At 38.5% G+C, this 72,089-nt stretch overlaps 1 pseudogene; it reads left to right on the top strand.

Annotated features, from left to right (window-relative positions):
* Positions 1–43,437: 43,437 nt before the first annotated feature.
* On the top strand, positions 43,438–48,354 carry LOC143643974 (thymidylate synthase pseudogene; annotated as a pseudogene).
* Positions 48,355–72,089: the final 23,735 nt, after the last annotated feature.

The raw sequence follows: 72,089 nt of genomic DNA, 5'->3' as shown, positions 1-72,089 counted from the left end.
TTCTCCAAAGCACATACTAACCAGTCTGTCAAATGTTGAAGAGAAGCAGAAAATTCTGAAAGTGGCAAAAGAAAAACAATCTACTACATACAAAGGAAACCAAATAAGACTGAGTTCAGACTACTCAGCTAACACCCTAGAGGTGAGAAGGCAGTGGTATGATATATTCAAGATCCTGAAAGAGAAAGACTTCCAGCCAAGAATTCTGTACCCAGCCAAATTATCCTTCAAAACTGAGAGAGAGATTAAAGTTTTCACAGACAAAAAAGTCCTGAAAGAATTTTTCAATAAGAGACCCTACAAGAAATATTAAAAGGAGTTCTGCTGGCTGAAGAAAAGAAGGCAGGAGAGGGAGGTCTAGAGGAAGGCACAGAATTGAAGAGTACCACTAAGGGTAATTTAAAGAATACAAAGAGAAAGAGGGAAAAGAATACACAGATCTGACAAATAAAATTAAAAAGATAGCATGATGGAATCAGGAAACACCTTTTCAGTAATAACTTTGAATGTTAATGGATGAAACTTAGCAATTAAAAAATACAGATTGGCAGAATGGATTAACAAATATAATACAGCTATGTGTTACTTATGAGAAATTCATCTTAGACACAAGGAGACAAATAGATTGAAAGTGAATGGATGGGAAAAGATTTTTTATGCAACTTGTAACCAAAAGAGAACAAGAGTAGCTATACTAATATCAGACAAAATAGACTTTAATGTGAAGACATCATAAGAGACAAAGAAGGACACTATATATTAATTAAAGGGTCAATTAACCAGGAAGATGTAACAATCATAAATGTTTATACTCTCAATCAAGGAGCTCCAAAGTATGTAAGAAAGAAATTGTCAAAATTGAAGGGAGCAATACACTTTTCAACAATAATAGCAAGACTTTAGTACACAGCTCTCCTCTATAGATAGAACAACCAGACAGATGAACAACAAGGAAACAGAGAAGTTAAATAATTTGATAAATAAATTAGAACTAACAGATATATATAGGTCATTGTACCCCAAAGCACAAGAATATACATTCTTCTCTAGTGCTCATGGAACATTCTCCAGGAAAGATCATAAGCTGGGGCACAAAGAAAGGGCTTTATAAATTTTAAAATATTGAAATTATTCAAAGCATTATCTCTGATCATGATGGGATGAAGCTGGATCTCAATAACTACCAAAGAATGAGAACATTTGCAAATATATGGTGATTAAATAATACATTTTAAACAACCAGCGGGTCAAAGAAGAAATTGCTAGAGAAATCAGTAGCTATCTGGAGATGAATGAGAATGAAAATACAACTTACCAGAACTTATGGGATGCAGCAAAGGCAGTGCTGAGAGGGAAATTTATTGCTCTAAATGCCTATATTAAAAACAAGAAAGAGCAAAAATCAAGGACTTAACAGCACACCTGGTGGAACTTGAGAAAGAACAACAAACTAACCCCAAATCAAATAGAAGAAGAGAAATAACAAAGATTAAAGTAGAGATAAATGAATGGGAGGACAAAAGAACAATAGAAAGAATCAATAAACCAAAAGTTGGTTCTTTGAGAAAATCAATAAAGTCAATGGGCAATTAGCAAGACTCACAAAGAAAAAAGAGAGAGGATGCAAATAAACAAAATCAGAACTGAGAAGGGGTGCAATACCATAGACTCTGAAGAAATAAAGGAAATTTTAAGAGGATAGTATTAACAACTATATGCCAACAAACAAACTAGATAACTTAGATGTAATGGACAAATTCCTTGAGACACACAAAAAAGTTACACTGACTCAGAAATTAATAGATTATCTCAACAAACCAATCACAAGTAAAGAGATTCAATCAGCCATCAAAAATCTTCCTACAAATAAAAGCCCAGAGCCAGATGGCTTCAAAGGGGAATTTTATCGAACATTCCAAAAATAACAACACCAATCCTGCTCACTCTTCCAAAAAACTGAAGAAAAAAGAACACTACCTAACTTATTTTATGAAGCTAATATCATTTTAATACCAAAGCCAGATAAAGATGCTGTAAGAAAGGAAAACCACAGACCAATCTCCCTAATGAACATAGATGCAAAAATTCTCAATAAAATATCAGAAAATCGAATCTAACAGCACATCAAAAGAATTATACACCATGACCAAGTGGGATTTATACCAGGAATGCAAGGATAGTTCAACATAAGAAAATCAATTAATGTAACACAGCACATTAACAAATCAAAAGGGAAAAATCACATGATCATCTCAATTGATGCTGAAAATGCATTCAACAAAATTCAGCATCCTTTTCTGATAAAAACACTCCAAAAATAGGAATCAAAGGTAACTACCTCAGTATGATAAAGGGAATATATGAAAAACTGATAGCCAGCATTGTACTCAATGGAGAGACACTGAAAGCTTTCCCCCTAAGATCAGGTACAAGACAAGAATGTCCACTGTCACCACTATTATTCAATATTGTGCTAGAAGTTTTGGCTAGAGCAATCAGTCAAGACAAAGAAAGAAAAGGCATCCGAATTGGAAAGGAAGAAGTAAAACTCTCATTATTTGCAGAAGATATGATACTATACTTGGAAACTGCTGAGAAATCTACACCAAAGTTACTTGAGTTAATAAAGAAATTCAGCCAGGTGGCAGGATATAAAATTAATGTGCAAAAACGAGTAACATTTCTATACACAAGCAATGACCTAGCTGAGGATTCAGTTAAGGAAAAAAATTCCATTCAAAATAGCAACTAAAAGAATCAAGTACTTAAGAATGAACCTAACTAGGGGTGTAAAGGACTGGTACACAAAAAACTACATAACATTGCTAAAAGAAATCAAAGAGATCTAAATAAGTGGAAAGATACTCCCTGCTCATGGACAGGAAGGCTAAACATAGTTAAGATGTCAATTCTCCCCAAACTGATCTACAGATTCAACACAGTACCAATCCAAATCCCAATAACCTACTTTGAAGATTTGGAAAAGCTAACTACCAAATTCATCTGGAAGAGAAAGAGACCCCAAATAGCTAAAAGCATCCTAAAAAACAAGAACAAAGTGGGAGGATTACACTCCCTGACTTTAAAACGTATTATAAAGCCACAGTGGTCAAAACAGCATGGTATTGACAGAAAGGTATAAGAATTGACCAGTGGAATCGAATCAACAGTGCAGAAATAGACCACAAAATCTATAGTCAACTGATTTGTGATAAGTCCCCCAAATCCTCTGAACTGGAACAAAATAGTCTTTTCAATAATTGGGTGTGGAAAACCTGGGTACCAATAGTCAAAAGAATGAAAGAGGACCCCCATCTTACACCCACACAAAAATTAACTCAAAGTGGGTCAAACACCTAAATATAAGAACTAACACCATAAAGCTTCTAGAGGACAAGACCTAGTAATAGGAGGTAGCTTCCTAAATTTCACACCCAAAGCACAAGCAATAAAAGAAAAAAATAGATAAATGGGAACTCCCCAAAACCAAATCCTTCTGCACTTCAAAAGACTTTGTCAAAAATGTGAAGCAGTAGCCAACTCAATGGGAGAAAGTATCTGGAAATCACATATCAGACAAAGGTTTGATTTCCTGTATATACAAAGAAATCATACAACTCAACAACAAAAGAACAAACAACCCATTTATAAAATGGGCTAAATATTTGAATAAGCATTTTTCTGAAGAGCAAATACAGATGGCTCAAAAGCACATGAAGAGATGCTCATTTTCATTGTCTATAAGGGAAATGCAGATCAAGACTACAATGAGATACCACCTCCCACCTATAAAAATGGCTGCTATTAAACAAAAAGGAAACTGTAAATGTTGGAGAGGATGTGGAGAAACCAGGACACTTATACTCTGCTGGTTGGAATGTATAATGGTGCAGCCACTATTGAAGACTGGCAGTTCCTTAAGAAACTAAATATTGAGTTGTCCTATGACCCAGCAATAAGTATATACCCAGAAGCGCTGAAAGCAATGATACAAGCAGACATTTGCACACTGATGTTCATGGCAGCATTGTTCACAATTGCCAGAAGATGGAAACAAACCAAATGCCCATCAACAGATGAGTGGATCAACAAAATGTGGTATATACATACAATGGAATATTATGCAGCAGTAAGACAAAATGACATCCTGAAGCACATGACAAGATGGACAAGCCTTGAGGACATAATGCTGAGTGAAATTAGCCAGACACAAAAGGAGAGATACTGTATGATTCGACTTTTATGACCAGCATAAAGGTATAATCAGAGGCTTATAATACAGAATATAAGGGACTTAGAGATACATAGATGTTAGAGATAGGTGAACTGTTAGCTAATGAGATTGAACTCCAATGTAAGGGAATAGATAGGAGTGAAGATGATTCTCTAATGGGTCTGTAAGTAATATTACCATATTGAAGATGAACAAGATTGAAAGGGGTTGTATAGACCTATGTGTCCCTCTGATTCACACTAGAAATATGACTCCTCACAAGGATTACTTCAAAGATATGATTCTTGTGTAAAGAGTGTTTAAGTCCAGGGTACAGGTGGAAAACTGCTATTGCATGCTGTGAGCTATGTTCAAAATTAACCATTACCACTACCACAGCAATAGCAGAGGTAAATAATGGGGGGAATGACAAGAGTTAAGAAGAGGTTTAGATTTTCTATTTGGCGAGTGTGTGCTTATTGGTTTTCTTTCTCTTGGGAACAATGAAATTAACTAAAATTGAGAATGTCAATGGACTGTGAACTTTGAACCCTCTACATGATGCCCTATGAATGCAGGTGGCTGAAGGATGCACTGGTGAAGAAGTAGACTGGTGAATGAGGGTGTATACTCATGAATTAAGGTTGTGCTGCTACCAAAAAAAAAAAGGAACAAAGTCGTGAGGCATGCAATGAGGTGAATGAAAATGTGAGAAATCTGTTCAGACAAAATAAGCCAAAAACAAAAGAACAACAATGGTTATGGTCACCTTTTAGAAAACACTTATAAGAAAACAGGGGCCTAGATTGTAAGCTTTTAGAGCAGACACATTAAGCCCAGAGTAGTGATTATTTCCCTATTTTGTGAGGCTGTTCAATATATATAACCTGATATTTAGAGATAAGAATAAAGCTGAACAGATTGCGGTTAAAGTTATTCAGAACATAGGGGTAAAGAAGACAGTGTCTCTATTTTAGAACCACACATACTCTTTGAGACCAATGGAAGAAAGGTTTATTTGGTCTGGAACTGAAACTTTCCAGTTAAAATAATCAAATTCAACCTATCTGTATTTGGACAGTTAAAAAACAGGGAGCACAGAATAAGAAAGAGGTCCTTTAATCCTGTATAGATTATTGTAATGCCTGGATATGTTCTAGAGTATATTAAGCAGATAATCAAAAAGTACTGGCAATGTCCTCTGAGTGATGGGAGAAAAATATGGAACTATTAAATCTTACCATCAGGAAATCCTAATACTGGTTCAAACTTTAGGGACACTCAAATCAATAGGCCATGCCCTCAATCAGGAGGCTTACTTTTGTGAAGCTTATGTAGGTAGCAGAGAAGCTCAGACTACCTATAGGCATGCCTAACAGTTATTTCTGGAAGACCTCTATTGTTGCTCAGATGTGGACTCAGTCTCTCTAAGACCAACTCTGAAAGTGAAATCATGGCCCTCCCCACTACAGGAGACATGACATCCTACAGAGAGTCTCCCTGGTGATATGGGAGATGATTCCCAGGGATGAATCCAGACCTGTCACCATGGGATCAACAAGTCCATCCTGGCCAGAAGGGGGGAAAAAGTGTAATTAATAGTCAGTGGCAGAGAGAGTTCAAATAGAATTGAGAGGCTACTCTGAAGGTTGCTCTTACACAAGCTTCAGGTAGACCTTGCTACCTGTCATAACCTGCCAACCCCCAACCAGGACCATTCCAGCCAATCCTAAAACACCTAGGGCAATATATAAGATTCTACAGGGGTTCCATGTCCTAGAGTAACTTTCCAGAAACCTACAACCTCCAGATGGGTCCCTGGTCCAGAGAAGTCCTGACACCTAGCCCAGCCTCTCCAGAACATCAGATAGTTCCATCTCCCTACCCCATATTAGTTACAGACCCTTCCAAAATGAGAAATTTATAATTGCCATAGCCCAAACACCCCTAAAGAGAGGGACAGAAAGATCAAACGTGATGGTGGAGTTATACAGAGAAGATAGGATTTAACAAACAAATATGAATGCTGAATCATTAAATTAATATCTCTTTTAGCCTCCAGTATTTTAGAGCAGCTAGAACTAAAAACCTAAAATTGTGAAACTGGAAATTGTAACCCAAGTCAAAGTCTGAAATATGTTCTACAACTTACTGTGGTACTGTGTTTGAAATGTATTGCTTTTTTGTATATTTGTTATTTTTCACAAAAAAGAAGGGGAAAAGTTGATTGTAATGATAAAAAGAATTAAGCCTTCTAATCTCCTATATTCTGGAGCCGCTAGTAGGAAAAATATGAGAGGATTGTATGATAGCCCATGACAAACTCTGAGATCTGTCCTGTAAGTACTTGTTGAAGAGTGCTTTGAAAACTATTGCCTTTTTGTTTCTTTGCTTTGTATATGTTATACTAAACAATAAAATTTTTTCTAAATGTGTATGTACCTTGCTCTCTGAATCTAAGGATTTGCTACATCTTGACAAATTTCTGGAAGCTGCCACCTGCCAACCTTCTGAGGTCTCAGAGTAACACTGCGTATGGTTGGCACTTCCCCTAAACCCCAAGTTGGACTACCCCAATGAGACAACTGTAGATGTTGGTTCACCAGACATCAGGTTTGCCTGTATCAGCCAGAAGCTCCTCCCAGGACCTGCAGCTGGGCTTGTAGTCAGACCATTATCTTCACTCTAGGGAGCACAGCTCATTCTAGGTCCCAGCTCAGTTCACATCACTGCACCTAACTGCTCCTTGCCAGACCACATTCCAAGATATGTAATAAGGTCTGGCCTTCCTAACTCTTAGAGAGCAGAAAAGAGATGGGATTACATATTTCATTTTGTAAGTATCTTTTCAAATTTTTAAAATAGAATTTCAAACAATAAAGTGGGTACAAAGTAAAAAAAAAAAGACCCCCCCAAACTTCTCCTGAAAATCACTCCCCAGAAATATCCATTACTAACAGTTGCTATGTAGTCATCCATCCTTCTGTCTACACACACACACACATGCACACACCACATAGAATTCTTCTACTCATATGAGAACATACCATAAAATTTTCCTGCATCTTGCTTGTTTTCCATATCCGGAAAGCTAAGGTTAACTCATTGCACTAGTAGCTGTTATAGTATCTAAGTATCATATTTATTGCACTTTGCTTTATTGGGCATCACAGACATTGTGTTTTTTACAAATTGAAGTTTTGTAGCAGCACTATATTGAGCAAGTCTAGTAGTCACCAGCATCATTTTTTCAAAAGTATGTGCTCACTTCATATTTCTGTGTCACATTGTGATAATTCTCTCAATATTTCATTATTATTGTATTTTTAAGGTGGTTTGTGATCAGTCATCTTTGATGTTACTACTGTAACCATTTGGGGGCACCACAAGCCATGCCCATATAAAATAGTGTAGCTTGCTCACTGTTGGAATATGATATACCAGGAATGGAATAGCTTTTTAAAAGGGGAATTTAATAAGTTGATAGTTCACAGTTCTAAGGCAAAGAGACTGTCCCAATTAAAACAAGTCTATAGAACTGTCCAATCTAAGGCATCCAGGGAAAGATACCTTGGCTCAAGAAGCCCAATGAAGTTCAGGGTTTCTCTCTCAAGTGGAAAGGCACATGGTGAACATGGTCAGGGTTTCTCTTTCAACTGGACTGGAAGACCAAATGGTGAATATGGCATCATCTGCTAGCTCCCCTCTCCTGGCTTCCTGTTTCGTGAAGCTCCCTGGGAGGCATTTTCCTTCTTCATCTCCAGTGGTCGCTGGCTGTTGGACTCTGCTTCTCATGGCTATGTCATTCTGCTCTGCTCTCTCTGAATCTCTTAGCTTTCTCTCTTGCCATTCTCTTTTATAGGATTCCAGCAAACTAATCTAAGACCCACCCAAATGGGTGGAGATTCACCTCCACCTAATCCAGCTTAATAAACACTCTTGATTAAATCACATCTCCAGGGAGATAATCTAATTACAGTTTCAAACATACAATACTGAATAGGAATTAGAAGAAACAGTTGCCTTTACAAAATGGGATTAGGATTGAAATAGGGCTTTTCTAGGGCACATACAATCCTTTCCACCCTCTGGATCCTAAAAAAGACATGTTTTTCCCATATACAATATACATTCATTCCATTACAATATCAGAGAACCTTAAACCATTTCAGGAACATTACAAATACAACACAAGGTTAAAACAAGTACAAAATCTCAAAGTTAGTTACAAGTGTGGTCTGTTCTAAGGTTGGCCAAGTGAAGGTGCCTAGTTCTATTGCTGTGGGCAAGAGTCAATGGTGTGTGAACCTCATCTGTTGCTCATTACATCTGCAGTCAGCTAGGAGGCATGCCTGCTGTAATGACTGATGTTTGATTTAATTGGCTGGTGCTTAAATGAGAGAGCGCAATGCAGCACAGCCTAAGCAGCTCAGCATATCTCATCTCAGCACTCGCAGCTCAGGCCAGACCTTTGGAAATGAAGAAAGGAATCATCCTGGGGAAAGATGTTGGAACCCAAAGGCCTGGAGAGAAGGCCGGTAGAGATCACCTGTGCCTTCCCACATAAGAAAGAACCTCAGTTGAAAGTTAGCTGCCTTTCCTCTGAAGAACTAATGAAATATATCCCCTTTTATTAAAAGCAATCTGTCTCTGATGTGTTGCATTCCAGCAGCTAGCAAACTAAAACATAAGGCAAAATTATCCTCTGGCTTTGAAAACTCATAACAAGTTTTTTGCTGCCAACATCAAAGGAGGGACAGTCATGGGAATCATATGCGCATTTCCATAGGGAGGAAGGAACACAGGAGTCACTGGACCCATACAGTTGTGAAAACCTACAGGGCAAAGTTCATAAGATTTCAAAGTCTGAGAGTCATTTATCTTCAGGGCTTTAGAAAGCGGCAGTCCCACTCTTTCCAAGGGCCTACACAGAGGCCTGCCTCTCTCTGAATACAACCTTGGAGGATATTGGAGAGACCACCTTTTTCTCGGCTCCACCCTCTCCAAGCATCGGAGCTGTACCTGGACTCTCTGCCATCTCTGGGGCACATGCTTAACCCCTCTATGTGGTGGCAGCCAGACTCTCCCAAAATTCCAAAGAATGTGCTTCACCCTCTCCAAGGCCTGAGGCAGCACGACTCTTCCACTGCAATGAAGTGGAAGGCCCATCCTGTGCCTTTGGGGCAAACTCACCTCTCCACAGGTTTGGATGTGTCCACTCTTCTGGCCCAGGGCTTCTTGACTTCAGACCCCAGCCTCCATGGTTTTGCTTCTGAAGTTATTTTTTCTCCAATGTGTCCCTTATCTGAAACCCCCCAGACCTGGCTGGCAATGACTTTGTTTATACAAGTTCCACAGCACTCTCATTGGTTTTCTATGCAGAAGGCTTGGATCATGCCAATCAGACATGAAGAGTTCCCACAAATCATTCCTGGATAACTCCATATCCAATCCTGGCTTTCTCTGAAATGGCTGACTAGTTTCACATTTGGTCAGATCCTCACATGGGGCACCATTCTTTGGGATCTCCCTTCCTGGAAGCCCAAAATTGTCCAGAACATCAGTTTCTGCTTTCTTAGTACCCAAGAGTTCAGTTCTCAGTTTATCTCTTTCCTGTCAGATTTCACTATAAGCTTCGAGGAGAAACCATGGAGGCCAGGGTCTGGTAAGGTGACAAGTATAGCTGCCAAGTTGACAAAAGGTGACTGTCATGGTCAGGTTCATGTGTCAACTTGGCCAGGTGGTGGTATCTGTTTGTCTGTTTGGTCAAGTGCTGGCCTGTCTTTTGGAATGAGGACATTTCATAGAATTAAATCATGATCACGTCAGCTACATCCACAGCTGATTCCATTTGTAATCAACCAAGGGGAATGTCTTCTTTAATGAGTGATACTTAATCTAATCACTGGAAGCCTTTTCAGGAAGATTCATAAGAGACAGGCTCTCTTCCTGCTTCAGCTGGTGAGCCTCTCCTATGGAGTTCATCCAGACCTGCCATCAGAATCATCAGCTTCACAGCCTGCCATAAAGATTTTTGACTGCATGTTCCCAGGGTTATGTGAGACACTTCTATAAATTTTGTATTTATGAATATTTCCTGTTTCTGTTTCTCTAGAGAATCCTAACTAATACAGATAGTGAACTTAGTCGATGAATATTGTGCATGTTCTGACTGCTCCATTGACTGGCCATTCCCTGGTCTTTCTCTCCTTGGGCCTCCCTAACCCTAAGACACAACAATATTGAAATTAATCCAATTAATTATCCCACAATGGCCACTAAGTGTTCAAGTGAAAGGAAGAGTCACACATCTTTCACTTTAAATCTAGCTAGGAATGATTAAGCCTAGTGAGGAAGCCATGTCAAGAGCCAAGAAAGGCTGAAAGTCAAGTCTCTTGTACCAGTTGTGAATGCAAAGGAAAAGTTCTCAAAGGAAATTAAGAGTACTACTCCAGTGAACATGTAAATGATAAGAAAGCAAAACAGACTTATCGCTGATATGGAGAATGTTTTAGTGTTCTGGATAGAAGATCAAACCAGCCACAACATTCCACCAAGCCAAAACTTAATCCAGAGAAATGTTCTAACTCTTTTCAGTTCTATGAAGGCTTAGAGAGGTAAAGAAGTTGCAGAAAAGCCTGAAACTAGCAGAGGTTGGTTCATGAGGTTTAAGGAAAGAAGCCATCCCCATAACATAAAAGCGCAAGGTGAAGCGGCAAGTGCTGATGGAGAAACTGCAGCAAGTTATTCAGAAGACCTAGCTGAGATAATTCATGAGGGTGGCTACGATAAACAACAGACCTTCAATGTGGTTGAAACAGCCTTCTGTTGGGAGAAGATGCCATGTAGGACTTTCATAGCTAGAGAGCAGAAGTCAATACCTGACTTCAAACTTCAAAGGAAAGGCTGACTCTCTTTTCAGGGGCTAAATTGGCTGGTGATTTTAAGTTGATGGCAATGTTTATTTACCATTCAGAAAATGCTAGGGCCTTTGAGAACAGTCTAAATCTATTCTGTCTATGCTCTAGAAATGGAACAACAAAGCCTGGATGACAGCACATCTGTTTACAACATGGTTTCCTGAATATTTTAAGTCCTCTGCTGAGACTTACTGCTCAGAAGAAAAGATTCTTTTCAAGATATTACTCTTTATTGGCAATGCACCTGGTTCTCAAATGTACTAATGAGGATGTATGAAATTCATGTTGTTTTCATGCCTGCTAACACAACATTCTTTCATCTGTAGCCCATGGGATTAAGGAGTCATTTTGACTTTCAAGTTTTATTATTCAAGAAATACATTTCATAAGGCTACAACTGTCATAGATACTGATTCCTCTGATGGATCTGCAAAGTAAATTGAAAACTTTCTGGAAAGGATTCACCATTCTAGATGCCACTAAGAATATTCATGATTCTGGAGAGGAGGTCAAAATACCAACATGAACAAGAGTTTCAAAGTTTATTCCAACCCTCACAGATGGCTTTGAGGGGTTCTAAGCCTTCAGTGGAGGAAGTAACTGAAGATGTGGTGGAAATAACAAAAGAACTTGAATAATAAGTGGAACCTGAAAATATGACTGATTTGCTGCAATTTCATGATGAAACTTTAATGAATTAAGAGTTGCTTCTATGGATGAGAAAAGAAAGTGGTTTCTTGAGATAAAATTTACTCCCTTGAGGATGCTGTGAATTTTATTTAAATGACAAAAAAGTATCTATAATATTACGTGAACTTAGTTGATAAAGCAGCATCAGGGTTTGAGATGATTGACGCCAATTTTGAAAGTGATTCTACTGTGGGTAAAATGCTGTCAAACAACATCGCAGGCCACAGAGAAATTTTTCCATTTCTCTGTTTCAAACAAAGAGTTAACTCATGCAGCAAACCTCATTGTTTTCTTAACTTAAGAAATTGCCACATCCACCCCAACCTTCAGCAGCCACCACCCTGAGCAGTCAGCAGCCATCAATCAATATCAAGGCAAGACCCTCTACCAGCAAAATGATTATAAAGATAGGTAGCATTTGTTAGTGATAAAGTATTTTTAAATTAAGGTTTGTACATTGTTTTTTAGGCATATTGTGATTGCATACTTAATAGACTACCAGGTAGTGTAAATAAAACATTTATATGCACTGTGAAAACAAAACACTCGTGTGACTCATTTTATTGCAGTAGTCTGGAACCAAACCCACAATATCCCCAAGGTATGCCTGTACTGCATAGATATCCCAAATGCCTTTAATTGTTCTCCTACTGATGCATATTTTTAATTATTTCCAATTTTTCATTTCTACAAACAACACTGCAGTACATATCCTTGCGTTTGCATCTTCTTGTAGTTCTGTTTTTCCATGGGTTAGTTTCCTGGATTTTTCAGTATTGCATTAATTTGCATTATTATATTATTATTGAGGTTGAGTATGTTTTCATATGCTGGTTGGCTCTTTCTATTTCTTCTAGGAATGACTTTCCTACCTATTGAAATGCCCATGGTACATGTGCTGGAAAAGGACTGAATTCTCCAGCTTTCCTGGTCTTTAATCTCTTCATCTCCACCATCACTAATCTTCCATTAAATAACCACAGAGTAGAATCTACTTTTCTTACACCTAGTAAAAGCACATCTCTCAAAAAAATCACCAACCAGAAGTTGAAAGACACTTCACCCTCCCCAAGATTTCCCTCAGAGCAGACACAGCTTAGGATGACTCCACTGTCACCCTGAGGCTGGTGGAAGCAGCAGACAGTGTAAGGCTCAAAGAAGCCCTACCTCACTTCCACCACACCAAATGGAAGAGGAAAGTCTCAGGAGGGGGCTATGGGAGAACATGACAAGATATTGGAGAGATGACAAAAATGAGAGTCAGGAAGTGGAATTTTTTCCTAGTATACCTTCAAAAGCCATGAATGATGGGGATATCTCCCTTCTCTTCTTTCCCCATCCCACACTTGTGGAGAAGCTGATGAGTGAGTGAAATAACATCACTTGTCCTAATTCTTTGATGATGTATTGCCTTGAAATATTTCTGTAGTCCTTTAAAAAAAGATCTACTTGATCTGTGGATGACAGTGATGATGGTATTTGAGGTGAGGGGCAACATCTCACCCGAGTGAGCATCATTCCTTCCCTTGTAGCAGAGATGATTGCAGATCTTAATCCCTTAGCTTGAGAAACTGCAGGCTAATTCAAATTCCTCCTTCTGTTCTCCACTAAAAGATATAAAAGGGCCACATCCTGCAAGAGAGAAAGACCCTACTGCTCAAAGTCTATTATTACCAAATGTTTAAAAATAGAGAGACAACTGTGTAGGACACAACTCCCAGGAGTGGGGAACTTCCTGGCAACATGGCACAGAAATCCCAGAATGAGCTGAGACCCAGCATCAAGGGATTGAGAAAACTTTCTTGACCAAAAGGGGTAAGAGTGAAATGAGACAAAGTGTTAATGGCTGAGAGATTCCAAACAGAGTCCTGGAGGTTATTCTTATGCATTAAATAGATATCACCTTGTGATACAAGATGTAATGGAGAGGCTGGAAGGAACTGCCTGAAAATGTAGAGCTGTGTTCCAGTAGCCATGTGCCTTGATGATGATAGAACAGTGATATAGCTTTCACAATGTGACTGTGTGATTGTGAAAACCTTGTGTCTGATGCTCCTTTTATCTACCTTTTCAACAGACGAGTAGAACATATGGAATAAAAATAAATAATAGGGAGAACAAACGTTAAAATAAATTTAGTTTGAAATGCTAGTGGTCAATGAAAGGGAGGGGTAAGGGGTATGGTAAGTAAAAAATTTTTTCTGTTTGCATTTTATTTTTCTGTTGTCTTTTTTTCTTTTTCTGAATTGATGCAAATGTTCTAAGAAATGATCATGATGATGAATATGCAGCTATGTGATGATATTGTGAATTACTGATTATATATGTAGAATGGAATGAGCATATATTGGGAATGTTTGTGTTTCTTTCTTGTAATTTTTTTTAATTAATAAAAAAAATTTTTTAAATAGAGAGAAAAAGTTCTAGGGGGCTTAGTGAGATGTGGGATTTAGTTTGTCCTCCAGAGCAGCAAGTAAATAGAAACAGTACAGAACAACTTCTGGAGCCAAGTCAGTGACCAGACACAGAGAGTACCCCAGTCTGGACAAGCTGGACCAGCTGCAAGCCCACTCATAACTGTGAGTTCAACAAGGCTCATAGGCCAGTGCCCTTCCCCCACAAGCTGCTTCTCAGAGGGAATAGAAAAGAGACTTTACCAGCAGCAGGGGCTGAGTAAAACCAAGCTCCAATTGTGGAATTAATTAACAAATTCTGACTACTAAAAATAGGCCCCAAGCTCAGCTGAACCTCAAGTAAAAGCTGAGGTTGCTGGGTTTTGCTCCAGCCTAGAGGGGGCAGGGCTAAAAGAAAAAGAAAAAGGAAAAAAAATAGAACAAAGTTTTTTTGATCAGATAGCACATAATACTTGAAAGAGTCTGGGCCCTGAAGGAAAGGAGGGGGCACATGGGACCTGGAGATACACACAGCAATGTACCAACTTAAGCTCTTCATTGGTGAACCCGAGGAATGGGGTTCCTGCTGTGAAAAGGATTTTTTCCTTTTCTTTTTCGTGGTTGTCATTCTATGACTTGACTGCTCTTTGGATAGAGCTGCAGGGCTTCTCAGGCTCCAATTGCCTTAGGCATAAGCAGAATTATGCTTGTTTGAGTGTTTGTCTGGAGACTGTGCCTTCCCCAGAAGAGAGATGGGACCCAGCTCAGATGGAATCCCTTCCTCAAGGAATTCAGATTCCAGGGTCTGGAAAACTAAAGTGATTAAAGCCGGCCTACAACCTCTCCTCCATCCCAACAACACCCCCAGCAGGGAGAGTCTGCTGGAGTTAAAGGTACCACATCATCCTATGCTGGTGGAACCTGCAGGCAGAATAGGAAAAACACAGAGTCCAGACGCTTCATAGGAAAACCTTTCAACCTGCTGGGTCTCTCCCTCAGGGAAAACTGATGTAGATGACTCTTTCCTTCTGAGAGAAGGCCAGTTTGGTCTGGGAAAATCTGGTTGGGGTCTATAATACCTAAGTAGACCCTCCTAAGGGGGGGGAATAAAAGGCACCCTACAGGCAGGACAAGAAAATAATAACTGAAAAATTCTGATCTGTGAAGCAAAACCTAAGCTGGAGGTCTAGAATAAGCTGAACTGAATGTCAAAGAACAGATAAACAACAAAGTTATCCAGCAAGAAAATCCTATGTAAAAAAAGTTAAAACAATCTTCAGAATAAACTAATTTAAGGAAATTAAATACCTAGATGTCAGCAAAAAATCACAAATCATACTAGGAAAATTGAAGATATGGCCCATTCAAAGGAACAGACCAACAATTCAAATTAGATACAGGAGTGAAAAAATTAATTCAGAATGTTTGAACAGATGTGGAAAACTTCACCAAAAATCAAATCAATGAATTGAGGGAGGACATAAAGAAAGCAAGGAATGAAGAAAAAGAAGAAATTGAAAATCTGATAAAACAAATCACAGAACTTATGGGAATGAAAGGCACAGTAGAAGAGATGAAAAAACAATGGAAACCTACAATGTTAGATTTCAAGAGGCAGAAGATAGGATTAGTGAACTGGAGGAAGGGATATCTGAAATCTGACAAGTGAAACAAAATATAGGGGAAAGAAAGAAAAAATGTGAGCAGAGACTCAGGGAATTGAATGACAACATGAAACATATGAATATACATGTTGTGGGTATCCCAGAAGGAGAAGAGAAGGAAAAAGAAGGACAAAAACTAATGGAGGAAATTATCACTAAAAATTTCCCAACTCTTATGAAAGACTTAAAATTACAGATCCTAGAAGTGCAACATACCCCAAACCGAATAGATTTAAAAAGATGTACTCCAGGATACTTACTAATCAGAATGTCAGATGTCAAAGAGAAAGAGAACCTTCTGAGCAGCAAGAGAAAAGCAATCCATCATGTACAAGGGAAGCCCAATAAGTCTATGCACAGATTTCTCAGGAGAAACTGTGGAGGTGAGAAGGTAGTGAGATGATATATTTAAGTTACTAAAAGAGAAAAACTGCCAACCAAGAATTCTATATCTAGTAAAATTGTCATTCAAAAATAAGGGGGAAATTAAACATTTTCAGACAAAAAAGCACCAAGAGAATTTGTGACCAAGAGACTGGCTCTGCAAGAAATACTGAAGGGAGCACTAGAGACAGAGGAAAATACAGGCGATTGAGGTGTGGAGAAGCATGTAGAAATGAAGACTATCAGTAAAGGTAAAAAGAAGAAAAATTGGATATGCCATATAAAATCCAAAAGGAAAATGGTAGAAGAAAGTGCTGACATAATAACACTAAATGTTAATGGATTAAACTACCCAATCAAAAGACGTAGACTGGCAGAATGGATTGAAAAACAGGACCCATCTATATGCTGTCTACAGGAGGCACATCTTAGACCCAAGGATAAACATAGGTTGAAAGTGAAAGGTTTGGAAACAATATTTCATGCAAGCAATTATAAGAAAGGTGCAGGAGTAGCTATATTTATATCCAACAAATTAGACTTCAAATGTAAAACAGTTAAAAGAGACAAAGAAGGACAGTATGTATTAATAAAATGAACAATTCAACAAGAAGACATATGTAGTAGTTAGATTCAGTTGTCAAATTGACCAGGTGAAGGTACCTAGCCAATGGCATGTGAACCTCATCTGTTGCTCATTACATCTGCTGTTGGCTAGGAGTCATGCCTGCTGCAATGAATGATGTTTGATTTAATCAGCTGGTGCTTAAATAAGACAGCTCAATGCAGCACAGCCCAAGCACCTCAGCATACCTCATCTCAGCACTCACAGCTCAGCCCAGGCCTTTGGAGATGCAGAAAGAAATCACCCCAGGGAAAGTTGTTGGAACCCAGAGGCCTGGAGAGAAGGCCAGCAGAGAACACTCTGTGCCTTCCCACATAAGAAAGAAGCTCAGTTGAAAGTTAGCTGCCTTTCCTCTGAAGAACTAACTAAATAAATCCCCTTTTATTAAAAGCCAATCCATCTCTGGTGTGTTGCATTCTGGCAGCTAGCAAACTAGAACAACATAATAATCATAAGTATTTATGCACCGAGCCAGAGTGCTCCAAAATACATGAGGCAAACACTGTAAAGAGAAATAGACATATCTACCATCATAGTTGGAGACTTCAATTCCCCACTCTCATCAATGGACAGAACAGCTAGAAAGAGGATCAATAATGAAACAGAGGATTTGAATAATACAATAAATGAGCTAGACATAACAGACATTTTTAGAACATTACACCACACAACAGCAGGATGCACCTTTTTCTCAAGTGTTCATGGACCTTTCTTAAGGATAGACCATATGCTGGGTCAAAAAATAAGTCTCAATAAATTTTAAAAGATTGAAATCATACAGAACATTTACTCAGATCATAAAGGCATGAAATTGGAAATCAATAATAAGCAGAGGGCCAGAAAATTCACAGATATATGGAGGCCCTACAACACCCTCCTAAACAACCAGTGGATCAAGGAAGATATCATAAGAGAAATCAGTAAATATCTCAAGGCAAATGAAAATGAAAACACAACATATCAAAGTTTATGGGATGCAGCAAAGGCAATGCTAAGAGGAAAATTTATTGCCCTAAATGCCTATATTAAAAAAGAAGAAAAAGAAAAAGTCGAGGAATTAATTGTCCACTTGGAAGAACTAGAGAAAGAGCAACAAGTTAATGCCAAAGCAAGCAAAAAGAAAGAAATAATGAAGATTAGACCAGAAATAAGTGAAATTGTGAGCATGACATCAAGAAAATCAACAAAACCAGAAATTGGCTCTGTAAGAAAATCAGTAAGATTGATGGACTCTTAGCAAGCTTGAGTCCAAAAGAAGAAGAGAGAGGATACAAATATATAAAATCAGAAATGGGAGAGGAGACATAACCACTGACCCTGCAGAAATAAAGGAGATAATGAAAGAATTCTATGAACAATTTTATGCTAATAAACTAGACAATATAGATGAAATGAACAACTTCCTAGAAAGGCATGAACAACCAACATTGACACAAGAAGAAATAGATGACCTCATCAAACCAATCACAAGTAAAGAAATTGAATTAGTCATTGAGAAACTCCCCAAAAAGAAGAGTCCAGGACCAGATGGCTTCACATGTGAATTCAAGAAAGAATTAGTACCAATCCTGATCAAACCTTTCACAAAAATCGAAGAGCAGAAAAGGCTACTTAACTCATTCTATGAAGCCAATATCACCCTCACATCAAAGCCAGACAAAGATATTACAAGAAAAGAAAACTACAGAGCAATATTTCTAATGACTATAGATACAAAAATCCACAACAAACTTCTTGCAAATTGAATCCAACAGCACATTAAAATAATTCTACACCATGACAAAATAGGATTCATCCCAAGCATGCAAGAATGGTTCGACATAAGAAAATCAATTAATACACCATATCAACAAATCAAAGCAGAAAAACCACATACTCATCTTGATTGATACAGAAAAGGCATTTGACAAAACTCAACACCCTTTCTTGTTGAAAACACTTCAAAGCATAGGAATGGAAGGGAACTTCCTTGACATGATAAAAGGAATATATGAAAAACCCACAGCTAACATCATCCTCAATGGGGAAAAACTGAAAACTTTTCCCCTAAGATCAGTAACAAGACAAGAATGTCCACTATCACCACTGTTATTTAACATTGTGTTGGAAGTTCTAGCCAGAGCAATTAGACAAGAAAAATAAATACAAGGCATCAAAATTGGAAAGAAATAAGTAAAACTCTCACTTTTTGCAGATGATGATAGTATATGTCTATAAATCCCAAAAAATCCACAGCAAAACTACTGGAGCTAATAAATGAGTATAGCAAAGTGGCGGGTTACATGATCAACACTCAAAAATCTGTAATGTTTCTATACACTAGTAATAAACAATCTGAGGAGAAATCTAGAAAAAATTCCACTTACAATAGCAACCAAAATAATAAAATATTTAGGAATAAATTTAACTAAAGATACAAAAGACCTATATGAAGAAAACTATAAGAAATTGCTAAAAGGAATCACAGAAGGCCTAAATAAATGGATGGGCATACCATGTTCATGGATTGGAAGACTAAATATAGTTAAGATGTCAATTCTACCTAAATTGATTTACAGATTCAATGCAATACCAATTAAAATCCCAAAAACTTACTTTTCACAAATAGAACAACCAGTAACCAAATTTATCTGGAAGGGCAGTGTGCCCCAAATAGCTAAAACTATTCTGAGAAAGAGAAATGAAGTCGGAGGTCTCACACTACCTGACTTTAAGGCATATTACAAAACTACAATGATCAAAATAGCATGGTACTGGCATAAAGACAGATACACTGACCAATGGAATTGAATGGAGTGTTCAGATACAGATGCTCTGATCTATGGACAATTGATCTTTGATAAGGCAGTCAAGCCAACTCACCTGGGGCAGAACTGTCTCTTCAATAAATGGTGCCTAGAGAAGTGGATATCCATATGCAAAAGAATGAATGAGGATCCATATCTCACACCCTATACAAAAATTAACTCAAAATGGATCAAAAACCTAAAGATTAGATCTTAGACCATGAAATTTTTAGAAGAAAATCTAGGGAAATATCTTATGAATCTTATAATAGGAGGCAGTTTCCTACACCTTACACTCAGAGCACAAGCATTGAAGAAAGAACAAAATGGGAACTCATGAAAGTTAAACACTTTTGTGCATCAAAAAACTTCATCAAGAAAGTAAAAATACAGCCTACACAATGGGAGACAATATTTGGAAATGATATATCAGATAAAGATCTAGCATCCAAAATATGTAAAGAGATTGCTGAACTCAACAACATAAAGACAGACAACCCAATTACAAAATGGGCAAAAGACATGAACAGACACTTCTCAGAAAAGGAAACACAAATGGCTAAAAGGCACATGTAAAAATGCTCAACCTCCCTGGCTTTGACACACCAATGTTTATAGCAGCATTATTTACGATTGCTAAGAGATGGAAACAGCCTAAATGTCTATCAACAGACAAGTGGCTAAACAAGCTGTGGTATATATAGGGAAATGCAAATCAAAACCACAATGAAAGGGCAGGCCAAGGTGGCTCAGCAGGCAGAGTTCTCGCCTGCCACACCAGAGACCCAGGTTCAATTCCTGGCGCCTGTCCATGCAAAAAAAAAAAAAAAAAGACGAATGAGATATCACCTCACACCCACCAGAATGGCCATTATCAATAAAACAGAAAACGACAAGTGCTGGAGAGGATGTGGAGAAAGGGGCACACTTATCCACTGTTGGTGGGAATGTCAGATGGTACAACCACTGTGGAAGGCAGTTTGGCAGATCCTCAGAAAGCTAAATGTAGAACTGCCATATGACCTGGCACTGCCATTGCTAGGTATCTACTCAGAGGACATGAAAGCAAGAACACAAACAGACATTTGCACACCAATGTTTATAGCAGCTTTATTTACAATTGCTAAGAGATGGAAACAGCCAAAATGTCCATCCAAAACAAGTGGCTAAACAGGCTGTGGCATATACATACGATGGGATATTATGCAGCTGTAAGACAGAATAAAGTTATGAAGTATGTAACAACATGGACAGACCTTAAGGACATTATGCTGAGTGAGATTAGCCAGAAACAAAAGGATAAATACTGTATTGTCTCACTGATACTAACTAACATTAGTGAATGAACCTGGAGAATTTCATCGGTAACAGAGACCATCAGGAGGTAGAAATAAGATAAGATATTGTGTAATTGGAGCTGAAGGGATACAGATTGTGCAACAGGACTGATTGTAAATACTCAGAAATGGATAGCACAATACTACCTAACTGTAATAATACAATAATGTTAGAACACTGAATGAAGCTGAATGTGAGAATGATAGAGGGAGGAGACCTGGGGGGCACAAATGAAACCAGAAGGAAAGATAGATGATGAAGACTGAGACGGTATAATCTAGGAATGCCTAGAGTGTGTAATTACAGTGACTAAATGTACAAATTTAAACATGTTTTTCCATGAGGAAGAACAAAGGAATGTCAATACTACAGGATGCTGAAAATAGATGGCAATTCATATTTTAAAACTTTAACTTATGTGTGAGACTAAAGCAAAAAATTTTTATTTGGTACAAAATTTATATTTTGACTAGTGCATTTCCTAATATTACTTATGTGGGCAGTTTAACTGAACACCATAAGTACATGGAAACTTGAGTAGGGCATGAGATTTTGTAGGTTTGTCCAGAATGATGCCTCAATAAATCCCAGAGTGATTTGAACAGTGAATAAAAAATATTTGCAAAGTCCCCTTGAGGGAATGGCCAGAATGGGGGAAAATTCAACTTCTTCAAGTGGAGAATTCCTGATATTCTAACAAGCAGTGGTGACAACCAAAGCAATAGGCTGAGCCCCAAATCTTGGGGTTTGTTCATATGAAACTTAACCCCACAAAGGATAGGCTATATCTACTTAAATTTAGGCCTCAGAGTCACCCCCAGAGAACCTCTTCTGTTGCTCAGATGTGGTCTTTCTCTTAGCCAACTTGACAAGCAAACTCACTGCCTTCCCCCTCTCTGCATGGGACATGATTCCCAGGGCTGTGGACCTTCCTGTCAACATGGGACAGAAATCCTAGAATGAGCTGGGACTCAATATCAAGGAATTGAGAAAACCTTCTCAGCCAAAAGGGGGAAGAGAGAAATGAGACAAAATAAAGTGTCAATGGCTGAGAGATTCCAAACAGAGTTGAGAGGTTATCCTGGAGGTTATTCTTGCATGTTATATAGATATCACATTTTTAGTTAAGGTGTAATAGAGAGGCTGTAGGAAACTGCCTGAAAATTTAGAGCTGTGTTCCAGTAGTCATGTTTCTTGAGGATGATTGTATAATGATATAGCCTTTACAATGTGACTGTGTGATTGTGAAAACCTTGTGTATGATACTCCTTTTATCTATCTTATGGACATATGAGTAAAACATATGGATTAAAAATAAATAAATAACAAGGGGAACAATTGTTAAAATAAATTAAGTATATTGAAATGTTGGTAATCAGTGAGGGGGAGAGGTAGGGGTATGGTGTGTACGAAGATTTTTCTTTTTTCTTTTGTATTTCTTTTTCTGGATTGATGCAAATGTTCTGAGAGGTAATCATGATGATGAATATACAACTATGTGATGACATTATGAATTATTGATTATATACCAAGAATGGAGTGATCATATGGTAAGAATGTTCATGTTTGTATGTAGCTATGTTTAAGAAAAAAATTAAAAATTAAAAAAAATAGAGAGACAAGAAAATGTCCATCATCATCCTACAATAATCTAACTTCTGCTGGCATTTTGAAATAGCTCATCTGTTCCTGACTGGTCCGTCTACTCCAAACTGATCTCAGAGAACATATAATTGTCTCTGACATTGGTTGAGCACCTTTACTTGATTGGCCAAAGGCAGATGTTTGGACAGTGAGTGATCTTGGTAGAGAAGCTTAAGATTGTGCCTCTGCAAAGCTGACCTTCCATTATTATTCAGGTAATCATTTGAACTTCCTATATTAAAAAGTCATGCTAGTGGAACCTTGAATAGGGAGTGAGATCTTGTTGGTATGTACAGGTTAGTGTGATGCCCCCAATATATCCCAGAGTAATCTGGGCAGAAGAGAAAAAAGTACTTGCAAAGTTCCCTTGAGGAAAAAGGTGGAAATATTAAACTTCCCAGGTGGGAAGGCCTGATATTCTTGCAAGCATTTGATCATAGGTCTTGCCTTTATGAAACTTACTCCTGCAAAGGAGAAGCCAATCCTACTTATGATTATACCTACATGGCTCAGAGGTGGCCCCTCTCTCTAAGCCAACCCTGCAAGTGAGCTTACTGCTCTGTCCACTATGTGAGACATACTCCCAGAGATGTAAATCTCCCTGGCAACATGAGGCATGACTCCCAGTGATGAGCCTGGCCCTGGCATTGCGGGATTGAGAAAGACTTCTTGATCACAAGGGGGAAGAGAAATGAAACAAAGTTTCAGTGGCTGAGAGGTTGCAAATAGAGTTGAGAAGTTATTCTGGAAGGTATTCCTATGCAGGAACATCCCTTTTCAGTTTTTCATGTATTGGAGTAGCTAGAGAGAAATACATGAAACTTTTGAACTGCAATCCAGTAACCTTGATTCTTAAAGATGATTGTATAACTATATAGCTTTTAAGGTGTGGCCATGTGATCACGAAAACCTTGTGACTGACACTCCCTATATCCAATGTATGGGCAGATGAGTAAAAACGTAAAGACAAAAAAATAGATAAATAATAGCAGAAGGTGAGGTCTGGGATATTTTGGGTGTTCTTTTTAATTTTTATTCTTATTTTAATTTTTTGAGTTATGATAATGTTAAAAATTGATTGTAGTGATGAATGCACAGCTGTATGATGATACTGTGAACCACTGATTGTACACTTTAGATGATTATATGGTATGTGAATATATCTCAATAAAATTTCATTAAGAAAAACAAGATATATCTGGAAATTGGAAATTTTGTGTCGATTACCTTTGTGTCTGTGTGTGTGTGTGTGTGTGTGTGTGTGTGTGTGTGTGTGTATAATATGGTTAGGGTTAGGATTAGGTTAGGTGTACTGTTAGTGTTTTAATTCCAAGGCATGTTTACCTCCTTCCTACTTACGAATATAAACAAAGATCCACAAATAAAACCAAGTTTCACTTGAAAATTTTGGAAATGCTGTCCTTTGTTACCCTTGTATATACATAAGATTTGCTTAGTGTTAGGTTTAGGGTTAAGAACACTATTAATACTTCCACCCCAAAACATGTTTACTTACACAATATCAAAGATCTACAAATAAAAAACCAAGTTTCAGCCAAAAAAAAAAAATCATGCTAGGAACTTCCAGGAAACAGGTAGGAGTAGTCTGAACCAACTGTCCTGAGGCTCTGGAGGCCAGAAGAATACTCGATGGCATCCAAGGAAGAGCAGAAGGAAGAGGATGAGAAACTGTGGTAAACAACCATGAGTAGCTGGCTCCATGGCAGCTGCTGGTGCCCATCCCCCACTCTCACTGTGGGATTCCTTGGGGTCAAACTCTATGGCTGCTGCAGAGAGAGAGACACAAAAATCCTCTTCCCCAAGGAGAGGGGTGGGCACAGCCGAGCACTGGTTACAGTTTTTTATTAGCAAATTCAGATTGCTAGGTCCAGTTCAGAGCTACAGTTTCAACATGAGCTAGGCCATTGTTTCAACCCTGCCTCTGGCAGGGGTGGAGCCAGTGAAAGTTTATAGACACAGGGTCTCCTTAGGGCTGCAAGGAACAGTTTGTTAAAGGGTAGCATCTGCTGGGTGTGTCAAGAAACTGCAGCTTCAGGGACTCATCAAAAAGGCTTATGACATCTTTCCTGGCCCTCTCCCCAGGGCTCTAAAGAGTCTGTCTGCACCCCCTTCAAGGGTCCTTGGCCCTGTGTTGCCTGGAAAATAGTGAATTGAGAAAATCCTCTCTGGGGTGACCCTCTTCTCAGAATTTGTTCTTCGGGAAACAACAGCTAGAGGCAATGGAAAGCATGTAAAAAAAAAAAAGCTATAGAGACAAAATAAAGACAGAACGAACAAAATTACTAGAGAAGGATCAGAGAAAAGGAATCTTTTCCGTGGTGGGGAGGAGCTGAAGCAATTGCACAAATAGTGCAAGCTTCAAAATTGTACTACATATGCATGGTCAGAATCAGCTGAAGAAGGGATGAAAAGTTTAATCAAACATAGGCAATTCTAAAAGTCTAGAATAAGTTGAACCAAGTGTCAAAAAAGATCTTTAACATAAAGTTAATCAATGATAAAGCCCTAGGCAAGAGAAAGAAACAGACCTCAGTGTAAAATCATCAAGACAATCCAATACCTAGACAATACCTAGACATCAGCAAAAAATTACAAGCTGTATTAAGAAACAGAAAGATGTGCCTGTTTCTTAAGGAACAAATTAAAACTTCACAGGAGACAGAAAATTTGGAACAACTAATCAAAGATATTCAAACAAATCTCCTAAATCAATTCAAGGAGATGAAGGAACATATGGCTAAGGAGATAAAGGGTATTAAGAAGACTCTGGTTGAGCATAAGGAAGAATTTGAAAGTATATGTAGAAGCATAACATAAATTATGGGAATGAAAGGCAAATTAGAAGATATTGAAAACACATTAGAGGCATACAATAGCATATTTGAATAGTCAGATGACAGGACAATCAAACTCTTACAGACAGAAGAAAAAGGAGGAAAGAATGTATCTCGGGAATTTAATGACATCATGAAGTGCACAAACATATGCCTCATGGGTGTCCCAGAAGCATGAAGGGAAAGGGAAAAGGAGCAGAAAGAATATTTGAGGAAATAATGACCAAAAGTTACCCAATTCTTATGAAAGACAAACATATACATATCCAAGCACAACATACTCCAAACAGAATAAATCTGAATAGACCTACTCTGAGACACATACTAATCAGAATGTCAAATGCCAAAGATAGAGAGAATCCTGAAAGCAGCAAGAGAACAGTGATGCAACATACACAAGGGAACCAATATAAGACTAACTGCTTATTTCTCATCAGACACCACAGAAGCAAGAGGGCAGTGGTATGATATAATTAAGGTACAAAAAGAGAAAAACTTGACAGAAAAACTGCCAAGTATTACCTAGAAAACGGTCTCTCAAAAATGAAGGAGAATTTAAAATATCAATAGATTAAAAAGAAATTCTTGTAGAGACCTGCCCTACAAGAAATAATAAAAGGAGACTGCATACTGAAAGGAAAAAACAGGAGACAGAGAGGTTTCAAAAAGAGTGTAGAAATGAAGATTATCAGAAAAGGTAACTAAAAGGGTGAAAAACAGACAAAAAAAGATATGGCATATGAAAATAAAAGGATAAAATGGCTCAAGTAAGTACTGCTTTTGCAGTAGTAACATTGAATGTAAATGGATTAAACTCCCCAATCAAAAGACAGATTGGCAGAATGGGTAAAAAAGAATGATCTAACTGTGTGTTGCTTAGTAGAAATTCAACTTAGACACAAAGACACAAATAAGTTGAAAGTGGAAGAATGGGAAAAAAGATATGCATGAAAATAGTAATAAAAAAAGGACTGGGGTGGGGGAGGGGTGGCAATGGTGGCCCAGTGGCAGAGTTCTCACCTGCCATGCCAGAGACCCCAGGTTCGATTCCCGTGCCTGCCCATGCAAAAAAAAAACAACTGTGGTAGCTATACTAGTATCAGCCAAAATAGGCTTTAAATGCAAAACTATTTAAAGAGGCAAAGGACACTATATTTTTAATAAAAGGGGCTATCCGCCAAGTAGGCATAACAATCATAAATATATATGCATCAGAGTGTCCCAAAATACATGAGGCAAGCACTGGCAAAACTGAAAAGACGCATAGATGTCTGTACAATAACAGTTGAAGACCTCAATACACCACTCTCATCAATAGATAGAACATCAAGACAAACAATTAATGGGGAAACAGAAAACTTGAATAATATGGTGAATAAACTAGACCTAACAGACATACGCAGGACACTGAACCCCCAAACAGCAGGATATATATACTTTTTCAAGAGTTCATGGATCATTCTCCAGTTTAGACCACATGTTGGGTCACAAAATAAGTCTCAGTATATTTTAAAAGATTGAAATTACACAAAACACTCTCTTTGACCATAAAGGAATGAAGACAATAGCAAGCAGAAAACTGGAAAATTCACAAATATATGAAGTTAAACAACACACTCTTAAAAACAATTAGTGGGACAAAGAAGAAGATGCAAGAGAAATCAGTAAATATCTTGAGATGAATGAAAACAAGAACACAACATTATCAAAGCTTATGGGATGCACAAAGGCAGCACTGAAAGATTTAACTGCACACCTGGGGAAAATAGAAAAAGAACAGCAAACTAATCCCAAAACAAGCAAAAGAAGGAAACGACAAAGATTAGAGCAGAAATCAATGAAATTGAAAATAAAAAAGAAATAGAATTAACAAAACCAAAAGTTGGCTCTTTGAGAAGAATCGTAAAATTGACACTCAACTAAACTAAAGAAAAAAAAAAAGCAAGAAGATGCAAACAAATAAAATCAGAAATGAGAGTGGGGACATTACTACTGACCCTATAGAAATTAAAGGGGTCATAAGAGGATACTATGAACAACTGCATGTCAACAAATTAGATAGTTAGATGAAGTGGACACATTCCTAGAAACATGTGAACAACCTTCATTGACTCTGGAAGAAATAATAGACCTTAATAGACCAATTCTGAGTAAAGAGATTGAATCAGTCATCAAAAACCATCCAACGAAGAAAAGCCCAGGACCAGATGACTTCACAAGTGAAAGCTACCAATCATTACAAGAATTCATACCAATTCCATTCACACTCACTCTGATGTCAATACCAGATAAAGATAGTACAATAAAAGAAAATTACAGATCAATTTCTCTAATGCAAATCATTGCAAAAAGCTTCAATAAAATACTTGCAAGTCAAATTCACCACATTAAAAGAATATCATGATCCACGTGGTTTTTATTCCAGGCTTGCAAAGGTGGTTCAACACATGAAAATCAACTAATGTGACACACCACATTCACAAATCAAAGGGGGAGAGCCACACGATCATCTCAATTGATGCAGAAAAGGCATTAGACATTATCCAGCATCCTTTCTTGGTAAAAACACTTTAGAAGTTAGGAAGAAGTAAACTTTCTTAACATGATAAAAGGGATATGAAAAACCCACAGCTAACATTGTAATCAATGGTGAATGACTGAAAGCTTTCCCAATGAGCTAGGTAATAAAACAAAGATGCCCACTGACACCACTGTTATCCAACTTGTATTGTATTAATTATTGTATTAATTACTGTATTGTATTGTATTGATTATTGTATTCGTAATTCTAGCTAGAGCAGTTAGGCAAGGAAAATAAACAAATGGCATCCAATTTGGAAAGGAAGACATTAAACTTCCCTTGTTTGCAGATGACATGATCCTATATTTAGAAAACTTGCCTCAAAAAAAATCTAAACAAAGCTGCTAGAGCTAAGAAATGAGTTCAACAAAGTGGTAGGATACAAGATCAATAAGTAAAAATCAGTAGTGTTTCTGCACAATGGTAATAAACAGGCTGAGAGGGAAATCAAGAAAAAAACTAAAAAAATAAAATATTTAGGAATAAATTTAACCAAGTATGTAAAGGATATGTACACAGAAAACTACAAAAAATGCTAAAAGAAAATTTAAGAGCTAAATAAATAGAAGGACATTCCTTGCTCATCATTTGGAAGACTAGATATTGTTACGATGTCAATTCTACCCAAATTGATTTATAGATTCAACACAATCCCAGTTTCCACAACCTTCTTTGCAGAAATGGAAAAGCCAATTATCAAATTTATTTGGAAGGGTAAGGCCAAAAACATCTTGGAAAAGAAGAATGACATTGGAGGACTCATACTACCTGACTTTAAAGCATATTACAAAGCTACGGTGGTAAAAACAGCATGGTACTGGCATAAAGAGAGATATACTGACCAATGAAATTGAACTGGCATCTCAGAAATAAGCCCTCACATGTGTGGACAATTGATGTTTGACAAGTCTGCCAGGTCCAGTCAACTGGGACAGAATAGTCTCTGTAACAAAAGCTGCTAGGAGAGCTAGATAGCCATATCTGAAAGAATGAAAGAGGACTCCTACCTCACACCTTTACAATCTAGAATATAAATTACAGGAGGTAGAATGAGGTTAGAGAATAGGGAGTTGATGCTTGTACAGAATTTCTACTTAGGCTGATGATAAGGTTTGGAAATGGATGCTGGTGTTGGTAGCACTTTATTATGAATGTAAACAACAACACTGAGCTAGAGAGGTGAATGTGGTTAAAAGATGAATCTTTAGGATATGCATATTATTAGAACAAAATTAAAAGATAAAACATGGTTTTCACTGCATAGCACAGTGAAGCCTATTGTAGATGACTGACTATAGTAGTTAATAGTACAAGCATAAGAATGTTCTTTCATGGTTTATAACAAATGTATGATAATAATACAAGGTGTAATAGAGTGGTATATGGAAAAAATATACCTAATGTAAATAATGAACAATAGCTAGAACTATTTTAACAATCTTTAATCAATTGTAACAAAGGTAACTATTGTTTAAAAAAATAGTACAATTATTTTTATTTATTTATTTATTTATTTTAAGTAGACTTGACCTATCCTTTGTGGGGTTAAGTTTCATATGAACAAACCCCAAGACTGGGCACTCAGCCTATAGCTTTGGTTGTCCACACTGCTTGTGAGAATATCAAGAATTCAACTTGGGGAAGTTGAGTTTTCCCCCTTTCTCACCATTCCCCACAGGAGGCTTTGCAAATACTTTTCCACTCACTGATCAAATCACTCTGGGATTCACTGGGGCATCACTCTGGACAAACCAACAAAATCTCATGTCCTATCTGAGATTCCAAGTACTTATGGCATTCAATCAAACTATCTACATAAGTTATATTAGAAAATGCACTAGTCAAAATATAAATTTTGAAACAAATAAACATTTTTTGCTTAAGTGTCACACATAAGGTGACATTTTAAAATATTAATTACCGTCTATTTTCAGCACCCTGCAATAATAGCATTCCTTTGTTCTTCCTCATGCAAAGACATTTTTAAAATTTGTACATTTATTCACTATTATTATACACTCTAGGCATTCCTAGATTATACCAACTCAATCTTTAACATCTATCTTTCTTTCTGATTTCATTTCTGCCCCCAACCATCCTCCCTCTATCATTCTCACATGCAGCTTCATTCAGTGTTTTAACATAATTACGTTACAGTTAGCTAGTATTGTGCTGTCCATTTCTGAGTTTTTGTATCCAATCCTGTTGCACAGTCTGTATCCCTTAAGCTCCAATTACCCAATATCTTACCCTATTTCTATCTCCTGATGGTCTCTGTTACCAACGAAATATTCCAAGTTTATTCACTAATGTCAGTTCATATCAGTGAGACCATACGGTATTTGTCCTTTTGTTTTTGGCTAGACTCACTCATCATAATGTTCTCAAGGTCCATTCATGTTGTTACATACTTCATAACTTTATTCTGTTTTAAAGCTGCATAATATTCCATCATATGTATATACCACAGTTTGTTTAGCCACTCGTCTGTTGATGGACATTTTGGCTGTTTCCATCTCTTTGCAATTGTAAATAATGCTGCTATAAACATTGGTGTGCAAATGTCCATTTGTGTCTTTGCCCTTATGTCCTCTGAGTAGATACCTAGCAATGGTATTGCTGGGTCATATGGTAATTCTATATTCAGCTTTTTGAGGAACCACCAAACTGCCTTCCACAGTGGTTGCACCATTTGACATTCCCACCAACAGTGGATAAATGTGCCTCTTTCTCCACATCCTCTCCAGCATTTGTCATTTTCTGTTTTGTTGATAATGGCCATTCTGGTGGGTGTGAGATGATATCTCATTGTGGTTTTGATTTGCATTTCTCTAATGGCCAGGGACATTGAGCATCTCTTCATGTGCCTTTTGGCCATTTGTATTTCCTCTTCTGATAGGTGTCTGTTCAAGTCTTTTTCCCATTTTGTAATTGGGTTGGCTGTCTTTTTGTTGTTGAGATGAACAATCTCTTTATAAATTCTGGATACTAGACCTTTATCTGATATATCATTTCCAAATATTGTCTCCCATTGTGAAGGCTGTCTTTCTACTTTCTTGATGAAGTTCTTTGATGCACAAAAGTGTTTAATTTTGAGGAGCTCCCATTTATTTATTTCCTTCTTCAGTGCTCTTGCTTTAGGTTTAAGGTCCATAAAACCGCCTCCAGTTGTAAGATCCATAAGATATCTCCCAACATTTTCCTCTATCTGTTTTATGGTCTTAGACCTAATGTTTAGACCTTTGATCCATTTTGAGTTAACTTTTGTATAGGGTGTGAGATATGGGTCCTCTTTCATTCTTTCGCATGTGGATATCCAGTTCTCTAGGCACCATTTATTGAAGAGACTGTTCTGTCCCAGGTGAGTTGGCTTGATGGCCTTATCAAAGATCAATTGTCCATAGATTAGAGGGCCTATATCTGAGCACTCTATTCGATTCCATTGGTCAATATATCTATCTTTATGCCAGTAACATGCTGTTTTGACCACTGTAGCTTCATAATATGCCTTAAAGTCAGGCAGTGTGAGACCTCCAACTTCATTTTTTTTCCTCAAGATACTTTTAGCAATTCGGGGCACTCTACCCTTCCAGAAAAATTTGCTTATTGGTTTTTCTATTTCTGAAAAGTAAGTTGTTGGGATTTTTATTGGTATTGCATTGAATCTGTAAATCAATTAGGTAGAGTTGACATCTTAACTATATTTAGTCTTCCAATCTATAAACACAGTATGCCCTTCCATCTACTTAGGTCTTCTGTGATTTCTTTTAACAATTTCTTGTAGTTTTCTTTGTATAGGTCTTTTGTCCTTTCAGTTAAATTTATTCCTAAATATTTTATTCTTTTAGTTGCAAGTGTAAATGGAATTCATTTCTTGATTTCCCCCTCAGATTGTTTATTACTAGTGTATAGAAACACTACAGATTTTTGAATGTTGATCTTGTAGCCTGCCACTTTGCTACTCATTTATTAGCTCTAGTAGTTTTGCTGTGGATTTTTCAGAGAAATTAGACAAGAAAAAGAAACACAAGGCATCAAAATTGGAAAGGAAGAAGTAAAACTCTCACTGTTTGCAGATGATCTGATACTATATGTCAAAAACCCTGAAAAATACAATTATTTTTAAAGTGCTATCGTTAATAGTAACAAATGATCCACACCAATGCATGGTATTGTTGGTAGGGTCGAGTGCAGGAGTCCTGTATTTTATGCATGGTTGTTTTGTAGACTCACAACTTCTGTAATAATAATTTAAAAAGTCACACTAGTCCTAAAGTAGCCAAGTAAGGAGAAGAATTAGCATACATTGTTCAGCTTTCATGTGCCATCCTCAGAAAATACCTCTGTGTTAGGTATTATAACAACCCTATTGACAGATAAGGAAAATTGATATCCACAAACATCTGGAAACTTGCTGAGGTTATAGAACTGGTGAGTGGGAAAGTATGGCTTGAACAAGCCCAGGATCTGTAATTCCAAGTCCAGATATCTTTCCACCACTCCAAATTGCTTATATAATCTGTAAACCACTTCCCAGAGTAGCAAGTAATTTAAAAAGCTGTTTATTTTGCTTTCCCCATCTCCCTGGTCCCATAAGCAAGCATACCAAACAGGCACTGGAGAAGGAATCAGGGAATGGAGAAGGAAATCAGAACAAGAGCTAAAGAATGGCTTGTACATGGGGATTTACATCAGTGCAGGTGCAGGTGCCCACTCCTGGTTGAGAAGGACCACAGAAAGGAGGCTTCCTGAACATACACCTCCTCCTCTCATACTAGCACCCTTGCTTGTATAGACTTTAGAATAAATAACATCCTAGAAATCTGGAGTGGGTAGGTAAGGAGCAACCAATTCACACTCAGATACATGGTCAAAAGCAGTGGCACTGCAGATGGGGAGAAATGATGTGCTCAGGTGGAAGCAATTTAGCCACCCCAACACTGCAGTCAAAAGGGATGCCCCCACGATAAAGGCTTCACTTGTGAGCATGTAGCTTCACGAAGAAGTACCAGACAGTGGTATATTGGTAAATGGTTAACAACTAGCACCCCAGGAAACCTAAAGCTCCTGCATTGTGCCATGTACTTAGTTTCCATGGTTTAAACACTTCCCCATGGCCAATTTCAATGTGATGTCACAAAGCCTGGCATCGGAACAGATGCATATTTCAGCTCTCAGTCCTGGCAGGCAGTTCAAGTCGGCTTCAGCACACACTGGCTGGCTGGGAATCTCAGCAAGGGAGGGCCTTGGACAAGGAAAGCAGATGGAGTCCCTAGGAAGGAGGGACTAGCCCCCTGAACACTCTTTCTGGGCCATAGTCTTCTCATCTGTCCTTCACTATTTGTGGCAAAATCACACAGATCAACAGCTAACGAGACATTTAAGCAACAGAAGGAGCAAGGGGGCAAAAGAGTGCTAATTGAGAATATTCTCTGTTGATTAAAAGTCTGATTTCTTATATTATCTTTCCTTCCCCACCCCCACCCCCAAGCCCAAATCTGAGCTTGGATGAGATGAACTAGAACGGGCTCTGTCCTAGTTTGCTAGCTGCTGGGATGCAACACACCAGAGACGGATTGGCTTTTAATAAAAGGGAATTTATTTTGTCAGTTCTTCAGAGGAAAGGCAGCTAACTTTCCACTGAGGTTCTTTCTTATGTGGGAAGGCACAGGATGGTCTCTGCTGGTCTTCTCTCCAGGCCCCTGGGTTCCAACAACTTTCCCTGGGGTGACTTCTTTCTGCATCTCCAAAGGCCTGGGCCGAGCTGCTTGGGCTGTGCTACGTTGCGCTCTCTCATTTAAGCACCAGCCAATTAAATCAAACATCATTCATTGCAGCAGGCATGCCTCCTAGCTGACAGCAGATGTCGTTAGCAACAGATGAGGTTCAAGTACCATTGGCTCATGTCCGCAGCAACAAAACTAGGTGCCTTCACCTGGCCAAGTTGACAACTGAATCTAACTACCACAGGCTCTAAGAACTAAATTGATGGAGAACTCTGCCTCCCATTGTTGACTTTCTTCCCAGACCACTATTCACTGGTTTATCTCTGTGTGGTGACAGGGTAGGAACCGTTATAATATAAAAATTGAATTATGTCACTCTCCTGCTTACAATCTTTCTATTTCTTTATCGTGACTTGTAAGGTCATCAGGGTTGATCTCCTACCCACCATTATACTCACTTCTCCTTTTTGATCATTTCCAGCCATAATATCTTTTTAGCTACTCAAACTAACTGTACTCTGGCTCAGCTTCAGACATTCCCACCTGCTGTTCTTGCTACCTAGGACTCTCTTTTCCCTACCTCTTCAACTGCCCTAAACTCCCAACCAGTTCTTCTGGTTAGCTCACCTCTCCAGAGAGGCTTCCTTTCTTCTAGTCTAGATAAGATCTTCATGTCTCACATTACCATTTGTGATGGATAATTCTATGTGTCAACTTGGCTGGTTTATAGCAGTGCAGTTGTTTGGTCAAACATTACCCTGCTTTTTAATGTGAGAGTATTTTGAGATGGGATTTGCATCTATAATCATCTCGTTGCATCTAAAATCCATTGATTGCATCTACAATCAACAAAGAAGATTACTCTCAGCAATTCAGAGAGTCTCCTCACCCAATCAGTTGGAGGTCTTAAAAACCAGAACTGAGGATTTCAGAGGGCAGAAGAGGTATTAGGACTTGACTGAACCACTGGCTCTTGCCAACTTGACCTGAAAAATTTGAACTAAGGACATAGCATCACCTTTTTCAGAATTTCCAGCTTGCAGCTGCCCTGAAGAGTTTGGACTTGCCAACTCCACAGCCATAAGAGCTCATTCCTTATAAATAAGTAAATAATATTGCCTGTTGATTCTGTTGCTCTTGAGAATCCTAATACCATCATCTCCACTGTTTTCCCACTGTAACACTCAACACATATTGCTGAGGTTACCTGCATAACATTTCCTCCCTACTAACCTATAAACTCCTTGAGGACAGAACCCTCATCTATCTTGTCCATTGTTGCATTTTAATGTCTAGAACTGTGTTTGCACCTATAAGTGCTCAATAAGTATTGGTTAAATGAATCTGAAACTGTTATTTAATAATATATTCATCAGAAAATTTTAAGCACCTCAATATGCTAGGAATTGAACTGGGCCCTAGAGATTCAGAAATATGCAAACTCTGTCCATACTGCAGAATGTTTCCTCCTTCTTCCTATGAGCACACTAAGCAAAAACAAGCTCCATGGGGCAAACGCTCCTCTGACTCCAATAGGGGAGCAACCAGGTGAGAAATGGGAAGCAAGATGAAAACTGTGGATTCCAGCTATAAATTATACAAATATGTGGCATTAAAAAATTATTTTAACACATCAAATATTAAGTCATTCATATGCTCTGCAATTACTTTATCTGTCATCAGCACACTCATGCTATTTGAAGTGGTGACAGATGGAAAGAAGCCCATGCCAATTTCTCCTGCAGGTGTGCATCTGGGCGAAGGGGAGGGTTCCGTACGTGCGGCAAGGGAGGGGAAAGGGAGGGTGACCAAGGTTATGAAACTGAAGCTGATGTGAGAGCCTTGGCAAAAAGTAAAAATTACAAATTTGCATCCTGGAGAGCCACAGGGCATTGCACTCCTTAGGAACCCAAGGTGATTATTAACTGGGCAGCTCGAGGGAGGTGAAAAAGGCACATTGCCCACATTGCAGAAGGGAAAAATCAAGGCTCAGCAGAACAAAGGGAGTCAGTTATGCAAAGCCAGTGGCTGGCTTCACCCAGGAGTCCTGGCCTCTCTCACTTTGTTTAAAACCCTAATAGATTCCCTGAGAGCAGCAACTCAGAGAAAGACAGGCAAATGGGAGAGGTGGGTACAAGGAGTGATATGATTGTCCAAAGACTTGGATTCATCAGAGGCATTCAAGGGAGGATGGAATGAGGATCTTATAAGACCAGACACAACATATCTGACATCAGAGTTCAACATCTGAGATCCACTCTGAAAGAGATTGAAATGTACCTTTAAATTCAGCTTGATGCAGAGAGAAGACCCAGGAACCTCCCTGAGCCGAGAAAATCCCTGCCAGGTGGCCCTATGTATTTCCCCATATCTACTCACCCTCGCCTCCTACCTACCCACTCCAATTCCAAGAATCTGCAATTCTGCTTCAGATGCAGCATCCTTTGCTGCCTTCTGACAAGCGAGAATTGACAATTCCCATTGCTCATTGCAGGAGGTGTCGCTAATGTCCATGCCCTCCTGGGATCTCATCACGAATTCCACTCTCAGCTACCACACCTCCTCTCCCACAGTCTGTCCTTCGTCCAATCAGTTTGCATTCCATTCATCACTCTCTTAGCTCTCTTGATTAACTTCAATATCAGATATCAGAGCTCCTTCTAATCCCTCTCTCATAAATTTGAGCAGTTTAAAGAGATCCCTCAGGCAGATTGAACACCCACCTGTACTCTACCCCAACCACAAGCCACTTAATTGTAAAATGGCTAACCTCAAAAGCCAATTCACTCTGTGGGTTTCATTCACTGAAGCGATAAGCAGTTGGGCATGGGATGATGCTGGCTCCTTTCCATCTTCTCAGACAGAATAGGGAGGAAACGACTTAAAGCACAATATGGGGGAACTGAGGAAGATATGAGAAATAACTCCCAGTCTATGGACTTGTATAGTGCAGGCTTAAAGAAGTTCTGAAGGTGTTCTTTCCAGGTGAGTATGGGAGAGAGTTTCAGGCTTTGAGAAATTGGGGCAGGTGTCTTTCCAGGGCTAGTATCTCTCCCTCCGTGAGGGGAAGTTGTATCACCTTGCTGAAAGCCACTTGCCAAATGGCCAAAGTACCAAAACCCAATTGGCTTTTAGAAAACCACCTTTTGCTAGAGCCACAGCAGCAGGAATTTAAGCAAGAAAAGTATTCCCAAAGGAGAAGGGAGGGCTGTAGTCCCTACGAAGTAGAGCATGCATAGGTCAAATAAGTATACTCAAACTTCTATCATTTTGATTTGACTTAATAATATTTGACTTGTCTTGAAATTTCAAATAATATTAAAGAAAGGGAACTGACTGATGTTTCTCAAAAGAGTGCATGGTTTGTTTGCTTTTTTTAAATAGAGGACCTTAGTTTTTAGATAAGGTACATCTTTTTTGGAGCAAAGGAGGGGTTGAGATTCCTCCTTTATGAACTCCTTCACTTATTCATTCATTCCTCCAAAGAGTTTTCACTCATTTCACACTGTAGGCAAAGAGAACTTTGTTAGGCCTGGGGTTATACAGATGAATAAGCCCCAGTCTATGGCCTTAAGGAAAACATAATCTCACAAGAGAGCTACCTGAGAGCAAACAGTGCCAGGTGAGGTGGGGGCTGGATGAAAGGTGCTGTGAAAAAAGGATGAGGAATTATCTGGCATGAGTTAGGGCAGGCATTCCAGAGGCAGGGATGTCTGAGAAAGCCTCTTGATGACTGAGCAAGTCCATGAGGAACTCAAGGAGAAGATGGGTTTATGATCCAATAGTACTAGATGGGCAAATGTATAGAGGCTGAAACACCATCATGGGACTTTGTTAGTGAGTAATGAGTGTTGTGGGAGCTGATGGGAGCAGGACTGGGGAAAACTGGGATGCATCTCATACGTAAGCTAAAGAGCTATGGGCTTGTGAGTGGGTGAGAGGAATCCATCAAAGAACATAAAGGAGGTGAGTGATGTGATTGAATTGAGAGCTGGAAAAGTCACCTCGTGATGGATGGACTAGAGAAGGCAAGCTTTGTGCCTGTGGGTGTTGGAAGGGTAAGAGACCAATTTAAAAGGCATTTGCAACAACCTGGGTGAGAGAAAGGCTCTGTATATTGGAATTCTCCATAAGGAGATCTAACAATGCCTCACACATCATCATCATCCATCATGCTGGATAGTGGATTCAAAGATCATAAACTTCAGAGGCATTCAAGTAGGAGTTGGGAATGAAATTAGACCAGAAATGCAGAAACTTAAGAGGGTGGGGTGAAGAATGCAGCTACTGCAGGAGAGAAAGGCTCAGAGGGATAGTGTGCAGCTTTAGAAAATAATTTAAGACCAAAATACACCAATAAAAAGCTGGGCAGAAATATCCATCCCATTCTATGAAGAACTTGGAGCTAGATTCTGCAAGAATGCTTTAAGGCCCTCCAAAAATCTGAATTTTAGAGTGCTCTGGGAGAGGGTGCCTCTGATTACCTCTGAAGCCTCTTTTCTGTGGGATTCCCAGCCCCATGGGACTCTCCATTACTCTGCTCTCTGTCTTTGAAGGTAAGGAACAGAACTGACCTTGCTGATTCAATGGTCCCATCAAGATTTCCACCCCAGGAGGTGAGTTTTTCTGGCAAGTACCAGCTCCCTTGCCATGCCCAATGTCAAGAGAGAAAGGTGTGTCTTTCTGGATATACTGAGCAACAACTGGAGACCAAGCTCTTACTTAGTGAGGAAAATTAATACAATAACAATCAAGCCTTTGCTTCAGCCAATGCCTCCCTCACCGAGAAGTAGCATTTCTCAGCTCTGTGGTGACTACCCTAAGGTCCTGATGTGGATCCACATTCATCTGGACCAAGTTTGAAGGGCCTCAAGATAAAATTTAATTGACAATTGGCAACAGGATTTATATCTAGCATGTATTTAACTGCCTTGGTTTTCCTCTTTTACCATATCACTCAACTTCACACATACTGCATAAAATACTTTATTTATTCATCGTCTCTGCTCCCTTCCTAGCCAGGTCATGAACAGAACGGACTTTCTTGACTCAATAGCCACAATGGGATGTCTGTCCCAAGAAGTCAGATTCTCCAAGACATCAGGTTCCCCAGGACCCCTGGCCATACCTGATGTCAAGAGAGAATTATACATTCTAAATGAGCTGAATTGGAGATTGAGCCCTCCAAGTGTCAAAATATTGGGTATATTATTACTTATTATTTCCCACTATCCAACAAAGGAAGGGACTTTTGTCTTATTGACAGAAGTGTTTCATGAACCTAAAGAAGTACCTGGCACATATCAGGTATATAATAACTTTTTGAATGACTCAATGAATGAGATTATTGTGACAAGTTCTGCAGGAGTATATAGCATACATACTGTAGAATGCTGAGGGTGAAATAACACCCAACGAGAGCAGCACTTGTATTTCCATCTGCTTCATTACACTTTTTTGCAGTGGGACCTTTTGGTAAGGAGGAAAAGGGAGGGGAGTGGTCTTGATAGTGGCCTACTAGCACACTCTGTGTACAGCCTGAGTGAGCAGTGCTGACTTTGTGAGTTTGCCAGAGGAGAAAAGAATAACCAGTCACATCGAACTTGAAAAGCTATGCCAAGGTCTCGGTGGTTCTAGAAGTCCAGGATGTGCACTCTCACTCCCCTGAGGGTCCTACAACCACAACTCCACAACTCAAGCTTGAACTGGCATGGGCTCTGGACATTCTGAGCACATTCTGGCTCACCTTACATTCCCAGCACACAACCAGCAGCATATTCTTCACCTTATGGAAAATGCATGACACAATGTCAGAATCTTAACTACTGACCTCTGACCTCCTGGTCTCTGGTCCTCTGGGTGCCTCCACTTCTGGGGCTGCTCCATGTTTCTGGGCTGGAAGCAGTGAGGCCAATATCTCCTAACGGAAAAGCAGCACATACTTCCTCTCCCACTTAAAGACTCCTAGTGGCTTGCTTGCTCTGCCACTATGTCTGGTAGAAACAGCTGGACTGCCAAAGTGTGACAGATCACAGAAGGAGAAAGTGTTTCTTAAATAGAGCCTTTTGCAAAAATTTCCTGGTAATAGCCACCATCACATCAATCCAAGTCTCTGGTTACTGTCCAACTGAGCTTCATCTCGTTCTCCACGGAAACTGAATTAAGATCAGAGTATCTTAGCAGTGAAGGTTGGGGTGACAGGTGTCTACAGTTGGTCATTTGTCCACCCAGAGGCAGCGACTGGAGGTAGTGGAGACTGGATATGGAAAGCCACTTGGTCTGCATTGTTGGGACAAGCAGAATGTTAATAATTTTGCTTGTGTTTGTCAATGAAGCCATAGGGTTGGGAAGAAAGGAAAAACAAACAAACAAAAAAACACCATCTAATCTCTTCTGCTAAAACCCTAACTACCTTCTTAAATATCTCCAATTCCTTCACTTTTTTCCAGACTACCCCAGGGCAGGTCACATCATCTCTCCCCTGGATGAGCACAACCACCCTGACTGGGGTACCTCCCTGAAGTCTTGCTCCCTCACAATCCATTCACCACTATGGCCAGACATGTCTCCCTCAAGTCCTTTACCTAAAACTCTCCAGTGGTTCAAGACTTAAATGACCCTTTATAATCTGGCCCCACCCAGCTACTATGCTTCCCCTTGTGCAACAAAAGATTCAAACTCAACTTCTTCTCGTTCTTCCAAAACCCATGTTCTCATCCCCGCCAGGTCTTTCAATGAGCTGTTTCCTCTTTCTCTAAGCCAACTCAGCAGGTGAACTCACTGCCCTTCTCCCTTACATGGGACATGACTCCCAGGGGTGTAAATCTCCCTGGCAACATGGGACAGGACTCTCAGGGATGAGCCAGGACCTGGCTTCATGGGACTGAGAAAACCTTCTTGACCAAAAGGGGGAAGAGAAAAATGAGACACAATGAAGTGTCAGTGGCTGAGAGATTTCAAACAGAATTGAGAGGTTGTCCTGGAGGTTATTCTTATGCATTATATAGATATCCCTTTTTAGTTTATTTTTAAGGAGAAAGTGTTTCTTAAATCGAGTCAAGAGCCTTTTGCAAAAATTTCCTAGTAATGGCCACCATCACATTAATCCAAATCTCCGGTTACTGTCCAACTGAGCTTCATCTCGTTCTCCACTGAAGCTGATGTATACACCAATACAATGGTGTATTGGAGTGGCAGGAGGGAAGTCTCTGAAACTGATGAAATGTGTTCCAGGAGCCTTGATTCTTGAAGATGATGGTATAGTGATAGAGCTTTTACAATGTGATTGCGTGATTGCAAAAACCTTGTGGCTGGCGCTCCTTTTATTCAGGTTATGGACAGATGAGTAAAAACATAAGGATAAAAATTAAATAAATAATAGGGGAGATAAAGGATAAAGAAAAAATGCGTAGATGGAAATACTAGTGGTCAATGAGAGGGAGGGGTAAGGGATATGGGATGTATGAGTTTTTCTTTTTCTTTCTTTTTCTGGAGTGATGCAAATGTTCTAAAAATAATCATGGTGATGAATATACAACTATTTGATGATACTGTGAGCCATTGATTACTGTATACTATGCATAGACTGTATGTGTGTGAAGATTTCTCAATAAAAATATTTAAAAACAAAAATAAACAACAAACAAAAAATAAACTATTTCCTTCACAGCGAACTTCCCCCATCTTTCATCTCCTTCCCTTCATTCTTTCTTTACCTTCCCTCTGCTTTCAGGGGACCTCCCCACTTACTGAATCAAATATGCTCCTAGCCTGTTGCCTTTGGGAAAGCATCTCTGACCCCTAGACTAGGGTATGTCCCCTCTTATATATTATCATCTGTCTGAACTTCTTCCATCTTACCCTCATAACACGTTATGCCAATTAGCTGCCCAATGCCTGTCTTCCCACATGATGGAGAGCTCTGACTCACTATATCTTGGTTGTTCCCCACTGCTTTGCCAATGCCCAGCACACTCCCAATCAGGAAATATTTGCAGGCTGAAAAATTAAACTCATATTCAGAACAGCTATGAATTTCTACCACTCTGTTACCTTCCCAAAACTCTCCAGTGTGAGCCTTTAGTTAGTTCCAGGCTCATTTTTTTTCTAAAGTCCTACTTTTCTTCATTTCACTCTTCTAGTCTTTTCCCTATGAAATATTTGCTGCCATCACTTTTCCTTATCCCCTCACTAGCTCAGCCCCAGATTCCTCCTCAGCACACTAAATTCTACCCCCCCCCCACCAGGAACTCAGAACTTCCCAGAAACGTTGGGAAAGACTCAAGAATTGGCTCTTTCAACTTTTCAAGGAGGTGGGGAGGCCTGTCCGGCCCCCTGAAGATGACAATGAGTATTTCTGCAGCATTGGGTAGGCCAGCGGCAATGGCAACAGGATCCCTAGAATTACCGGGTGTAAATCTGGAAGGAATGTTAGGGGTCCTCTAGCCCAGCCATTTACACTTAAAAACAAAAAAGTGAGGCCCCCTCCCCCAAGCTGTGATGTGATCAGACAATAGTTACACACAGAGCAAGTATAGAATCCAATGCAGCACTCCAGATTTGCTGTGATGGCCCCTCAAAATAGAAATCCTGTGAGATTTCCATTAAATGGCAACATTTCCCTTATGGTAGCAGTTAGCTTTGCTTTCTGATGCGAGACTCCCTGGTGAGAACATATCTAGGGCCCTCGAAAAGAGGGGAACGTATTGTTCTGATGTTGTTTCTTGTCCCTCCCAGCCACCCCTGGTACCCTAAACCCATCCCCTATAAATTCAAACAGGATCAGCCAAGACAACCCCCTGGGAGTAGACAAAAGTCTGCTCTCCTTACTTCTCCAATAAGGGCAAATATTTGTAATTGTCATTACCTAGAGTTTGTTTTGCAGTGGAGAAAACAGAGGTCCAAGGCAAGCAAATTGGAGGCAGGGCGTTTCTGTGGGGTAACGTCCAGGAACTCTATTTCTGAAACTCTTTCCCAGAATTATGCTGGATGGAATAACATTGCAAACATCATTTTAAAACACACCAGTATCCTACAAATTAAAACAAATAAAACATTTATTAAATTTAATACACATATAAAAGAGAAATATTTACTTTTAAGCATTTTATGATACCTTAAAACAGTTTCCACATGTTTTTCTTAAGCCAGCTCTAGTCCATTTCTGCTAAGTCTGAAATGAGTTGAGCCTATTTCTCAGCCTAGCCTGGGAAAATACTAGGGTTTGAGAAAGGAGTTAGAGGGGGCAATGATTTTAGTATCTATTGATGCACAGCAAAAGCCTAACTGTGCAACATGGAAAGTAGACATGATGACCGAACGTGGTTCATAGGGAGGATACTCTTTTATTTCTCTGCATCACATGTGGCACATGCCAACATTGTCAGATTCTTTTCTAACAATGTAACTTTTGAGTAAAAACCTTGAATGTTTATATATTTTGAACACTCAGTAATCTCTATCAGTGGTTCTCAAAGTGAGGGCTGTAGAGGCCACTGAGGGATTTGTGACTCCAAGAATCTTAGGGGGATCTGCAAGGTCAAAACCATTTTCAAAATAATATTAAGATGTTATTTGCTTTTGTCACTGTACCGACATTGGCACTGCTGGTCAAAAGCAATGGCGGGTAAAATTGTCGGTGCCTTAGCACAAATCAAGGCACTAACACCCCAATTTTACTAATAGCCATTATATTCCTCCCCACCGTGCACTCAGTTAAAAAAGAAAAAGAAATGCTGCCTTCACTTAAGAACATCCTTGATGAAATCGTTAAACAAATTAATCTTAATAGATTAATCGAGATTTAATAATCTCGATCTTTGAGTACACATCTTTCTAATATTCTGTGTTACATCCTACACATAAAGGACTTGGCTACATACTGAACTACAATGGCTGTCAGGAGAATAAACAATTTGGGGAATATTTGAATTCAAGCTTAACTAGTAGTTTTTTTCATGAAACACTATTTTTACTTAATAGAATGACTGATGAACTATCATTATTCAGACATGCATATTTATTTATTTATTTATTTATTTATTTATTTTTAAAACATAACAACATACAGACATGAACATTCTTACCATATGATCATTCCATTCTTGGTATATAATCAATAACTTGCAATATCATCACATAGTTGTATATTCATCATGATGATTATTTCTTAGAATATTTGCATCAATTCAGAAAAAGAAATAAAAAGAAAAAAGAAAAAAATTCCTACCTACCATGCCCCTTACCCCTCCCTTTCATTGATCACTAGCATTTCAATCTGCCAAATTCATTTTAACATTGGTTCCTCCTATTATTTATTTATTTTTAATCCATATGTTTTACTCATTTGTCCATAAAGTAGATACAAGGAGCATCAGACACAAGGTTTTCACAATCATGCAGTCTCATTGCGAAAGTTGTATTATTATACAATCAATCACGTTTAAGAAACGCGGCTACTAGAACACAGTTTTACATTTTCAGGCACTTCTTTCTAACCTCTCCATTACACCTTAACTAAAAAGATGATATCTATATAATGAGTAAGAATAACCTCTAGGATAACTTCTCGACTCTGTTTGACATTTCTCAGCCATTGACACTCTCATTTCTCTCTTTCCCCTTTTGGTCAAGAAGGTTTCCTCAGTCCCTTGATGCTGAGTCCCAGCTGATTCTAAGATTTCTGTCCCACGTTGCCAGGAAGGGTTACACCCATGGGAGTCATGACCCACGTAGAGAGGGGGAGGGCAGTGATTTTGCTTCAGACATGGATATTTAGAGAAAATTTGGCAATAATAAAAAATGAGACTGTCACTTCAAGGAAAACAAGTGATGATATTTGTTATCAGTGAAAAAAATTGTATCTTTCAAGCAAAAATTATCTATTTGGAAAGCTTCTACTTGCTACCATAAACTTTAGAAGTTCCCAACAATGAAAGTCTTCTTATTTACATAAGTGGTGATGTAGACAAATGTGATTTTTAAATATTATATAATGAAATGTGTGAATATTTGGAAGTTCTACATAACTCACTGAACCAATATTTTCCAAATAACCAACCACATGGTGCAAATCATGCATGGCAAAAGATTCATTCAAGTGCAAGATAAACCAATGCATTTTTATACAGCAAAGTATGAAAAATTCATTAACGTGATTTAGGATTCCACATTGCAACCAACCTTTTAAAAACCACTACTTGTCTCAAATCAATGAACTAAACTCCACACCTTAAAGAATTAGAAAAAGAAGAGCAAACTAAATTCAGAGCTAGCAGAAGGAAGGAAATAATAAAGATGAAAGCAGAGATAATGAAATAAAGAATAAAAACACAATAGAGAGAACAGTGAAACCAAAAGTTGGTGTTTTAGTTTTCCTGGCTGCCAAAACAAATACCATGCAATGGGTTGGCTTAAATAGTAGAAATTTATTGGCTCACAGTTTTGAAGCTAGGTAAAGTCTGAAATCAAGGTGTTATCCAGGAGATGCTTTCTCCTAGAAGACTGTAATGTCCTGTGGCTGGCTGCTGGTGACATTGGCTCCTGGCATTTCTGTCACATGCCTTTCACATGATGGCTTCTCCTGGCTTCTCCCTTCCTTTCAGAGTTCTGTTGACATTTAACTTGACTGTTTCCTCTGGCTTTCTCTCTCTGTGACCCTTCCTATAAGGCCTTCCGTAAACAGGAATAAGACCCAGCCTAATTCAGCTGTCACATCTTAACTGAAGCAACCTCATCAAAAAGTACTACTTATAAAATTTCACACCCACAGGAGTGGATTAAGTTTAAGAACATGTTTTTTCTGGGGTACATCACTCCAGGTCACCACAGTCGGTTCTTTGAAAAGATCAACAAAATTGACAAACATTTAGCTTGACTGACAGAAAAAGAAAGATCATACAAATACTAAAATCAAAAATTAAAATAGGAACATTACCCCTTACAAAAAGGGTTATAAGAGAATACTATGGGGCGGGCCGCGGTGGCTCAGCGGGCAGGGTGCTTGCCTGCCATGCCGGAGGACCTCGGTTCGATTCCCGGCCCCAGCCCATGTAAAAAACAAACAAACAAACAAAATACAATAAAACAAGAAAATGTTTAAAGATGTTTCCCTTTCTTCCTCCCTTCCTTCCTTCCATCCTTCCTTCCTTCTCTCTGTCTTTCCTTCTCTTAAAAAAAAAAAAAAAAAAAAAAAAAAGAGAATACTATGAACAACTACACATCATCAAATTAGATCATCTAGATGAAATGTAAAAATTCATGGAAACATACAATTTACATAGAATGACTCATAAAGAAATAGAGATTCTCAACAGGTCTATAACAAGTAAAGGGATTGGATCAACAATCAAAAACTTCCCAATAGGTCATGAAAATATTTTGGTAATGGATGGTGGTAATGGTAGCACAACACTGTGAAACTAATTAACACAACTGAATTATATATTTGAATGTAGTTAAAAGGGGAAATTTTGGTTGTATATATGTTACTAGAATTAAAATTAAAAAAAAAAAACCAACCTTAGGACTATATAACATAATGAACCCAAATGTAAACTATGGACTGTAGTTAATAGTATAATTATAATATTATTTCATCTTTGTAGCAAACGTACCACACTAATGCAAAGTGTAAGTAATAGAGAAAACTGTGGTGGATGGGGAGGGGAGAGGGTGAGTGTATGGGAACTCTGTATTTTTTGCATGGTTTTTCTGTAAACCTACAACTTTTCTAATTAAAAAAAAAATGTAAGATGCAAAATAACAAAACCTCCAAAAAAAAGAGAAGTCCAAGAACAGGTGACCTCTTTGATAAATTCTACCAGAAATTTAAAGAGGAATTAACACCAATACTTCTTAAATTCTTCCCAAAAATTGAAGAGGAGGGAATACTCCTTAACTCATTTCTATGAAACTAGTATTACCATGATACAAAAGCTGTATAAACAAATCACAAGGAAGGAAATTACAGGCCAATATCTCTTATGAATAGATGCAAAAATCCTCAACAAAATATTAGCAAACCAAATCCAACAGCATATTATACAGCATGACAAAATAGTTCTATCTCAGGGATAGGATGAAATGGATGGCTCAACATGTGAAAATCAATCCAAGTAATAAACCACATTAATAGAACAAAAGATAAACTCCACATGATCACTTCAATCAATGCAGAAAAGACATTTGACAAAATCTAACATCCATTCATGATAAAAGCATTCAGAAAACTAGGAATAGAAGGAAATGTCCTCAATATAGTAAAGGCCATTTATGAAAAACCCACAGTTAACATCATACTCAATGATGAAAGACTGAAACCTCTCTATCCAAGATCAGGAATAAGAAAAGGTGATTTTACTATTGCAATTCAACATTGTCTGGTTATTCTAGCCAGAGCAATTAGACAAGAAAAGGAAATAAAAGGCATCCACATTAGAAAGGAATCAGCGAAACTATCTGTATCTGCACATGACATGATCCTATCTAGAGAAAATCCCAAAGAATTTATAGGAAAACTACTAAAACTAATAAGAAAATTCAACAAAATGGCAGGACACAAGATCAACACTCAAAAACCATTTGTGCCACTCCTGCCCGGCTTCTGCCTGCAGCCATGCTGGCCGCAGTCTCCCAGCTGCCTGCAGACTCCGGGGTGGACTGGGAGCGCCTGCTGTGCAGGAACCCAGCCCTTAGAGGAACTGCAGGACCTAGGGCACAGCGAGCACAGGCTTCGCTGCGGCTCCAGGAGGGCGAAACACTTCCGCACCCAGTCCGAGTTCTGCCTGGAGGTGCGATTCAGCCTGAGAGACGAATTTCCTCTGCTAACCACCAAATGTGTATTCTGGAAGGGTGGTTTGGAGGAGCTTCTGTGGTTTATCAAGGGATCCACAAATGCTAAAGAACTCTTATCCAAGTGAGTGAAAATCTGGGGTACCAATGGACCCCATGACTTTCTGTACGACGTGGAATTCTCCATCAGAGGAGACTTGGGCCCAGTTTATGGCTTTCAGTGGAGGCATTTGGGGGCATAATGCAAAGATATGAATTCAGATTATTCAGGCCAAGGAGTTGACCAGCTGCAGAAGGTGATTAACACAATCTAAAACAACCCCAACCACAGAAGAGTCATCATGTATGCTTGGAATCCAAAAGATCTTCCTCTCATGGCGCTGAGGCTATACCAAGTCCTGTGCCCATCCTACGTGGCCAATGGTGAGCTCTCATGCCAGCTGTACCAGCAGTTAGGAGACATGGGCCTCAGAGAGTCCTTCTACATCACCAGCCATGCCCTGCTCACCTACCTGGTTGCACACATCACAGGCCCAAAGCCAGGTGACTCTGTACATACTACAGGAGATGCACATTTTACTTGAATCACATCAAGCACTGAAAATTCAGCTTAAGCGAGAACCAAGACCGTTCCCCAAACTCAAAATTCTTTGAAAAGTTGGGGCAGTTGATTACTTCAAAGCTGAAAACTTTCAGATTGAGGCTTGTAAGCCTCATTTAACTGACTGCCTAACATGCTTTTAATGGAATTGTTTCAAGGGGGTTGTCAGTCTAGGTGTTTGTGCTGGTTTGAAAGGAAGTATGCCCCCTAAGAAAAGCCATGTTTTAATATAAATCCCATTTCTTAAAGGTAGAATAATCTCTATTCAATACTGTATATTTGAAACTGTGATGAGATCATCTCCCTGGTTGATGTGATTTAGCTAAGAAAGGTTGTTAAACTGGATTAGGGGATGACATGTTTCCACCCATTTGAGTGGGTCTTGATTAGTTTCTGAAGTCCTATAAAAGAGGAAACATTTTGGAGAATGAGATATTCAGAGAGAGCAACACTACAAAGCAGAGAGTCCACCAGCCAGTGACCTTTGGAGATGAAGAAGGAAGACACCTCCTGGGGAGCTTCATGAAATAGGAAGCCAGGAGAGAAAGCTAGCAGATGACACCGTGTTCACCATGTGCCCTTCCAGCTGAGAGAGAGAAGCCCTGACTGTGTTCACCATGTGCCTTCTCACTTGAGAGAGAAACCCTGAACTTCATCGGCCTTCTTGAACCAAGGTATCTTTCCCTAGATGCCTTTGATTGGACATTTCTTTAGACTTGTTTTAATTGGGACATTTTCTCAGCCTTAGAACTGTAAACTAGCAACTCATTAAATTCCCCTTGTTAAAAGCCATTCCGTTTCTGGTATATCGCATTCCGGCAGCTAGCAAACTAGAACAGTGTTGGATGGCAAGTGAATTTTTTTTTACTATAAAGGAAAAAGGAATTAGGTAAAAAACCTAGTGGTTACCTATTAGTTATTATTCACTTTAAAATGCCTTCCTTTTAAGGATGTCATTGTGAGCAAATAAAACTGCAGATTGTTTTAGTAACAAGAGGCTTTGAACTTAGTTAACTCATTGAGGATGTATGAAAAGGCTAAGATTATGAATAAGGTCCAGAGAGTGAAAATTTACATACTCAACAAAAAAGTGCTCACACATTGCAAACTCATATCTTTATAAAGAAGGTCAGTGAATTTTAAGAATTATATAAACTATTCCCTTAAAATTTAGGAAACGGAATAACACCATAATAGATAGTGAGTTTATGAATACTTACAGTTATTTGATAGATTGCTATAATAAAGTCATATTCTGCCCTCATAAATGTTTTGTTCTATATTGTCTTATTATCCCAGTTCTTGCTTAAAATAATTAGATTTGACCAAACCCTCTTAAACCAGCTATAACCTCATTTCCATGCTAATTATAGAATTAAACTATTTTTCCAATAGAAGGGAAACAAATATGTTTTTATGCACTAGCAATGAATATCTAAAAGGATAAAATATCTGGATGTAAATTTAAGCAAGGAAGTAAAAAGTTTGTACACTGAAAACTGCAAAATATTGCTGAAAGAAATTAAGGAAGATTCAAATAAATGGAAAGACATCCCAGGTTCATGGTTTGGAAGACTTAAAATTTTTAATATGGCAATAATACCTAAAGTGATCTACAGATTCAACACAATCTTTATCAAAATTCCAACAGCCTTTTTTTGGCAGAAATGGAAAAGCTTGTCCTCAAATTTGTATGGAATTGCAAGAGGTTCCAAAAAACCAGAACAGTCTGGAAAAAGATGAAAAAAACTAGAGCACTCACACTTTCTAATTTCAAAACTTACTACAAACCTATAGTCAGCATTGTACTCAGTAATGAGAGGTTGAAAACCTTGCCCCTAAGATTGAGAAAGAGACAAGGATGTCCTCTGTCACCACTATTAGTCAATATTGTTCTAGAAATTCTAGCTAGAGCAATCAGGCAGGAAAAAGAAATAAAAGGCATCCAAATCAGAAAGGAAAAAGCAAAACTTTCATTTTTTGCAGATGACATGATACTATATTTGGAAAACCCTGAGAAAGCTACAGCAAAGTTTCTTGAGCTAATAAACAAATTAAGCAAAGTTGCAGGTTATAAGATTAATGTGCAAAATCAGTTATGTTTCCATACAGAAGTGATGACCTAACAGAGGAGACAATTAAGGAAAAAAAATCCATTCAAAATAGCAACCAAAGGTAGGCAATGGTGGCTCAAGTGGCAGAATTCTCTCATGTCATGCTGGAGACATGGGCTCCATTCCCAGAGCCTGCTCATGCCAAAAAAAAAAGGAAAGAAAAGTAATAAAAGAATAAAGTATCTAGGAATAAACATAGCTGGAATGTAATGGACCTGTGCAGAGAAAACTATAAAACATTGCTAACAGAAATGAAAGAAGATCTAAATAGGTGGAAAGCCATTCCTTGCTCATGGATAGGAAGGTTAAATGTAGTTAAGATGTCATTTCGATTTAAATTTACCTACAGAGTCAATGTAATACCAATCAAAACTGCAACAATCTACATTGCAGACTTGGAAAAGCTAGCTATCAAATTCATTTAGAGGGTAAGAGAACTCGAATTGCTAAGAATATCCTTAAAAAGAAGAACAATGTGGGAGGATTAACACTTCCTGATTTTAAAGCTTATTATAAAGCCACAGTGGTCAAAACAGCAATGCACTGGCACAAAGAAGTATTGACCAATTAAGAGTACAGAAGATGGACCACCAAATTTATGATCAGCTGATCTTTGACAATCCACTGAACTGTGACAAAATAGTCGTTTCTATAAATGGGCATGGGAAAACTGAATATCAATAGTCAAAAGAATGAAAGAGGATCCTTACCTTATACCCTACAAAAAAGCTAACTCAAAAAGTGGATCAAAGACCTAAATATAAGAGCCAGTACCATAAAAATCCTAGAAGAAAATATAAGGAAACAACTTCAAGACCTAGTAATAGAAGGTAGCGTCTTAAACTTTACACCCAAAGCACAAGCAATGAAAGAAAAAAAGCTAAATGGGAGCTCCTCAAAGTCAAAAGCTCAAGAAACCTTGTCAAAAAGGTAAAGAGGGAGCCAACTCAATGGGAGAAAATATTTGGAAATCACACATTGGATAAAGGTTTGATATCCTGTATACATAAAGAAGTCATGCAACTCAACAACAAACAAACAAACAATTCATTTTAAAATAATCTAAAGATGTGAATAGACTTTTCTGAAGAGCAAATAAAGATGGCTAATAAGCACATGAAGAGATGCTCACTTTCATTATCTATAAGGGAAGTGTAGATCAAGACTAAAATGAGATATCACCTCATATCTATAAGACTGGCTGCTACTCAACAAACAGGGAAATACAAATGTTGGAGAGGATGTGGGGAAATTGGGACACTTATCCACTGCTGGTGGGAATGTATAATGGGTCAGCCACTATGGAAGACATTTTGGCCATTCCTTAAAAAACTAAATATCGAGTTTCCCATGACCTGGCAATACCACTACTTGGTATATACCCAGAGAAGTTTAAAGTAGTGACACAAACAGACATTTGCACACTGACATTCATAGCAGTATTATTCACAGTTGCCAAAAAATAGAAACAATCCAAGTGCCCATCAACAGAGGAGTAGATAAACAAAATGTGGTTTATACATATGATGGAATATTATGCAGCCATAAAATAAAATGAGGTCCTGAAGCCTATGACAGCATGAATGAACCTTGAGGACATAATGCTGAGTGAAATAAGCCAGACACAAAAGCATAAAGGCTGTATGATTTTGCCTTTATGATCGTGATAAAGGTGAACTCAGAGGCTTATAATACAGAAAATAGGGGACCTGGAGATAGGTGGAAACTAGAGATGGGTGAACGGTTAGCTAATGAGGTTGAACTTAAATGTAAGGGAATGGATAGAAGTGAAGGCAGTTCATTAGTGGATCTATAAGTAATACTACCAATTTGAAGGTGAGCATGATTGAAAAGGCTTGTATAGAGCCATGTAACCCATCGATTAACACTATAAATATAAAGAAGCTTTTACATGAACTACTTCAAAGGTGTGAGTCTTGTACAAATAGTAAATAATATCAGGGTATGGGGGAAGACTACTATTGCATGCTAGGGGCTATGTTTAACAAGAAGACAGCAATAGTACCAAAGCAATACCATGGGTAAATAACCAGGGGGGATGATGGAAGTTAAGGGGAAGTTTGGATTTTCTATTTGATGAGGGTATGTGTGATGGTTAGGTTCTGGTGTCAACTTAGCAAAATAATTATGCCCAGTTGTCTGGTCAGGCAAGCACTGGCCTGACTGGTGCTGCAAGGATATTTTGCAGCTGGTTGTTAAACTGGAAGGATGTATTAAGTCATCACTCAGTTGATTGCATATGTAGCTGGCTACATCTGTGATCAGCTAAGGCAGGTCTCCCACAATGAGATAATCCAATCAGTTGGAGGCTTTTAAGGGGGAAGAGAGATTCTTTCACTGCTTTCTTCAGCCAGCGAGCCTCTTCTGTGGAGTTCATCCAGATCCTTCATTGGAGTCGCCAGCTTCACAGCCTGCCCTAATGATTTTGGACTCTTCCATTCCCACAGTTGGGTGAGACACCTTTGTAAATCTCATATTTACAGATCTTTCCTGTTGACTCTGTTTCTCTAGAGAACCCTGACTAACACAATGTGTTTATTGGCTACTCTTCTTTTGATATCAATTAAAATTGCCTAAAATTGAGAGAGTTGTTGATTATACCACTAAATGAAGATAATGTGAGATAAAGACTGTTGACTTTCAACACTATACATGATACCCAATGAATGGAGGTGGCTGAAGGATTCACTAACTAAGAAGTAGATTGATAAACTATGGTACATATGTAAAATTGAATATTGTGCTGCTACAGAAAGAGATGAAGTCATGAGAAATGAAACCATGTGAATGAACATGAGGTACATTAGGTGATGCAAAATAAGCCAGAAACAAAAGAGCAAATATTGTATGGTCTCATTTAGAATGTACTTATATGAAAATTGGGGCTTAGATTGTAAGCTCTTATAGCTGCCATATTTAGTCCAGAGCTGTAATTGTTATTTCTAGATTTTGAGAAGTTGTGCTGTATATGTATAACTTGGTATTTCCCTGGAACTTTGGGTATCTGAGTTGTACTGAGGGCTCAGAGCAGGAGTTCTGCAGATCTGAAAGTCAGTATTAACACATACAACAACTGTTAGGAAATTGAAAAAGAGATCAGGCTTCAATTAGAGATTAAAAACAAAGGCAAGGGTCAAGACTGAGCTAAATTAGACTACAGGGGTAAGAAGGACATTGTCTATATTGTAAAACTTCACCTACTCCATGAGACTAAAGGAAGAGAGGTTTACTTTGTCTAAAACCTAAATTTTCTGTTGCACATACTCTAACTCAACCTGTCTGGATAGATAATTTAAACAATCAAAACACAGGGTGCCCAGAATAAGAATGAGGGTCTTTAATCCTGTATAGCTTAATGTAATACCTGGATACATCCCAGAGTATATTAAGCAGATAATCAAAAAGTATTGGCAAAGTCCCTTGAGGCATGGGAGAAAATATATTGAGCTATTACACTTTACTGCTGGGGAAACCCCTGATCCTGTCTCAAGCATTAGGGACTTCCAAGTCAATAGGTCAAGCCCTTGATCTTGAGGCTTGCTCCTGTGAAGCTTATTTAGGTAGCAGAGAAGTTAAGCCTACCTATAGTTATGCTTAGGAGTTACTTCCAGAGGACCTCTTTTGTTGCTCAGATGCAGCCTCTCTCTCTCTCTCTAAGCCCACCACTGCAAGTAATATTATTGCCCTCCCCTCTATGTGGGACATGATATACAAGGGTAAATCTCTGGCAATGTGGGATATGACTCTTGGGGATGAGCCTGGCCCTGGATCAACAATGTCTTCCTGACCAAAAGGTCAACTCTTCGTGTAAAAATGAGATCTCAGCGGCTGAGAGAGTTCAAATAAAGTTGAGAGGTTATTCTGGAGGCTACTCTTATGCAAGCTTCAGCAAGATATTGCTATTTGCCAAACCTTGACCAAGACCATTCCTACCAACCCTAAAGAACACTTAGGGCTCTAGCTCAGATTCTACAAAGGTTCCATGAACTATGATTACTTTCCAGAATCCTACAACCTCCAGATGGGTTTTAAGGCCACATGAATCCTAAAACCCAGAGGGGCCAGCCTCTCCAGACTATCAACTAGTTCACTCCCCTACACTATATTATCAACAGCCCTTTCCAACATGAAGAAGTTAGAATGATAAGCACACAAATACTCCTAAAGATTGGGAGAAAGATCAAAGAAGAAGGTGGAGTTATAACAGAAAAGATAGAATTTAACAAATGAGTATTACTGCTGAATCATTATATTGATATTTATTTTCGTCTCCTGTGTCCTGGAGCAGCTAGAAGGAAAAATCTAAAATTGTGGAACTATAAACCATATCAAACTCTGAAATCTGTTCTATAACTAATTGCTGTGGTGTGTCTTGAAACGTAGTGCCTTTTTGCATATATGTTATTTTTCATAATAAAAAAATCCAACAGATTGAAAAAAAACTTACTACAAAGCTGAAGGAATCAAAAGAGTGAGGTACTGGCTTCATAATAGACATATAAACCAATGGAATAGAACTGAGAATCCAGAAATAAACCACTACATCTATGGCCAATCGATTTTCAACAAGGGTGCCAAGACCATACAATTGGGAAAGAATATTCTCTTCAATGAATCATACTCAGAAAATTGGATTTCTACCTGCAAAAGAATGAACATAGGCCCTTACCTCACACCATATGCAAGCATTAAGCCAAAATGGAGCATAAATCCATATAACTCTTAAAAGAACATATAGATGTAAACCTTCAGGAACTTGGATCTGGTGATGGACTCTTAGATACAACGCCAACAAGCACAAGCAGCATGAGAAAAAAATAGACAAATTAGAAGGTGGTGGCTTAGCAATGTGCGCATTTTAGCTCATCCTCCAGAACAACAACTAAATAACCAGAAACAGTAAAGAACAGCTCCCGGAGCCATGTCAGTGACCAAACACACAGCGTACACCAGTCTGGACCAGCTGGACCAGCTGCAAGCCTCCCCAGAACCGTGAGTTCCCCAAGTGGCGCGGCCGGCACCCCTCCCCCACAGGCTGCTTCCCAGAGGGGAAAGGAAAGGAAATTTACCAGCAGAAGGCACTGAGCACAATTAAATGCCTATTGTGGAATTAATTAACAAATTCTGACTACTAAAAATAGACCCCAGCTCAGGTGAAGCTGGTCAAGGCGGAGGTCGCTCACTGGGCTAATGGAAAAAGGAAAGGGGAGGAAATGGAGGTTTTTGTGGCTGTTTCTATGGAGACTTGGCTGCCTCTGGATTCAGCGGTGGGACTTCTCGGGCCGCAATTGCCCCAGGCATAGGCAGAAATGGACTGCTTTCAAGGCTGTCTCCCACCTGTGCCTCCTCCAGGGGAGGGGTGAAGCCCAACTCAGGTGGAATCCCTCCCTCAAGGAATTCAGACCCCAGGGCTTGGCAATTTGAAGCCATTAAAACCAGCCTACAACCTCTCCTCTGTCTCCATCATGCCCCCAGCAGGGAGAGTCTGCCAAAGTTAAAGGTGCTGCAATACCTTTTGCTGGTGGGACCCGCAGGCAGACAAGTGCCACATACTGGGCAGGATAAGAAAAACAGAGCCCAGAGACTTCACAGAAAAGTCTTTTAACCTGCTGGGTCTCACCCTCAAGGAAAACTGACGCAGGTGACTCCTTCCCCCTGATAGGAGGCCAGATTAGTCTGGGAAACCTTGGCTGGAGTCCATAATAACTAGGTAGACCCTCCTAAGGGTGGGGAGGGAAAAGGCACCATACAAGCAGGGCAAGAAACAAGAAAACAAGAACTGAAAAATGATCCTCTATAAAAAAAGCTAAGCTAGAGGTCCAGAAAAAGCTGAACTGAAGGTCAAGAACAGATAGACGAGACTTCTGGAGAAGATGGCGGCTTAGCAAGATGCGCGGATCTTAGTTCCTCCTCCAGAACAGCTACTAGGGGAGTAGAAATGATACAGAACAGCTCCCGGAGCCACGACAGAGATCAAAAAGACAGTGTACCCCATCCTGGAACGGCTGACTGGCTGAGAGAACCCGCTCCGGTGAGATCGCCGAGGGGCGTGGGCTTTCCCAGGCCGGGGCGGTAAGTGGCCAGAGTCCCTCCCTTCCTCCTTTCCAGGCCAGCTGGGACAATTGGACAGGAGGTCCCCTCAAGCCACGGTGGCTGGCGCCCCCCCAGGCGTGGCCCCCCGGACCAACTGGGAGAATTGGATCGGAGATCCCCAGGCTGCGGAGAACGGTGACCAGGGTCCCTTCCAAACACGTGACTTCCCGGTCCGGCTGGGAAAGGTACACTCTCCCGGGCCGCTGCGGTTGGCGCCCTCCCGCCACGCTTGGTGCCCCGGGCCAACTAGGAGATTTGGACAGGTGCTCTCCCAGGCTGTGGTGGCTGGCGACCCTCCCCACGTTCGGATACCCGGGCCAGCTGGCACTCTTCCAAGCCACTTCGGCTGGCGAACCTCACCCTCAGCAAGAGTTTTCCAAAGTTAAAGGACCCACAGCACCTTTTACTGGTGGGACCCGCAGACAAACGTGTGCCACGAGCGCCACCCACTGGGCAGGATAAGAAAAACAGAACCCAGAGATTTCACAGAAAAATCTTTCAACCTGTTGGGTCCAACACCCAGGGAAATCTGACTAAATGCCCAGATGCCAGCAGAAGATAACGGACCACTCACAGAAAAGTGAAAATATGGCCCAGTCAAAAGAACAAACCAATAGTTCAAATGAGATACAGGAGCTGAGACAACTAATGCTGAATATATGAACAGAAATGGAAAACCTCTTCAAAAATGAAATCGATAAATTGAGGGAGGACATGAAGAAGACATGGGCTGAACAAAAAGAAGAAATAGAAAAACTGAAAAAACAAATCACAGAACTTATGGAAGTGAAGGATAAAGTACAAAAGATGGAAAAAACAATGGATACATACAATGACAGATTTAAAGAGACAGAAGATAATATTAGTGATTTGGAGAATGGAACATCTGAATTCCAAAAAGAAACAGAAACTATAGGGAAAAGACTGGAAAAATTTGAACAGGGGATCAGGGAACTGAAGGAAAATTTGAACCGCACAAATATACATGTTGTGGGTGTCCCAGAAGGAGAAGAGAAGGGAAAAGGAGGAGAAAAACTAATGGAAGAAATTATCACTGAAAATTTCCCAACTCTTATGAAAGAACTAAAATTACAGGTCCAAGAAGTGCAGCGCAACCCAAAGAGAATAGACCCAAATAGGCGTTTTCCAAGACTCTTACTAGTTAGAATGTCAGAGGTCAAAGAGAAAGAGAAGATCTTGAAAGCAGCAAGAGAAAAACAATCCATCACATACAAGGGAAAACCAATAAGACTATGTGTAGCTTTCTCAGCAGAAACCATGGAGGCGAGAAGACAGTGGGATGATATTTTTAAATTACTAAAAGAGAAAAACTGCCAACCAAGACTCCTATATCCAGCAAAATTGTCCTTCAAAATTGAGGGAGAAATTAAAACATTCTCAGACAAAAAGTCACTGAGAGAATTTGTGACCAAGAGACCAGCTCTGCAAGAAATACTAAAGGGAGCACTAGAGTCAGATATGAAAAGACAGAAGAGAGGTATGGAGAAGAGTGTAGAAAGAAGGAAAGTCAGATATGATATGTATAATACAAAAGGCAAAATGGTAGAGGAAAATATTATTCAAACAGTAATAACACTAAATGTTAATGGACTGAATTCCCCAATCAAAAGACATAGACTGGCAGAATGGATTAAAAAACAGGATCCTTCTATATGCTGTCTACAGGAAACACATCTTAGACCCAAAGATGAACATAGGTTGAAAGTGAAAGGTTGGGGAAAGATATTTCATGCAAATAACAACCAGAAAAGAGCAGGAGTAGCTATACTAATATCCAACAAATTAGACTTCAAATGTAAAACAGTTAAAAGAGACAAAGAAGGACACTATACACTAATAAAAGGAACAATTAAATAAGAAGATATAACATTCATAAATATTTATGCACTGAACCAGAATGTCCCAAAATACATGAGGAATACACTGCAAACAGTGAAAAGGAAAATAGACACATCTACCATAATAGTTGGAGACTTCAATTCGCCACTCTCATCAATGGACAGAACATCTAAAGAGAGGATCAATAAAGAAATAGAGAATCTGAATATTACTATAAATGAGCTAGACTTAACAGACATTTATAGGACATTACACCCCACAACAGCAAGATACACCTTTTTCTCAAGTGTTCATGCATCATTCTCAAAGATAGACCATATGCTGGGTCACAAAGCAAGTCTTAACAAATTTAAAAAGATTGAAATCATACACAACGCTTTCTCAGATCATAAAGGAATGAAGTTGGAAATCAATAATAGGCAGAGTGCCAGAAAATTCACAAATACGTGGAGGCTCAACAACACACTCTTAAATAATGAGTGGGTCAAAGAAGAAATTGCAAGAGAAATTAGTAAATACCTCGAGGTGAATGAAAGCAAAAATGCAACATATCAAAACTTATGGGACGCAGCAAAGGCAGTGCTAAGAGGGAAATTTATTGCCCTAAATGCCTATATCAGAAAAGAAGAAAAGGCAAAAGTGCAGGAATTAACTGTCTACTTGGAAGAACTGGAGAAAGAACAGCAAACTAATCCCAAAGCAAGCAAAAGGAAAGAAATAACAAAGATTAGAGCAGGAATAAATGAAATTGAAAACATGAAAACAATACAGAAAATCAATAAGACCAGAAGTTGGTTCGATGAGAAAATCAATAAGATTGATGGGCCCTTAGCAAGATTGACAAAAAGAAGAAGAGAGAGGATGCAAATAAATAATATCAGAAATAGAAGAGGAGACATAACTACTGACCTCACAGAAATAAAGGAGGTAATAACAGGATACTATGAACAACTTTACACTAATAAATACAACAATTTAGATGAAATGGACGGGTTCCTGGAAAGACATGAACAAGGAACTTTGACTCAAGAAGAAATAGATGACCTCAACAAACCAATCACAAGTAAAGAAATTGAATCAGTCATTAAAAAGCTTCCCAAAAAGAAAAGTCCAGGACCAGACAGCTTCACATGTGAATTCTATCAAACATTCCAGAAAGAATTAGTACCAACTCTCCTCAAACTCTTCAAAAAAATTAAAGTGGAAGAAAACTACCTAATTCATTCTATGAAGCCAACATCACCCTCATACCAAAACCAGGCAAAGATATTACAAAAAAAGAAAACTACAGACCAATCTCTCTAATGAATATAGATGCAAAAATCCTCAATAAAATTCTAGCAAATCGTATCCAACAACACATTAAAAGAATTATACATCATGACCAAGTAGGATTCATCCCACGTATGCAAGGATGGTTCAACATAAGAAAATCAATTAATGTAATACACCATATCAACAAATCAAAGCAGAAAAATCACATGATCATCTCAATTGATGCAGAGAAGGCATTTGACAAGATTCAACATCCTTTCCTGTTGAAAACACTTCAAAAGATAGGAATACAAGGAAACTTCCTTAAAAGGATAGAGGGAATATATGAAAAAACCCACAGCTAATATCATCCTCGATGGGGAAAAATTGAAAACTTTCCTCCTAAGATCAGGAACAAGACAAGGATGTCCATTATCACCACTATCATTCAACATTGTTTTGGAGGTTCTAGCCAGAGCAATTAGACAAGAAAAAGAAATGCAAGGCATCAAAATTGGAAAGGAGGAAGTAAAACTATCACTGTTTGCAGACAATATGATACTATACGTCGAAAACCCAGAAAAATCCACAACAAAACTACTAGAGCTAATAAATGAGTACAGCAATGTAGCAGGATACAAGATCAAGATTCAAAAATCTGTATCATTTCTATACACTAGTAATGAAGAAGCTGAGGGGGAAATCAAGAAATGAATCCCATTTGCAATTGCAACTAAAAGAATAAAATACCTAGGAATAAATTTAACTAAAGAGACAAAAGACCTATACAAAGAAAACTACAAAAAACTGCTAAAAGAAATCACAAAAGACCTAAATAGATGGAAGGGCATACCGTGTTCATGGATTGGAAGACTAAATATAGTTAAGATGTCAATCCTACCTAAATTGATCTACAGATTCAATGCAATACCAATCAAAATCCCAACAACTTATTTTTCAGAAATAGAAAAACCAATAAGCAAATTTATCTGGAAGGGCAGGGTGCCCCAAATTGCTAAAAACATCTTGAGGAAAAAAACCGAAGTTGGAGGTCTCATGCTGCCTGACTTTAAGGCATATTATGAAGCCACAGTGGTCAAAACAGCATGGTATTGGCATAAAGATAGATATATTGACCAATGGAATCGAATAGAGTGCTCATCTATGGACATTTGATCTTTGATAAGGCAGTCAAGCCAACTCACCTGGGACAGAGCAGTCTCTTCAATAAATGGTGCCTAGAGAACTGGATATCCATATGCAAAAGAATGAAAGAAGACCCATTTCTCACACCCTATACAAAAGTTAACTCAAAATGGATCAAAGATCTAAACATTAGGTCTAAGACCATAAAACAGTTAGAGGAAAATGTAGGGAAATATCTTATGAAACTTACAATTGGAGGCAGTTTTATGGACCTTAAACCTAAAGCAAGAACACTGAAGAAATAAATAAATGAATGGGAGCTCCTCAAAATTAAACACTTTTGTGAATCAAAGAACTTCATCAAGAAAGTAGAAAGACAGCCTACACAATGGGAGAACAATATTTGGAAAGGACATATCAGATAAAGGTCTAGTATCCAGAATTTATAAAGAGATTGTTCAACTCAACAACAAAAAGACAGTCAACCCAATTACAAAATGGGAAAAAGACTTGAACAGACACTTCTCAGAAGAGGAAATACAAATGGCCAAAAGGCACATGAAGAGATGCTCAATGTCCCTGGCCATTAGAGAAATGCAAATCAAAACACAATGAGATATCATCTCACACCCACCAGAATGGCCATTATCAACAAAACAGAAAATGACAAGTGCTGGAGAGGATGCGGAGAAAGAGGCACACTTATCCACTGTTGGTGGGAATGTCAAATGGTGCAACCACTGTGGAAGGCAGTTTGGCGGTTCCTCAAAAAACTGAATATAGAATTGCCATCCAACCCAGCAATACCATTGCTAGGTATCTACTCAAAGGACTTAAGGGCAAAGACACAAACGGACATTTGCACACCAATGTTTATAGCAGCATTATTTACAATTGCAAAGAGATGGAAACAGCCAAAATGTCCATCAACAGACGAGTGGCTAAACAAACTGTGGTATATACATACGATGGAATATTGTGCAGCTTTAAGACAGAATAAACTTATGAAGCATGTAATAACATGGATGGACCTAGAGAACATTATGCTGAGTGAGTCTAGCCAAAAACTAAAGGACAAATACTGTATGGTCCCACTGATGTGAACCGACATTTGAGAATAAACTTGGAATATGTCATTGGTAACAGAGACCAGCAGGAGTTAGAAACAGGGTAAGATAATGGATGACTGGAGCTGAAGGGATACAGACTGTGCAACAAGACTAGATACAAAAACTCAAAAATGGACAGCACAATAATACCTAATTGTAAAGTAATGATGTTAAAACACTGAATGAAGCTGCATCTGAGCTATAGGCCTTTTTTTTTTTTGTCTGTCTGTTTCTTTATTTGTCTTTTTTTTTTCTTTTTTTTGTACTGTCATTATTATTTTTATTTTTTTCTCTATATTAACATTCTATATCTTTTTCTGTTGTTTTACTAGTTCTTCTAAATTGATGCAAGTGTACTAAGAATGATGATCATGCATCTATGTCATGATATTAAGACTTACTGATTGCATATCTAGAATGGAATGATTTCTAAATGTTGGGTTAATTTCTTTTTTTCTTTAATTAATAATAAAAAAACAGATAGACAACAAATTCATCTAGAAAGAAAACCCTAGGTAAGAGAAGTGAAAGCAATCTCGAGAATAAACTAATTAAAGTAATTAAATGTCTAGACCCCAGCAAAAAATAACAAACCACACCAGGAATATTGAAGATATGGCCCAGTCAAAGGAACAAACCAATAGTTCAAATGAGATACAGGAGCTGAAAAAATTAATTCAGAATATATGAACAGACCTGGAAAACCTCATCAAAAACCAAATCAATGAATTGAAGGAGGATATGAATAAGGCAAGGAATGACCAAAAAGAAGAAATGGAAAGTCTGAAAAAACAAATCACAGAACTTATGGGAATGAAAGGTACAGTAGAAGAGATGAAAAACAGTGGAAACCTATAATGGTATATTTCAAGAGACAGAGGTTAGGGTTAGTGAACTGCAGGACGGAACACTTGAAATCCAACAAGACACAGAAAATAAAGGGGAAAAATGGAAAAATATGAGCAGGGACTCAGCAAATTGAATGATAATATGAAGCGCACAAATGTACGTGTTGTGGGTGTCCTGGAAGAAGAAGAGAAAGGAAAAGGAGGAGAAAAGCTAATGGAAGAAATTATCACTGATAATTTCCCAACTCTTATGAAAGACCTAAAATTACAGATCCAAGAAGTGCAGCATACCCCAAAGAGAATAGACCCAAATAGATGTTCTCCAAGACACTTACTAGTCAGAATGTCAGAGGTCAAAGAGAAAGAGAGGATCTGGAAAGCAGCAAGAGAAAAGCAATCCATCACATACAAGGGAAACCCAATAAGACTATGTGTAGATTTCTCAGCAGAAACCATGGAGGCGAGAAGACAGTGGGATGATATTTTTAAATTACTAAAAGAGAAAAACTGCCAACCAAGAATTCTGTACCCAGCAAAATTGTCCTTCAAAAATGAGGGAGAAATTAAAACATTTTCAGACAAAAAAATCACTGAGAGAATTTGTAACCAAGAGACCAGCTCTGCAAGAAATATTAAAGGGAGCACCAGAGACAGATCTGAAAAGACAGAAGAGAGAGGTGTGGAGAAGAGTGTAGAAAGAAGGAAAATTAGATATGACATATAAAATCCAAAAGGCAAATTGGTAGAAGAAACTACTACCCGTACAGTAATAACACTAAATTTCAATAGATTGAACTTCCCAATCAGGACATAGACTGGCAGAATGGATTAAAAAACAGGATCCTTCTGTATGCTGTCTACAGGAAACATGTCTTAGACCCAAAGATAAACATAGGTTGAAAGTGAAAAGTTGGGAAAAGATATTTCATACAAATAACAACCAGAAAAGAGCAGGAGTAGCTATACTAATATCCAACAAATTAGACTTCAAATGTAAAACAGTTAAAAGAGACAAAGAAGGATACTATATACTAATAAAAAGAACAATTCAACATGAAGACATAACAATCATAAATATTTATGCACTGAACCAGAGTGCCCCAAAATACATGAGGCAAACACTGAAAAGGGAAATAGACATATCTACCTTAATAGTTGGAGACTTCAATTCTCCACTCTCATCAATGGACAGAACATCTAGACAGAGGATCAATAAAGAAACAGAGAATTTGAATGATACAATAAATGAGCTAGACTTAACAGACATTTATAGGACATTACACCCCACAACAGCAAGATACACCTTTTTCTCAAGTGCTCATGGATCATTCTCAAAGATAGACCATATGCTGGGTCACAAAGCAAGTCTAAACAAATTTAAAAAGATTGAAATCATACAAAACACTTTCTCAGATCATAAAGGAATGAAGTTGGAAATCATAACAGGCAGAGGGCCAGAAAATTCACAAATATGTGTAGGCTCAACAACACACTCTTAAACAACCAGTGTGTCAAGGAAGAAATTACAAGAGAAATCAGTAAATATCTCGAGGCAAATGAAAATGAAAACACAACATATCAAAACCTACGGGACACAGCAAAGGCAGTGCTAAGAGGGAAATTTATTGCCCTAAGTGCCTATATCAAAAAAAGAAGAAAGGGCAAAAATGCAGGAATTAACTGTCTACTTGGAAGAACTGGAGAAAGAACAGCAAACTAACCCCAAAGCAAGCAAAAGGAAAGAAATAACAAAAATTAGAGCAGAAAGAAATGAAATTGAGAACACGAAAATAATTGAGAAAATCAATAAAACCAGAAGCTGGTTCTATGAGAGAATCAATAAGATTGATGGGCCCTTAGCAAGATTGACAAAAGAAGAAGAGAGGATGCAAATAAATAAGATCAGAAATGGAAGAGGGGACATAAACACTGACCCCACAGAAATAAAGGAGATAATAACAGAATACTATGAACAACTTTATGCTAATAAATACAACAATGTAGATGAAATGGGCAACTTCCTAGAAAGGCATGAACAACCAACTTTGACTCAAGAAGAAATAGATGACCTCAACAAACCAATCACAAGTAAAGAAATTGAATCAGTCATTAAAAAGCTTCCCAAAAAGAAAAGTCCAGGACCAGACGGCTTCTCATATGCATTCTACCAAACATTCCAGAAGGAATTAGTACCAATCCTGCTCAAACTCTTCAAAAAAATTGAAGTGGAGGGAAAGCTACCTAATTCATTCTATGAAGCCAACATCACCCTCATTCATACCAAAACCAGACAAAGATATTACAAAAAAAGAAAACTACAGACCAATCTCTCTAATGAATATAGATGCAAAAATACTCAACAAAATTCTAGCAAATCGAATCCAGCAACACATTCAAAGAATTATATACCATGACCAAGTAGGATTCATCCCAGGTATGCAAGGATGGTTCAACATGAGAAAATCAATTAATGTAATACACCATATCAACAAATCAAAGCAGAAAAATCACATGATCATCTCAATTGATGCAGAGAAGGCATTTGACAAGATTCAACAATCTTTCCTGTTGAAAACATTTCAAAGGCTAGGAATACAAGGGAACTTTCTTAAAATGATAGAGGGAATATATGAAAAACCCACAGCTAATATCATCCTCAATGGGGAAAAACTGAAAACTTTCCCCCTAAGATCAGGAACAAGACAAGGATGTCCACTATCACCACTATTATTCAACATTGTGTTGGAGGTTCTAGCCAGAGCAATTAGACAAGAAAAAGAAATACAAGGCATCAAAATAGGAAAGGAGGAAGTAAAACTCTCACTGTTTGAGGATGACATGATACTACATGTAGAAAATCCTGAAAAATCCACAGCAAAACTACTAGAGCTAATAAATGAGTACAGCAAAGTGGCAGGTTACAAGATCAACACTCAAAAACTGTAGTGTTTCTATACACCAGTAAGGAACAATCTGAGGGGGAAATCAAGAAACGAATTCCATTTACAATTGCAACTAAAAGAATAAAATACTTAGGAATAAATTCAACTAAAGAGACAAAAGACCTATACAAAGAAAACTACAAGAAACTGTTAAAAGAAATCACAGAAGACCTAAATAGATGGAAGGGCATACCGTGTTCATGGATTGGAAGACTAAATATAGTTAAGATGTCAATTCTACCTAAATTGATTTACAGATTCAATGCAATACCAATCAAAATCCCAACAACCTATTTTTCAGAAATAGAAAAACCAATAAGCAAATTTATCTGGAAGGGCAGGGTACCCCGAATTGCTAAAAACATCTTGAGGAAAAAAAACGAAGTTGGAGGTCTCGCGCTGCCTCACTTTAAGGCATATTATGAAGCCACAGTGGTCAAAACAGCATGGTATTGGCATAAAGATAGATATATTGACCAATGGAATCGAATAGAGTGCTCAGATATAGACCCTCTCATCTATGGACATTTGATCTTTGATAAGGCAGTCAAGCCAACTCACCTGGGACAAGACAGTCTCTTCAATAAATGGTGCCTAGAGAACTGGATATCCATATGCAAAAGAATGAAAGAAGACCCATTTCTCACACCCTATACAAAAGTTAACTCAAAATGGATCAAAGATCTAAACATTAGGTCTAAGACCATAAAACAGTTAGAGGAAAATGTTGGGAGATATCTTATGAAACTTACAATTGGAGGCGGTTTTATGGACCTTAAACCTAAAGCAAGAGCACTGAAGAAGGAAATAAATAAATGGGAGCTCCTCAAAATTAAACACTTTTGTGCATCAAAGAACTTCATCAAGAAAGTAGAAAGACAGCCTACACAATGGGAGACAATATTTGGAAATGATATATCAGATAAAGGTCTAGTATCCAGTATTTATAAAGAGGTTGTTCAACTCAACAACAAAAAGACAGCCAACCCAATTACAAAATGGGAAAAAGACTTGAACAGACACCTCTCAGAAGAGGAAATACAAATGGCCAAAAGGCACATGAAGAGATGCTCAATGTCCCTGGCCATTAGAGAAATGCAAATCAAAACCACAATGAGATATCATCTCACACCCACCAGAATGGCCATTATCAACAAAACAGAAAATGACAAGTGCTGGAGAGGATGCGGAGAAAGAGGCACACTTATCCACTGTTGGTGGGAATGTCAAATGGTGCAACCACTGTGGAAGGCAGTTTTCGGTTCCTCAAAAAGCTGAATATAGAATTGCCATACGACCCAGCAATACCATTGCTAGGTATCTACTCAAAGGACTTAAGGGCAAAGACACAAATGGACATTTGCACACCAATGTTTATAGCAGCGTTATTTACAATTGCAAAGAGATGGAAACAGCCAAAATGTCCATCAACAGACGAGTGGCTAAACAAACTGTGGTATATACATACGATGGAGTATTATGCAGCTTTAAGACAGAATAAACTTATGAAGCATGTAATAACATGGATGGACCTAGAGAACATTATGCTGAGTGAGTCTAGCCAAAAACTAAAGGACAAATACTGTATTGTCCCACTGATGTGAACCAACATTCGAGAATAAGCTTGGAATATGTCATTGGTAACAGAGTCCAGCAGGAGTTAGAAACAGGGTAAGATAATGGGTAATTGGAGCTGAAGGGATACAGACTGTGCAACGGGACTAGATACAAAAACTCAAAAATGGACAGCACAATAATACCTAATTGTAAAGTAATCATGTTAAAACACTGAATGAAGCTGCATCTGAGCCATAGGTTTGTTTTTTTTTTACTATTATTATTACTTTTATTTCTTTTCTCTATATTAACATTCTATATCTTTTTCTGTTGTGTTGCTAGTTCTTCTAAACCGATGCAAATGTACTAAGAAATGATGATCATGCATCTATGTGATGATGTTAAGAATTACTGATTGCATATGTAGAATGGTATGATTTCTAAATATTGGGTTAATTTCTTTTTCTCCGTTAATTAATAAAAAAAAAAGAGTCAAAAGTTAGCTGCTATCAATGGAAGATGGTGGAAGTACTTCATAAATTTGTCTGGCTTCTGTAAATAGCTTCTAAGGGAAGCTCAAGCAAATCTCCTTAGTAAGACATTAACATAGATATTTTCTCCTTCTCATGCCCTCAGATTCACATATATGCAAAATCACATGAACACACTGATGAATATGCAGAAACATAGGTTCACACACATACCCATATCTGTAAACAATTTTCTTTTAAAAATTCTTCCCTCTTCCTTTCCTGATATGCTGTCATCCACTCTTTCTGCTCCTTCCAGATTTATGATATAGGAAAAAATTAATTAGATGTTTTCTTAAATTCCTTAGGTGTTCCAGGTGTGAGTTCATGAGAGAATGAACTCTAACAGGCTTCGTCAATGTTTTTTCTTCTCTTCTGTCAGCATTCCAGTGAAGCAACCCAGTGTCGGCAAAAGGATGTCTTCCCTCCAAGAACAATAATTGGCTTGATTTTGCAAAGCACTTTACATACCAATGCAGTTTGTCACTGAATACCTTGTGAAGTTAACCAAAGATACCAAATTAAAGTAAGAATAAATGAAACACCAACCCACATTTCCTTAGCTCCCACCATTTGTATATGGGCGAGGCCCTTACAATAAATCACTGAAGCATGTGATCACTGATTGACACCGTGGCTGGGTACAGGAGGTCACCAAAACATAAGATTACTTGTCCAAAGTAGATTGCAACTCTTTACCCAAAGTCAGGGAGGTAACATTAATGAGAGAACTGGGCCAGGACATTCCTGGTATACATTGTGTTCATTGGGGGTCTCGAATGACCTGGAGAGTGCCGGCCCATCCACCATGCAAGGCCAGTTCCATGACAGATACAGGTTACGGGTGGCCAGGCCTTCTACTTTTTCAAGAGAAGTCAGAGAACGAGAGTTTATGCCAAATTCCACAATTTGTCAATGTTAGTTCGTGTTCTTTAAAAGCACTGTGTTTAAAAACATACCTGCAATCCAGATTTGTCTTGATGATCAACATTTTGTGATTTTTGTTCTACAAATTCAGAGAACAAAGAAAGAATACAAAAACCAAGGGGAGGGAGTGCAAGGAAAGAAAAGGTCATATTTTAGTGAAGATTTGAAATTTCAGGAATGCGAAGAGGGCCAGTGCTCAGAAACACTGACTGTCTCTGACTTAATTCCAATTCCAACCAACCCCAACTAGGTCTTTTCAGAGCCCCCCCAACACCCCACCCCGTGGAAAAGAGGCACGACAAACTTGAAACTTGAAAGTGAGTCATGTGAACCAATGTTTGAACTTGAACTTGACTTGGTCAGCACCAAAGGGGAGCTGGTAGGAGCTGAAAGTTAACGTAGTGACAAACTTCACAAAACTGGAAAATAGAAAGAACAGACATGGGACTTTGTAGAAAATGGAAGGAATGGTTTTGATTCCCAAGATTTTGGGAGTGGTGAAGCGCAGGAGGGGACTTTTCCCACACACGTGGAAGGTAAACTTTCCACTGTCAACAGCCTAACATGGCATTACCTATAAATCTCCAGGGCAGGATCGGGACCAGTCATCTGTTTTTAACAAGGCTTATCAGAGCTGTTTAGAGAGGCCCCTGAAGCTCCGGGAGGCCCCTGGCATTGAAACTCAACCTCAGCAAGCTCCTCATGCCATCCTGTTGAGGTTGAATCAGAAGGTCTCTACCCCCTCACTTCCCTTCAGCAATTTTAGATGAAATGGCAGGTGAAATGGATTTTTAGGAGTGAGTGTCGTGTCCATTATTATTTTTGCCTTCCTTTTTTCCTCCCCCAAAAGAGGTCTTTCCCTATTCAGTAATCTGCCAACTTTTCTATTTTGTATCTTGTTTTTTGGGGGGTAGAGAATATAAGGGGTATAGGGGAGGTGGCAGCCCCAACAGCAGAGACTCAGGAAAGTGGAATAGTCAGCCCCTTACCTCTGTAAAAAAGGCAACAAAGTCTGTAGGTTAAGTGCTAACCAGTTTTGAATCCTGGCTCTGCCAGATGCCAGCTGTGTGACCTTGGTCATATGCTTAACCTCTCTGTGCTTCTGTTTCCTCATCTTAAATTGGAGATACCAAAAATGCTTTTTTTTCCAGAGCTCTTGTGAGGAAAAAAGGAGTTAATGTTTGTAAAGTGCCTAGACCGGTGTCTTTCATATTCTAAGGGCTATATAAAGGCTTTTCAAATAAATCCACCTTATAGCCCACTTTGAGTAGATCCTGGACGTAGGCTTCAGATTTGCAGTTCTTTGTCTCACCAAAAGGTCTCCTTGGGTGCCAGGTGTGGATAGGGGCTGACGAGTACAACTGTTCTAAACATATGGTTTGGAGCTACCAGCAGACAGAGTCCTTTTAAAAATTCCCATGTAATGAAAACGAACAAGAGCTTCCAATCCAGATCCTCAGTTCTCAAATGCCTTAGTCACCAACTTTGTGGGCAGAACCTCATTTCTGAGGACTTGCAAGGTTCCCAGGGAGGAAAGAAACATTTGCGAGCCTGCTCTGAAAAAGCCACACAAGAATAGAAGGGGCAAAAATTACTCAGGTTGAAGTCCATGTGGCTAGAGTTTACTGGTTCCGCCTCCCTTCCCAGGCAGAGTAGGATGAGGAGCTTGGGAAAGCTGCAACCCAGAGGCTGCTCAGTTATCAGGCACTGGTGGTTCAAAGTACAAGTGTATCTGGGAAGTAGAACTGTATCTGTATCTGGGAAGAGGCTGCGAGTGTATTCTCTGTTTCACTTCATCCAAGCTTGAGCATTGGAACAACGGCTTCATCACTGCATTTGGAATAGTTTTTTCATTATGTTTTGTTTTTGTCTTTCATATGAAGTAGTTTTATTTTGTTTTGGAGTAAGTATTACATTCACATGGTTCAAAGTCTATTGGAAAAAAAGTCAATTGGTATAAAAGGTTAAAGTGAAGTCTCGCTCCCACCCCAGTTATTATCTGACCTTCCTATACACATAGCTAATCCATTTCACTTCTTATATTCTGTATCCTTTTCCAGAGTTTCTTTAAGGTAACACAAACAAATGCAGGAGTTTTCTTATTTTCTTGCCTATTTATAGGAAAGGTAATATTTGTATATACTTGTTTTGGTTTGTTAATGCTGCTTGAATGCATTATAAAGCTTTTATAAAGCTGCAAGTTTACAGTTCTAAGACTATAAAAATGTCCAAAAAAAGTATAGAAAGATACCTTGACTCAAGAAAGGTTATCTGTGAAGACACTTGTGGTGTCTGCCAGTCCTTTGGTTTCTGGTTTCAAACAGCTTCCGCAGGGGCATTTTCTTTCTACATCTCCAAACCTGTCTCTCTGTGTCAGTTCTGTTGACTCTGAACTCTCTAAAATGTGTTCCCTTTCAAAGGACTCCAGTAAACTAATCAAGACACACTTTAAATGGGGAAAGTCACAGTCCATCTAATAAAAGGTGATACCACAATTGAGCAATGTTTTTTTCCTCCATGGAAACAATCTAATCAAAGAGTCTCACTCTATAATATTGAATCAGGATTAGAAGACCAAGACTTTTCTGGGGTACACAACAATTTCAAATGAGCACAACTCTCTTCTGCACCTTAGCTTTTTCACTTAATATACCTTGGAAATCAGTTATTAATTCTTTTTTATACACATCATATATCATTCCATTGAAGGAAGGTACCATAATTTATTTAACCATTCCTTTATTGATAAACATCTGGATTGACTCCAATCCTTTGCCATTAAAAGCCATTAGCAGTTAATAAATTGCACCCATGTCATTATGCAAGTGTACAATACTCTTTATGGTAGATCTCCAAAGACTGCTATTGCTGGGTCAAAATTACACGCATTTGTAATTTTGAAAGATATTGACAAATTGTCCTCCATTTTACCTGCCAACACTAATGTAAGAGAGTTTTATTCCATAACAGATAGCACAACACAGTGCATTGTCAAATTTTTTTAATTCTTCCCAATCTGACAAGTGAAAAATGGTATCTCAGAATAGTTTAAATTTGCGTCTCTCTTATTGTACATGAAATTAACTTCATTTGTATATACTTAGAGGCTATTTCTGTTTTCTATTCTATGAACTGTCTGTTTACATCCTTTACCCATTTTTCTTTTAGGATTTTGGTCTTTTGCTGAGTGATATCTAGAAGTTTTTATCTAGTAGGAAAATTAATCCTTTTCTGTGATATAAGTTGCGAATCTTTTCCCCAGGATGTCCTATTTGCATATAGTGGGTTTTCTCCAAATATGTAATTTAGTGCTGTTAATTATGTTCACAATGCTGTGCTACCATCACCACCATCCATTACCAAAACTTTTCCATCATTGCAAATAGAAACTCTGTCATTTTAAAGCCTTAACTCCCTATTCCCTACCAGCAACCATCCCCCTGGTAATCTATATTCTAGGTTCTAACCTTATGAGTT

The sequence above is a fragment of the Tamandua tetradactyla genome, chromosome 8 (genome assembly GCF_023851605.1).
Source record: "Tamandua tetradactyla isolate mTamTet1 chromosome 8, mTamTet1.pri, whole genome shotgun sequence".
In the NCBI taxonomy this organism is placed as follows: domain Eukaryota; kingdom Metazoa; phylum Chordata; class Mammalia; order Pilosa; family Myrmecophagidae; genus Tamandua; species Tamandua tetradactyla.
The sequence above is the reverse complement of the archived record's forward strand: the minus strand, read 5'-3'. Positions and strand labels throughout refer to the sequence as shown.